Source organism: Genypterus blacodes, unplaced genomic scaffold, assembly GCF_046128005.1.
Source record: "Genypterus blacodes isolate CSIRO-AG114 ecotype Tasmania unplaced genomic scaffold, CSIRO-AGI_Gbla_v1 ptg000029l_1, whole genome shotgun sequence".
In the NCBI taxonomy this organism is placed as follows: Eukaryota; Metazoa; Chordata; class Actinopteri; order Ophidiiformes; family Ophidiidae; genus Genypterus; species Genypterus blacodes.
In genome coordinates this window covers 1,678,716-1,737,587 of record NW_027466842.1, presented here as the reverse complement: position 1 = coordinate 1,737,587, position 58,872 = coordinate 1,678,716, and the positions used below count along the sequence as shown (strand labels likewise).

At 42.5% G+C, this 58,872-nt stretch overlaps 5 protein-coding genes and 1 non-coding gene across 6 annotated transcripts; all 6 read right to left on the bottom strand.

Moving 5' to 3' along the window:
* Window positions 1-3,554: 3,554 nt before the first annotated feature.
* serbp1b (SERPINE1 mRNA binding protein 1b) lies at window positions 3,555-7,724 on the bottom strand. The gene is made up of 9 exons (XM_076144795.1): window positions 7,351-7,724; window positions 6,002-6,182; window positions 5,571-5,714; window positions 5,257-5,328; window positions 4,974-5,048; window positions 4,444-4,621; window positions 4,263-4,328; window positions 3,889-4,146; window positions 3,555-3,779 (listed from the first exon to the last, which is right to left on the bottom strand). The coding sequence occupies exons 1-9, from the start codon at window positions 7,604-7,606 to the stop codon at window positions 3,720-3,722; spliced, it is 1,290 nt and encodes a 429-aa protein (XP_076000910.1). The 5' UTR covers window positions 7,607-7,724; the 3' UTR covers window positions 3,555-3,719.
* A 1,577-nt stretch (window positions 7,725-9,301) lies between these two features.
* On the bottom strand, window positions 9,302-12,063 carry LOC142993900 (3-keto-steroid reductase/17-beta-hydroxysteroid dehydrogenase 7-like). Its single transcript, XM_076144443.1, has 9 exons — window positions 11,959-12,063; window positions 11,428-11,631; window positions 11,239-11,331; window positions 11,029-11,143; window positions 10,589-10,783; window positions 10,308-10,412; window positions 10,164-10,220; window positions 9,969-10,067; window positions 9,302-9,655 (listed from the first exon to the last, which is right to left on the bottom strand). Exons 1-9 carry the CDS (start codon window positions 11,991-11,993, stop codon window positions 9,539-9,541), a joined length of 1,020 nt encoding a protein of 339 aa, XP_076000558.1. The 5' UTR covers window positions 11,994-12,063; the 3' UTR covers window positions 9,302-9,538.
* A 595-nt stretch (window positions 12,064-12,658) lies between these two features.
* Window positions 12,659-21,865, bottom strand: LOC142994185 (discoidin domain-containing receptor 2-like). The gene is made up of 17 exons (XM_076144912.1): window positions 21,770-21,865; window positions 20,539-20,642; window positions 18,899-19,001; window positions 18,099-18,336; window positions 17,749-17,896; window positions 17,520-17,622; window positions 17,176-17,359; window positions 16,725-16,965; window positions 16,511-16,576; window positions 15,523-15,659; window positions 15,199-15,409; window positions 14,870-15,090; window positions 14,455-14,582; window positions 14,044-14,283; window positions 13,674-13,908; window positions 13,335-13,484; window positions 12,659-13,101 (listed from the first exon to the last, which is right to left on the bottom strand). Exons 2-17 carry the CDS (start codon window positions 20,618-20,620, stop codon window positions 12,967-12,969), a joined length of 2,622 nt encoding a protein of 873 aa, XP_076001027.1. The 5' UTR covers window positions 20,621-20,642; window positions 21,770-21,865; the 3' UTR covers window positions 12,659-12,966.
* Window positions 21,866-24,619: 2,754 nt separating this feature from the next.
* LOC142994298 (carboxyl-terminal PDZ ligand of neuronal nitric oxide synthase protein-like) lies at window positions 24,620-34,697 on the bottom strand. Its single transcript, XM_076145065.1, has 10 exons — window positions 34,593-34,697; window positions 34,131-34,202; window positions 31,821-31,913; window positions 31,677-31,735; window positions 31,474-31,582; window positions 29,293-29,422; window positions 28,853-28,980; window positions 26,961-27,122; window positions 25,969-26,137; window positions 24,620-25,158 (listed from the first exon to the last, which is right to left on the bottom strand). Exons 1-10 carry the CDS (start codon window positions 34,695-34,697, stop codon window positions 24,620-24,622), a joined length of 1,566 nt encoding a protein of 521 aa, XP_076001180.1.
* On the bottom strand, window positions 25,851-25,923 carry trnav-uac (transfer RNA valine (anticodon UAC)). Its single transcript has one exon. It is a non-coding gene; the product is annotated as a tRNA-Val (tRNA).
* Window positions 34,698-44,531: 9,834 nt separating the features above from the next.
* On the bottom strand, window positions 44,532-46,138 carry rgs5b (regulator of G protein signaling 5b). The gene is made up of 5 exons (XM_076144886.1): window positions 45,997-46,138; window positions 45,761-45,850; window positions 45,568-45,629; window positions 45,287-45,450; window positions 44,532-45,191 (listed from the first exon to the last, which is right to left on the bottom strand). The coding sequence occupies exons 1-5, from the start codon at window positions 46,038-46,040 to the stop codon at window positions 45,015-45,017; spliced, it is 537 nt and encodes a 178-aa protein (XP_076001001.1). The 5' UTR covers window positions 46,041-46,138; the 3' UTR covers window positions 44,532-45,014.
* Window positions 46,139-58,872: the final 12,734 nt, after the last annotated feature.

Below are 58,872 nucleotides of genomic sequence, written 5' to 3'. Positions count from 1 at the left end.
TGATATTGAGTTTTTATTCAACTAACCTGTATGTATTTAGAATGTGAGGAGTCTGGTGAAGCTCAGGGGAGACAGCTGGTGTATAGGTGGGAAGTTGTACTCATGAGGGTGTGTGTGTGTGTGTGTGTGTGTGTGTGTGTGTGTGAGTTAGACAGAGTTTTCCTTCCATCTCCTTAATCCCTTCCTCCATCTCTTGTCTCCTCCAGCTCCTTCTCCTCCTCAGACTCCTCCATAATCTTACCCGTCTCTTTCTCCTCTCCTGACTCATCCTTGATCTCCTCCTTAATCTCACCCGTCTGTTTCCTCTCCAAACACCAATTTGGGGATTGGTGTTGGGAATAATTTGAGTCTGATTTAGCCTCATTCTTCCTCTCCTCCTGCTCCTCATTCATCTCCTCCTCCTCTTTCTTAATGTCCTCCTTAATCTCCTCCAGTATGTACCCCTTGTTTTTCAGTTCAGGTCCTCTCTCCTTTTCCTCCACCTTAAGGTGCTCATCTCTCTCCTCCTCCTGACAATGAATTTCTTGTTCGTCTCGTTCTTCATGGCCTCCTCCAACATTCAATCCTGAGCATATTGTTCTCATCTTGGAGGGCGTCACGTTTCTCCCTCTGAGCCATGTCTGTTTTCACTGTATTAGTGAAGTTGTCAAGAGGTTGTCGGGTGAAGTACAGGCTGTCAGAAGGCTTTTGCTCTCTGATATTCTCCTTCTCAGATTACAAATGACGTTTGGAGCCGAACTGTCTGTCGGGCCACTCCTGTGTATTTGTCTGGTGGTTGCTGGTTCTGAGTGATTGCTAAATTGGTGTCAGGTGATTGCCGCGAGTGTGTGTGTGCGTGTCTGTTGACATGAAACAATAGGCAAGTACATTGTGTGTGTATTATATTATTACCCGACAGCCTACTGGTAAGGATGTTACATCAATCCACTCATTAATCATAAATAAGAAAACAGAATTAAGATGTTTTATGGTGGTAAACCAGCTCTACATTCTAAAGCGTGTTGTCATGGACACCAGGTCAAACGAGTATCAGAAAGTAACTGTCTCTTCCCCACTTCTTTTGGTGCTTCCTCATGTTTCAGTGTGAAACACTGTATCTTGCATTCACCGACACACTGACACATTCCAGTAGTTTCTACGGTGACATGTGAGCCTTACTTCCATTACTTCCTACTTCCAGGTGCCTGATGGTGTTACCACTGCAGGACATGCCGGAAATGATACTACTTAATACTATTATATACTTATTACAAAAGGATCTAAGACTCTCAAAGCCCCTGTTAGAAGATTAGAAGTTAGAAGACCATCAGATTTGAAGTCGCAAAGGGCAAACGACACATGGACTCATGTTGTAATCCCTCATTCATAAAACTCTTGATACCTCTTTTAGCATTTGCCTTGAAAGAGCCGCTTTATGTCAGTTTCTTTTGAGATTCAAAATCATCCACTGTACCTAAATGTGTACATCACTGTGTCACATACCACCATCACACACACACACACTGTTGCCCAATCATTTCTCCGACAGGAATGTGTTTGTATTTGTGTCTGTATTTGAATGTGTCGCACTAAATGCCGACTTGAGTCTGTTAAGGGACCAAGTGTGATCTCCATGTGTTGTTTATCTGAGGGAATAAATCTTTTTCACGGCCACGCCGACATGATTTACTTATTTTTTTAATGTGATGAGATGGTTTGGACTGGTTCAGGTCTGTAAGGACGATGGTTATGAAGAACCTTACTTCCTCATTACGACCAACCTACGATTTTTAGCTAAAAACTTCACAATGTTTAAAAATAAAAGAGTCCACAGCACATTCATAACAGCTTTAAAATCACAGTATTGATTCCAAACAACCCAACAGCCATTGGCAGAGTACATGTAACACCTCTAAAGCAATTTATTAGATCAGGGATGTTCAAAGAAGTTTTACCGTCACGTGGCTCAAACAGTCCTACAAGTTACCGCTCCAGCTGTCTGTATCAGTGCATGGCCAGCAAGTCTTTGCAGAGCGCAGCATGTAAAGCTTCAAATTCACTCAAATCCTGTCTAGCCCCCCCCCCCCCCCCCCCTTAACCCATCCCACCCCTAACCAGATGCAAAATAAACCTGCTCCATCCAAATGAAATGCTGACTGGAGATGCTGACACAGGTGGCTAAAAGCACCATTAGCTTACATTTACATTCTGTAGCTCTAGATTGTGCCACAATGACATTTCTTTCGGACAAATTATGCATTGGTGCTGCTGTACGGACAAAATCAAAACAAAACAAAACAGCAAATATGATTACAGAAAGGAGGGGGCGGGCGGAGGGGGCAAAACAATCTTCAGAGGACTGGTGCTGATACAAACCCAAGTGGGTGGAGATCTGAAAGACATTGCCGTATACTCTAAGAGCAAAAAGATATGTCTGTGGTCTATCTATCTATCACTCTCGCCTAGATTTAAACAATCACTTCTTAAACGACAATATGAACTACTTCTGTCGAGGAACCCGCCGTCTACACGTTTGAAAATGTCAAGTTCATCGCAGACGAATACTTAATCTAAGTTACTACATGTCAAATTTACACACACACACACACACACACACACACACTCGCCCGTTCGCTCTTTACTGCACGCACACTCACATGCACACACACACACTTTCACGCACACATATCTTAAAACAAAACCAAAAAAATAATAAAATTAAGTACAATATTTGCTTAGTGGTCCTGCAGTTACATTAAGAGTCTGTATGACCTAGAGAGGACCAGCCTAAAGAGAGAACATCGGGCCCTGGGGACAGCCTGAAAACAAACAGGTAGCACATCTGGATCGGGGTGTGTGTGTGGGGGGGGGGTGGGGGGATACAAAGCGTCACTAACCACCGGTCCACCAAAAAGGCAAAGCTATCAAAAAGAAGGGAAAAGAGGCATTTATAACTTTCACTGCACGACAAAGCAGAAAAATACCAAAAAGCTTTTTTAGACAGGAAGTCGCCGCCGGTCACCCGTTTCGGAAAATTTGTGCCTTCACAAATGGGACGAGTTGAGCCGGGCGGAGGAGGAATTACACTTTTTAAAACGAACCATAAAACATACTTCCTTTATCTAGTATGTGTGTGTTTTTTTGTAGTGCTACCACGTCGATGTGTGTTACTGGGAAGAAAAAAAATATAGCCCGTATAAAGTCTTTTTCTAAGATGACCCCGTAATACTGAGCTGGAGTCAGGAGGAGAGCGTCAAAGCCTCAGGAGGGGAGAGGGGAGGGGGAGGGGCCAAAAAATAAATACACACACTTCAAACTAATCGCAAAAATGCATAAATTTAAGCAGCACAAACAAAAAAAAATATTGATGAAGTATGCATAATCTCTGAAAAACAAAGAAAAGAAAAAAGTATGAAAACATCCCTGCTTTCATGTCCCTAAATACAAAACTTCAGTGTAACAAGAGGTCCTTTTTTTTCTCTCTCTCCATCTTTTTTGTCTTTTGTTCTCCTTTTAAACAGGTAAAATGTCTGTCCTCTGGTGGTGTGAGTGGTATGACGGGATGACAGTCTCTCTTTTTGTTTTTTTTTTGTCATTAAAATCTTTTTTTTTTTCTTATGTTTTCTTATATACTTGAAGATGTGGTAAGCATGCAAGCCTCGTAGAGGAGGGGGCCCCCGGAAGGGCTGATGGGGGGGCTGGTGGTGGAAAAAGGGGGCGGGGGAGGGGGAGGAGTCGTCTCAGGCCAGAGCCGGGAAGGCCTCGGGATCGTCCACGTTGGGGACTGACACTCCGCTTGGCTGTGGAGGGGGGAGAAAGAAAGGGAAAAAGAAAGAAAGAAAATGAAGGAACACTGATATGGATCCTTTACAGTTACTCCATTCAACCGTTTGTTTTAGGCACTGTTACCTTTTCGGGGCGTCCTCCGCCACGCACCGGCCTGCTGGCCCCCCCGCCAGCGCCGCCGGGGCCGGCACCACCACCAGCACCGCCGCCGCCGCCACCACCACCACCTCCGCCGCCACCGCCGCGGCCTCCCCTGCCTCCACGGGCACCGCCACGCCCACGCCCGGGGCGGCCAAGGTCTCCAAAGTTGATCTCCAGCTGGGATGTGATGTCATTGGCCGGTTTGCGGAAGTGGTGGTCACTGGGGTCGTCGGCGTTGCCCTGATGAGAAGAGAAGGTGACAGGTGAGCGTCTGAGGCTTTAACTGGACTCCTAACCAAAGTGTTCCTAACCAATCATCAGCAGGTTCAGCGTGGTGCACTGTGCGGTCAAAGCACCTTGGGGAAGACTGCATGAGCCTCTGCTTCCGGTTCCGTAGCATCAATCAAAGCACCGACAGGCCTCTGGAATTTAAAAAGAAGAAATCTCATCATTACAACGCTGACATTCATTCTCTGAGCGATGACCCAATAGTTGGATACTAAAGCCTTTAGTGCTCCATAAGATCACAACACTTACATCTTCACTCTTGGACTTGTGCAGCACGTATCCTTTCTTCCATTGGCTGTCGGCTCCCTCGTTGGGCTTGCGGATGTTGAACTCGACCTTGGTGCGCTCCTTGTCCTGCATGGCCTTCCATTCGTCCAGGGTCATCTCTTTGGGGCCCTCATTCTTAACCTCTTCAACCTCATTCTCCCTGAAAAAGACAAAAGTCAACAAGTAACGTCAGAACTCAACAAATAACTGTTTATCCCCAATCTCTAATCTTTACCTCATCTTAACCTTAGTGATGAAACATTGACATTAAAGACCCTCAGGCTGTAGCGACTGAACTTGAATGGCACAGCAGGTAAACACACTGCAGATCCCTTCAGATCTTTTCGACATTGAATGCGAGGCGAAGCAACGGCCAACACGGTGAGTTGACACAAGATATCCTGCCGATGCAAATAGCTCGGTCTTGGATTTCCTATACAGGCAAATTGCTTAAACCCGCCATTCAAACGCCGCTCGGACGCGAACGTGTGCAGCGGTGAAGGAGCACTCACTTGTTCTCAGAGCTGGCAGGTGCGTGTTCCTCTCCCTCTGGGGTCGCCTCGGGGGCAACAGGTTGTTCAGCCTCACTGGGAACACAGAACACACCTTGATTATTTAGCAATCGTGGGACAGGCTCGTCTTACGCTCAGTTAAACATTGCGTGTTGTTGTCATTAAAATGTGCGGCAGCTTTAGAAGCACATTTCCGCTGGCGTCGCCGTCATCCTGGCCGGGCGAATGTTGTCACCTTTGCCACAAACATGCAAACTAACAAGTAACCGCAGCAAAGTCTCACCTCACTTCCTCCTTCACCGCGCCCCAGTTGTGAGAGCCGCTGCCGCCGCGCTTTTCCTCGTTCTTCTGATTGCTGGAGCGAACAAGATAAACAAGGACATTGCGGTCTTGAAAAACAGCCAAAAACTCATTTCACAACAACAATCACCTTTAAGCCCGACTCCACAGAGTTAAAGTCTGTATGGTTTCTTCCATTAAAACTCCATTAGTTTGCCTCCATACTTCCTAATACCAGAATAAGAGGCGACAGCTCCTAATCTAATCCCTTAGAATGTACAGCCCGCCGTCCAATATTTGCAGATTTGCTGTACTTACGATTTGTCACTGCCGCTGTGTCTGTCAAAGTCTCGTTTCCCACGGGAGTCGAAGCCCTCTCCTCTGCCCATGCCACGACCCCTTCCTCCACCACGCCCGCCCCGGCCGCCACCACGCCCTCTCGGGGGCCGGTCTCCAGAAGGCCTGATGGACAAAGGAAACAAACACAACGTTGACGCGGCGGTGATCGGCAAACCGACAGTCACACGTGCATGTCAGTTGCTTTAATAGTCAAACATTGGCAAACTAGGTTCGAAAAAGCGATCGGGTTACAGATGGCTGTGCTGTGCGGTTGAGGTGAGTAGGCGGAGATAACATCAATAGCTGTGAACACTAATCCTGGCACACGCCTCCGCACTGATCACAGTAGATAGCTTCCGGCTTATCAGCGTGCTTAAATATGTTCCTCACTGATCATCACAGTTACTCACTTATCAACAGTGAACTCGCCGCCTCCCTCGGGCTTGTCTTCGGCGGGCTTCTCAAAGCGGCGCTCGCGAGGAGGTCTCCGGTCCGGCCTCTTGTCTCCGGGCCGTCCCTCGCCCTGCCCGCCCTGATGCTGGGAGCCGGGCTGGCCCTGCTGGTCGGGCCTTCGACCGACTCGCCTGATACCTGTCAATCCAAAAATGACCTGTTTTGAACCGTTGGACTGATGTCATACCTACTTCAGAATGCCAAACCTAACACACAATAAGCACACTGGTGTACGATCATTTGTTGGGATAGTAATTTGCGCTTGTTTACTCGCCACCACCTGCCTATTCTGAGCAAACAAGAACATGCAGAACACCTTTACAAAACAACATTTAAGCGTGAGAGAGGTCAGCAGATTGTATAAAGAGTATACAGAGTATAAAAGGTTTAATTTAATAATAACAGTAACCGTCTCAATACATTTGACAGTAAAAATCCTTCAAAACCATGAAACCATATTAGATCATTTATTATTAAACAATATATAAATCAAAACGCAAACTGTAGCATATATGTAGTGAAATGCCATGTATCATTCAACACACACACACGCGTCGAGGCTGACATGGAGGAGAAACACAAGCACCTGAAGTGAGGAGCATGGAGCAGAGTGACATCTCTCCTGTCAGCAGTTTCACTTCACAACAACACAAAGCGCACGGCAGCACTTCGGTCTCATTCAAAGTACCGACAGGCCGACCGAGGGCCTCTTTTTACGCATAACTTACTTCTGCTGCTGCTGCTAGTCAGAACAATTCGTTAGGAGACCGACGCGACGTTATTGAATTTCCTAAATGTATCACACATCGCAAACACCGAGCGATCCGTTTCACCATCACGTCATTTCAATACTTTGCACATTTGCTTAGCAGAGACATCGACTCTTCCCAGACCTGAGCGTCCGACAGCACGGAGCATCAGCACAGGCGGCAGTAACCCAACACTATACACCCCCCCTGCGTGATGCTGCTGCTGCTGCTGCTGGAGCCGTTTCTGCGACACTGGCTGGTACAGTCTGCAGAGCACCTTGCTGCTGCTGCTGCTGCTGCTGGGTCAGACCCCAGCATCCTAACCACTCCATCCCTCTCGGGATAAGAACGCGTTTGCGCCGCTAACCTCAATCTCAGAGGATTTACGTGTCTGTCCTCTAGCAAGTAACACCATAGGGTCCATGTTGACCTCACACTGTGTTTCGCAGACCAGCAGCAAGCTAACGCAGTAGCTGAGCTAGCGGGAGATGCACATGACAGTTCCCCCAGAAAATAACATAAACGCACGGATATGTGCGGCTCGCTGCACGGCTTACCTTCTTTCTTCAGAGGAACCGGAGCCTGGGACTCTTCCTTCTTATCTAGCAGAGGGTTCTTCCTGTCCTTCTGGGACTCCTTCTTCGGCTGCTTGGCGGCTTGAGCTGCGGTCCTGGTAGAACCAGCGGCGGCCCCCTCCTTCTTCTTGTTTTCCGCGGCTTTAAGGATCTCAAACGGGTCGGACTCATCGTCTAATAACTGGTCGAACCGGTTGGTTACGACGCAGCCGAAGCCTTCTTGCAGGTGTCCGGGCATGATGGCGCCCCTTCAACGGGATTCACCTCCGATTCTACGAGGCTTGATGCGAACAATTCGCTGGATGCTGCCACAAGATGGCTGGGAGAGCTGCCCCTTCTCTTCCGGTGTGAGCATCATCCGGGACATGGTAGCGCGTGCACCAATCTGATCACACGCTGGCTGAATGTTTTTATTTACATTATGTAACGATGTGTTCATGTCCTCCCACAATAAACCGATATTACATATCTAACAATACACGCGACGCCAGGGAAAGGGTCAGTGTGGTCAAGTACGTTCTATCGTTAGAAAAATCGTGGTTATACTGGCTGTTCAACATGTATAACATTCAAGATTTTGCTTACAAAATCATAAACAGAACCACAACCATACACCAATAGTTGAAGTAGAGTACCCAGAACAGCATTACGTGATGCGGTGGTGGTAACTCTTATTACTATAATACCAATGTCTCCAAAGGCAATATGGTGCCAAAGACATTTACATCAGAAGATTAAGTCGGATTTGTCAATGTATAAAAAGCAGCAGGTGATGTGTGTTGGTCCTGCAGGGACATGCTGAGAAACAGCTGGTGGTAACATATCTGACAAATCTGAGATCTGTTCTTGCAGGCAGCTCTCCAACACACCATGGAGGAAGCTGCACAGCTGTCACACTCCTCACGCGAGCATCATGTAGGATGTGGCTGGTGCTTAGGCTTATTCACTTGTCTGTCTGATCTAAAAAAAGACCTGTAAACACCTGTAAAGAAGTGTAATAACCATTGGTTAGACAACTTCTGTAATTAACAGTCCAGTGAGCTTTACTTGCTATGAAGCAGTTGTGTCATTTGAATCAGGGTATATCAGTATGATAAAGCTTGTGCACAAGGAATCACAACAACAGCTAAAACATATTAATTTATTCACTACAGTTATTACATAGTCATCTTAGCCAGGTGCCCATCACGATGTATGGTGTAACATGAGAGCTGGGGGTAATGCTGTTGCTGGTGGAAGGGCTGAGGAAACCTAACCATAAACACAGCAGCTAAATTGTGTTGGTAAGGTAATGAGCTATGCTGTGAAGGAAACACGATATAGCTATCAAGTTAACACACAGCAGACTGAGGGGACTATGTTACAAAAAGAAGCACCAACATGTCAGACTGTTTTTTCCTCTCACGTTTACTTGCTGGCATTAAAACAAAATGTGACAGGAGAGCATTGTGGGGATTCACTAAATGAAAAACATGGCAGGTGGTAAATTGAGATATTGTGTAATGAGATTGCGTCAATGCCAGAAACAAAGTGGCACATAAAATGAGTCAAGGAAGTATTTTTAGAATTGTATGAATGCTGCAACTAATGTGGGTTACTTTCTCAAATTTTTCTCTTTAGGAAATTGGTGCTAATTCAACAAAAGTAACCTAACGAAATGAAATTTTGAAATATTGTGATCTAAAACAATTACAAAGATAACTTATTATACTAAATTACATCTTGATACTGCATACCGCTTCCCCAACATACAGTACATTGCATAAAAAAAACAAGAAAAGTATAATAGCAGCAAAATCATTGGCACTGACCCTTGAATCACAAATTTCAATATGAAATAAGTCATCAACCAGACCCTAAAAGAATTCAGATTATACACAATAGTCACACATTATCATCAGTGTTGCTAAATGCAGGAAATTTCAAACCTCAATTCTTTTCTGTGGTCATTAAACATTTATTGTTCCATGATATGATGTTTCAGTATATTATCTCAGCGGTGGATGTACTCCTGTTAGTGACCATGTTAGCCAAACATGACACATTTGATTGAGGTAGAAGTAAACACACACAGAATTGAAAGGTTGAAAGAGTTGTGCTGATGTTTCTTCTGGAACCCTGTCCATTTCCAGAGGGGAAGCTTTTGAAAACACAGTAAGGACACACATTGTCACTCTGTCAGCTGATGGGTGTCAGCGTTTTCCTCTCTCAGTTTCCTCCTAACTTCTTTTTCAAGTTCAAGAAGTTTCTCATAAAGGATGTCAGACATTTCATCGTCGATGTCCATCTAAGACATGAACACAAAAACAGAAAATCAGATTGAATTACAAGTGAATTAAATAAAGGTATGGTGTCAATTGAAGTATTGCCTTTCCAGGATTACCTGCTTGTCAAAATGCTCAAATCCTTAACATATCTCATCTAATCCAAAACCTTTTGTATAAAGTATTAGTTGTTATTGTGTCTTATGTTATTGGTGGCTTTTCCAGGTATTGCAAGTTGAAATGTTGACAAAATGCAGGAATCAAGCACAATATTTGCTTATATATGCTTTATAAATAACTGTATATGTGTCAAAGTCATGGTTTCTAGTTACGTACCTGCTGAGGCTGGGTGTAGTTTATCCCAAGGCCGGAGGTTAGACTGTGGTACTTCGCTCTGGGATCCAGTGATTCTGGTTTTTGACCAAATAGCCAGTGCTGGAGAAGCAAAGAGAGATGTTCCATGTTGGCAATGTTAGGTTAATCATTTGAAATATTTTAAAATGGATACTAGAGCACAGGATATCTACATACCAAGGCTTCTGCTCCATTGTATGGTGTGAGGGTGAATGTGTTGGTGAATATCCTAATCTGTACAAAAAAGAAGAGGCTGAATCACAACATCAAGCTCGAGGAAGAATATGCTAATTAAGGACAGAAAAGTACAGAAAAACTTACCAAATACATAAAAGGCATGATGAGAGTCCAGAAGAAGGAGGGGAGGATACCGTACGTCAGATTGGTCATCACCAGTCCTGGGCATATCGCTGAGGAGAACAGCCCCTGTCCAAACCAAAGAAGAAGAGTAACGGGAGGCATTAAGAAGGCATTTGATGATGCTTACGATTATTACGGGTTAATGTTGTAAAAGGGTTCAGGTTTCTTTGTAATGAGGCCAAAACACCGTCACACAACACAGTTTAACATTGACATCTATAATCTGTGTTTGACAGACTAACCTGATTGTTCTTGTGCCTGTTGAGCACCAGACTGAGCATGTCTGAGGCGTATTTAGAGGAGCTGTAGGGCTCCGTCCCCTGTCTGTGCTGAATGTCCTCGATGCTGAAGGCGGAGCGGCGAGCGTTACTTGAGGACGTCCACACAATTCTGGACGTGTGAGCGGCCTGACACAGCAGAGGCTCCAGCTCCCTGATCTGGACCACAGAGAAACCATGAATGTCACAGCCAGAGGATAAAAAAACAAGGAAAACTGACTAATTTGCCTGTTAATTGAAGCCTTGGTAAGTGTCATTCTATTCTATGGGTTTTAAGAAATGTATCACAATTCACAAGATATGCTGTGCTCACCAAACATGCATCTTAAACTTTAAATATGAATGAAAAGGTTAATGTTATGGTCATTATAAACGTATCATTGTGTAAGTAATTTGTAGTTTACCAGGAGAAAGTGACCAAAGAGGTTGGTGGCAAAAACTTCCTGCAGACCATCTGAGTTGAGTCGGTCCTGTTGAGTTAAGAGCCCCTCTGCTGTAGCAAACATGTTGATGATATTTCTGTGTGTGGGATGCACCATAACACAAGAGTTTGGACGATTATAATATCACAGCAAATCAGTGTAAACACCAAAGAGAGTCAGGAGGTGGCTTACCTGGAGAACAGACCCTTGAAAAAGGCTTTGAGGTCCACCTGAGGATTGGGCATAATTCCTGCGTTCAGATACAGGAAGTCAACTCGGCTGTACCTGAGGATAGAAAAACACAACAACTTATGAAAGATACATCTGTTATTTAAAAAAAGCAGATAGACAACAGAGAGTACAGCCTGATGTCAGCTATACCTGGCCTTGACCTCCTGGGCGGCGTCAAGCACCGACCGCACAGAGCCTACATCCAGGTGCAGCAGGTCCACATGGGCATCGGGGTGAGAGGTCAGAAGGGCAGAGTGTGCCGCTTTGGCTCGCTGCATATTCCTGCAGGCCAAACACAAGCGGAGCTGGCTGTCCTCACTCAGCAGCCTTTCACACAGGGCCAGACCGATGCCACTGCACAGAGACAAACAAGGAAATATGAAAGTACAAGTAGACTGCTAGAATCCATGTGCACAAGGCAAATATGCATTTCCGACTACATTTCTACTAAAATAAACAAACTTACATACAAGTTTCCAATGGCTACAATCCAGTTAATTATTATACAAGTACGTGTTTTATTCTATAATAAAAATAAAAACAATGCTCACATGAGAACGGGTGAATGAGAACGAAAGCATTTAAGATAAATACAGATAGATATGACAGCTTGAATACATACTATGTTGTCCGGCCACAAATAGACACTTTAAACGAATGTGAATGTGTCAGTGAACGTACCTGTTAGCACCGGTGACGATAACAACTCTCTCCATGTTGACTGTAGTCTGCCGCAGCTACAGAAGCGAACGGGAGCCTGAGTGTACTTCGCTTTTCAGACTCGTCCGGCCCATCACCAGATTCCTGCCGAAGACAGCAGCCTATATGCAAGAGCGAACACGTGGTGTGATTGGATGTCACCAAGCAGCCGGCCAATCAGATTCAACTACGGGTACTCGAAAGGCCAATAATGTTTAACGCGCAACGATTGAAAATATTCTCGGGTCTTTCGATTCGATGACGTCAACTACTCTCTGTTCGGCCTCATTCAAGGTGTAAAACAAACCAGAAAGCATTTATCATTATGTTTTTGCAAATATTTGTTATTTATTATTGTATAAATGTTGTTTTAATAAAACGTAGTCTAATCAGGGCAGGCCCTATAAGTGGGTTTTCAAAATCTGTCCTATACCTGAATATTCACAATTTCTAACACAAACAATGATAGCAAAAGATTGTAAAGGTGGTAAAATGAAACCATGCTTAGCAGTGGCAGATTTTCATTTTTCTTTATTTACACTTTGCACTTTTATTCCCAGATGTGAAACTCTTGCACAACATACATTTATTTATCATAAAAAAGGCACAAATAAGTTTTAAAAACATCATGTCATTATTGTGTGACAATTTCAAGTAAAATATCAAAAGAAGTTAACTATGCTGTACCGGCATTTTCTAATAAAAACACAACAAAATTATCGGAAGGAAGGAAACTACAATAACACTATGTTGGATAAATATACACAATCTATGAATAGAAATTAATAAATACACAGATAAGAATGTATTATCTAAATTATTTGCAGCATATCTACAATGTAAGGGCCTATTCAACTGTATGCTTGGTCCTCATATCTTAATTAAATATTTACAGAATAATGGAAATCAAGCAATGTTTTTCAGGTTGTTCTGACTGAAACCAGACCTACATCAGCCGGCATGGCAGAGAGAGACGGTTCCTCCCATCTGCTACGCCAGGCTGTCCATCAGCTGACTGTGGATCTCTTGAAAAGTGGGTCTTTGCTTGGCGTTCCTCCTCCAGCAGCTCAGCATGAGATCATAGTAGACTCTCTCCGGACAACAAGGAGGCTTTGGCAGGTACACCTGAGCATGGAGCAAAGTCATTTTACTGTAGGTTTGGAGATTATTGCTCCTCTAAATGGCATTTTTAACTTCCCAGAAAAGAAAGTAGACAATTTTGAACCATATGAAAGGATTTGATACTTTGTGCAGTCTGATATTCCAGTGATCTTAGATTAGATCTTAGTTGCATCCCTCTCTTCCCCCTATATTCCCTCTCTCTCTGTCCACCGTTAAACAAGCTATTTGACCCTTACCTGCTTGCCCTGGTCCCTGAAGAACTCGCCTGTGTTTTCAATAACCTGCTCGTCAGAGAGCTGGGAGTAGGGCTGCTCCTTACACAGGGTCAGAATCTCCCACAGGGTCACACCGAAAGCCCACACGTCACTGGCCATAGTGAACTTACCCTGCAAGGGAGGATAACTCTTATTCAAACTGTCAATCATAACTGCAGCATCATTAACACCAAGGTCAAACTATGATGATAGGGTCTGTGGATTTGGTCTTGTGGATCAATCAAATGAGCAGCAAAGGATGGAATTTTTGACACCAGTTTAAAAATGAAGATGGATGTTTGCTTTCCTCAGAGCTCTCACCAGTAGAATGCTCTCCCAGGACATCCAGCGAATAGGCAGAATGGCTCGGCCTTGAATCCGGTAGTAGTCCCCGCGGTACAGATTTCGACTCATGCCGAAATCTGCAATCTTAATGGTGTAATTCTTACCCACCAGGCAGTTGCGGGTTGCCAGATCACGGTGGACAAAGTTGAGAGAGGACAAGTACTTCATACCGGAGGCAACTTGCACGGCCATACCAAGCAGCTCACTGTAGCTGTAAGAGCACAGGAGGCCGTAGCAAAAACAGAGTACAAGTCAAAAACGCTTTAGGGTTTTGTTCTGTATTGTGTTGTTCAGTTTACTCCGTGTTACGGATACATTAAGTTTTTGGTTAGTAATTCCAGCTTACCTAACCATACCCATGTTGTTTAACTTCATGTCCAACTTCTCCTCTCTCTCCTCCTTGCTGTTGTCTTCATCAGCATCCTCTTTTAGCCTTAGATTGCAGAGGAACTGGTTGAGGTCTCCATTTTCCATGTACTCGGTGATCATACATAGAGGGTCCGTGTCCACACACACCGCCAACAAACGAACAATGTTGGGGTCCCTCAGACGAGACATGATCCGGATCTCCTTTAGGAAATCATTCCTGTAGCAGGGATGGCAACACTTGTTAACTGACTGATTACCTGTCATCATTACATTCTTAAGAGGGTATTGTCTGTACGGGCACAGCACAGGCAGTATGTCAACAGAAGAGATTGTCAACCCGACAGTTCTTCCTAAGCATGCAAATCATATGATGAGTAATTGTTATTACCTTGCATTCTTGTTGGCATCCTCCCTCAGCATTTTCACAGCAACAAGCAAAGATGATTCATCGTTGCCCTCAATAGTCAAATCCCCATCTAAAAAGTCCTGCATGCCCTCTGCCTCACACAAGTGCACCTGTTATAGAAAGGGCCTTTTCAGTCCATCATCCACTTGGCACAATTGCAATCCATCTATCTATGTTTAATAGCACTTGGGTTTGCTTATTAATCAACATGCATAGTGATTTCATTTCAACGTGTCAGTTCTTTCACCACACTACTCCACTATTCATCATTCAGACTGGGAGCTAGAAAGTTTCATCATCATAACATTGGGGAAGATGAAATGACCCTAAGAATCAAAACAATCATTTGCAAGTGTAAGAACCATGCAAAGCATTAAAGTAACACAACTGAATGTACCTCTCCAAACTGCCCTACACCCAGTTTCTCCTTGAAGGTGAGCTTTTGTCTGGGGAACTCTCTCAAAGATGAATCCATGCCAGTAAAGAGATTCATGTTAACAGCAGTGAAGGAGTAGGTGCTGGTGTCGCAAGATTCCTGCAGGCTGATGATGTCTGCCTCTGCATAGTGGGGAGCTCCGTCTAAACCGGCGGGAGGGCCTCGGGGGGGAGTGCTTGGTCCTGCAAGGCACGCATAAACTCACACACTGCAGCAGCTGTAGCTGTAGCTGGTTTCCAACATACAGTATCTTGGCATTAGATCTCTGCCAACTTACCAAGGTGACTTACCAAGATGTTCAGTAGATTGAGCAAACTCAGGAAGTTTCCTTATGAGACGCGAAGGCTCCTGGTAGTCGGCGCAGAGTGGGAAGATCCTCTCGTAGGTGGAGTTGGAGTTTGATCCCTCCTCGCTGGACAGAGATGAGTGGTTGAAGGAGAAGGCCTGAGTTTGAACTGCAAGACGAGCTGTGAGTTCATCATCCAATATGCGACGGGAAGCCTGAGAAGGGAAGCATGCAGTTTAGATATCTGCTCTCAATGTTTGTGTATAAGGATAGAAATCATGAATCAGAGCTTTGGATGCATTTAAGTCAGCTATGATGAACTGAATACCTTCTCAAGCATCTTTTGCCACACCTGCCGCCACAGGATGATGACTATAATAGTCAAAAGAATGGCAATGATAGCCACCAAGCAGCCAATCAGGATCCTGGTATTGCTGTCATCCAATTTATGGGTGGGGTCGTCACCTTATAAACCAGGTGAAAATCAGGAGATTTGTCACAGTCCCGGTCCTTATTATCACACAAGCTATTATTATGACTCAACATTTAACCACTTTGTGTTTCTACATCAACGGACATTGTCAGAATAATGTGCAATTCCATACATTGTCAGTAGGGGGCACTGTCGACACAGAAAAGGCACATTTCATACAAGAGGGAGACTCAATATGCTTTACAGGTTAAACGACATTTCAGACAAAAGAATCCATTAAAATCCATTTGAATAAAGAATAACATAATACAATCAAAACACATATACTCATTTAAATTTGAAAATAAGATTAGAAAGCCTAACTTTATTATATCTAAGTGCAAGGTTTACATCTTAGCTAAAGTGCAAGGTTTGTAGTTTAACAGAACACAATGGGGAACATAAACATTTTTTGCCTGAATTTGAAAGAAGTCAGCAAGTCTCAAATCTTCTGGAAATGTATTCTGGCTATTTGTGGCATAGGAACTAAATGCTGCTTCTCCGTGTTTTGTTTTGACTCTGGGGACAGATAACAGATGGTCCCAGATGAGCAGAGGTGTCCAGAGGGTTCATACTGAAAAAGCATGTCTCTGTTGTATTTTAGGCCAAAACCTTTAAGTCATCTATAGAAGAGCTGCAGTTTTCTGAAATTGATTCTCTCTCACACAGGGAGCCAATGCTGGGATTTGATAATTGGTGTAATGTGTTCAAATGTTTTCGCTCCATTAGAACTCCAGCAGCAGCATTCTGAACAAGCTGTAGCTGCTAAGAGCCTTTTAAGGGAGACATGATAAAAAGACCATTACAATAGTCTAACTTACTAGTAATAAAGTAAGTTGCTGACCTGGTAGAATGTTTGTGGGGTGTCCATGTTTGCGATTAGTCAGAGATGTATTGTACACTGCTGAGCCTGTGATGAAGAAAGAAAGGGAGGATAAAAGACAAAGATGAAGGATGTGGATGGGGGATCATTCCTTTTGATATACTGTATGTTCGATCATCCCCACAGAACCCATGCTAAAACTTAGGGATGATGCACAGATCTGATCCCACTTTACCTGACTGGAAGGCAATCTCACTGAACAGCATCCAACTGTCAGCGAAGTAGAAACGGCACCTAATGGAGCTGGCTGTGCGGTCCCCGAGTGGCACGGTGACAAACCTGGCACTCTGGCTCACACGGTCAACAGTGGACCTGAAGGACACTGGATCAGTTTCCCAGTCTGATCCTGACCGGAAGTAGCAGGCGGCCTGCTTGAACATCCTCACGCCTCGACTAAACATGTTATTGCAGTGGACCTGTAAATACAAGAAACATGATCAAACAGCATCTTTCAAGTTCTTTATTAGTATTACTACCCATGATGAGTAATTTAGGGCAAAATTGTCCAAAACAGTCACAATATGAATGTTACTTTCTATGATCTCTCTCAACAGTGCTGGTTTCCATTGAAATACACTGAGTCCATTAAATTGCAATCCAGTAAACTCTCCAAAGTCTCTCCTGACCTTCATGGAAGTGAAGTTTCGGACGTGATCAAAGTCAAAGGTCAACTCCACATAGCCTTTGGGGAAGCTCTTGTTGGTCCAGCCCACGTAATCATATCCTGGCCACATGCTGTAGGTGTGGCTGTGAAGAAAATCATCCAAGCCCCAGGTGCCATCTGTCAGCTGGCCCAGGCCCTTTGTAAGCCTAATGGAGGGATGGACGGACAAACTAAAAATAAAACTCGGTTTGTAAATTCAGGAAGCGTACCACCTCAAAGAGAAACACACATTCTACAGTTATGACCAAGATCAACCATATTTTTGGCCTACATCTTTCTGTATAGAAGTAGTTGTAAAATCCAAACCTTTCAGCCAAGGCTCCATCATACACAGAGTCATTGAAGTACACATCCATGCCCCTGTAGATCATTTGATGCCCATCTGGAACGCTGTAAGACACCAGGCCATCTGGGTAGAAGCAGGTTAAAGGTTATAGAGGACGGTTGTGTAGAGATTTTAGACAAAAACAAAAACATGTTTCATTAGATGCTACTGCTATTAGATGATTTGTTATTTTGGAAAGTGATGACTGACCCAGCCATTCGCAGCCATAGAGTTCCACTCGCATACACACAATCATGGAATGGTCTGTCACGGGCATAAAGCGGATAAATCGGGCTACGATGGGAGGCTCCAGATCCTTCAGCACCACATCATATGCGTTCCTGTTTCCCTCAATGACCTGGCACACATGAGGAATGTCGTACTATTAAATACGGTAACATACATGTCAACACAGTCTGCATGGCCCATCTGTCCTGGAGGTTTTGGTTACTCCAGCTTCACACAAATTCTAATAATATATATCTACCTACAGCTGATCTGATGTACAAAATTGGGGGGTTGAGAAACACTGATATGCCGTCATATCTTTACGTGCCCACCTGCCGACCCTTCCTGTCACGCCAGCCCACCCAGTCGTTGCCATCGCGGCTGAACTTGATCCTGTATCTCTGGGCGAACTCATTACCCATGCCGTCAGCATGGCGACCTTGTGTGCCCACGAGTGTGATGAAGTGCAGTGAGCGCAGGTCAACTTGGATATACTCTTTGAACCCGTCAGGCTCTGACATGATATCAGGGCACCAGGCACCGTCCCCGTCTCCATTATCAAAGTCCAGTCTGAAGAGGAAGAAAAGAATAAGTCTAGTGCAGGAATCCTTTTATTATAGATAAAAGCAATGACAATTTCTTCAAACTAACTGCAATTTTTGTTGGCGTGCAGGGCTGTGATTCATTTGATCATGTCAGAAAACTGATGCTCGTGTGTACAAAATGCTTTAAAGAAGCCTTGAAATTGTAAACATAGACACTTTGAAAGAGTAAATGATCTCATCCAAGCAGTAGATTTGGCCACTTAATTAAAGAAAATGTGTTTTCTCAGTAATATACTGAAAAATCTTCTCTGCATATTTCAAGAGATCAAAAAGCAATGTTTTGTTTTGGTATAGTTGGCAAGACGTTAATCATGTTTGAAAGAAAGCCACTTAAAATAAACAACAGTAAAAAACTGCATTAAATCTGAATAAATTTCACTGCGTCACAGGAACATTTTTTAACACCCACTAATGCCACTTTGTTAGTGTAGATGCACATTTTGCCCAGAGAAAATGAAATGAAATGACTGTTTAAAATAGAGTAAGTTATAAAAAAAGAACTGTGTTGAATAAATAAAGCAAAATACCTCCCAAATCTTGCAGCAGTGGACTCAGACCACTGACTGGAGGCAGAAATGTCTTCGTCTTGTATCTGCCCACCGGTCATACCAAGAGGATAGCGGCACATCTCTGAAAATACATTAAACAACACTGACACGTGTGCACCTCTCTTCATAATGATTGTTCTTATGTCATTTAAAGTGGAACTCCTCCAATTTTCCAAATTAAACTCTTGATTAGGGTGACCGCTATTCAGTAGAACGTTTTAATAAATTCAATGCCTCAAGTTTGCAGCAGTCTGGCCCAGACGGTGGACTTGTTGACTCCAATTAGAGTCTGCATGACTCATTTGTCATTTTCAGGCTCTAACATGTGCTCATGAGGGAAATCAAGTATGGGCACTACAACCCCCTTAATCTTTGCCAAACTGTCTGTGACCAATCAAAGCGTATCAAGAGAAGAAACATCACAGCAGACTAGAGCATCTAGGAGTCACTTTAGTTTACAAACTTGTAGTGGTTATCACAAACAGGAAGTAAACCTTGTGATGTGACAGGTACAGTTGACCTGACTTTGAACAGCGCCCTCTACTGTCTTTAGAGTCATCTTTCATGTGATGAATCCCTGTGGCCATTAAATTGAAGTTAATGTGGAAATAATTGGGTTTCCCCTTTAAACCGATTAAATATGAATAATGAGTGCATTTATGTATGTGTGTTTGTACGCAGGCGCATAGACTTCATGAATATCGGACCATTTGGTGTTTTTGCCGGACACCAGGAGTTGAGCGTTAAGTGGACTCGACTCATCCCTTCCCCCAGTCCCCTTCCTGCAGCCCTGCAAGGCCTCAAAACCCAAACAGAGGCGTCACTGTGTAGGTGCCAGTCTAAGCAAAATGAGCTGGGAGTGGCTTCTCTGCCGCCTTCTCTTTACTTTTCAGTCCCTTCTCATAATTTCTACCAGAGCCACGTGCCAGAAATTGGTGAGTAAACTTAGCAGGGGACTGGGACCCAACAGGCACTAACTGAGTGATGTGACAACAAGGAATAAGTTTGATACCGACAGAAGCTTTAGAAGTTATATATGGATCATGGCCCAAACTGTAGATCAGGAGTGTTTATCCTTCCATCTCCACCTGATAATTAAGGGACGTCTGTGTTTCTTTCGCCTTCCCACACTGAACCGCCTGACATGTGCTTTAAGGAAGCAGCAGAACAAATAAGCCTTTTAGTGTGAGAATATTCTGTGTAAGTGTGTGTGTGTGTACATACTGTGCCTTCACCACCCTCCTATACACCTACAACATTTCTAACTTTTTTCCCGAATGCCCCCCGCCTGTCAATGGTCTGCCTGTTCGGAGAATATTTGCAGACTGACCATTAGGTAAACCACACGCACACACCCACACACACACATCCCCCCCCCCCCCCCCCCCCCCCACACACACACACACACACACACACACACACAGATTCTTACATTCTAAGCCCACCCACCAAATATTGCGATATTGCTTTCTGTTTTCCATCATGTCAACATAAATTATTTCAAGTTTATATGTGATATGTCCCTAGTGACGAGAACTATGACTGGCTTAGTCCTGTAAGTCACTTTGGAAATTGTTTCAGCTCATTGCAAAATATCAAAAAACATAAATATATAATACCTGGGTTGACTTGAGACCTTACAGTGGCAGCCAGCAGGAAGAGGAAGACATGTCTGATGTGTTGAATCTCCGTGACCTTCATTTCTTCGCAAGGGACTGCACACCTACATGTTAGAGGGAGGCTGAGCATCAAGACTGCAACCTCAGTATTCCTCAGTATCATTATCATTATTAATAATGCAATCTATGTTTTCACACTTTGCAGTTGGTAATGAATGATTTCAGGTCAACAAACTGTCAAACCCCATGTTTGTGTACATTTAAAGAAGCATTGTTAACATTTACATTGCCATAAAAAGATGTCAGTGCTGCTTCGCGAGGGTGAACACGTGAACATTCTATATGGTTAAACATGTGGAGGTCCACAGTGGCAAACACACACAGGCTCCCTGTAAGCCAGACCCACTGACTCCAGCCCCCTGCCATCACAGAGCCTGCAGTGTGAGCTCCCATCTCATGTCAGTCATTACACGCCTGTAAAGGTCTCTACTCTACTCTACTCCACTCTACTCTACTCTACTCTATCGTACTGTACTGTATTCTACTGTACTGTACAGGTGCTCTAATGTACTGTACTGTGCTATACTCTACTCTATTGTGAGTTATACTTCTATTCTCTACTTATGGGGGAATGTTGGGTTTCTTTAAATACTCTGTATGTAAAGTGCCTTGAGATAACTTCTGTTTTGATTTAGCACTATATAAATAAAGTTGAATTGAATTGTGTTGTTTTTGTTTTCTATACTACTATACTGTAGTGTACTATGCAAGACTATACTGTCCTGTACTATACTATATCATGATGTACTGTACTGTACTATACCACCGCACTGTTACTGTACTATCCTGCTATATTGTATTGAATGTATGACAGTGCTATAATATACTATGCAATTCTAGTATACATAACTGTACTGAATTATACTAAACATTATAGTACAAGTACTGTTATATTAAAGGGATTTATTATATCACACCTAAACACTTACACTTTGTTTCAGAGCTGTTAATGCTGATGATGATATGTGAATAACTGAAGGTTAACTTGCAAATATTGCAATAAATGAATGATTACAATACTAATACCAATGAAAATAGTTATACATTATCAGCTATAATGATGATCTAAGCCTTTTACTGATTTAAAACTCTATGATGAGGTGAACCAACACAAAGTGAACACGTGGGTTCAGGTTAGTTTCACAGATGAGAAGAATATGGTTTCACTTACTTTTACAAGTTGTTCTCTCCTATTGTGCATCTGTGACCAGGAATATTCCAGAACTTGTCTGAGTTGATGCATTCAGCGCTACAAGTCACTGACCTATTCCTAGGAAAGAGTTTCTCAGAATGTAGGTGTATGTGTGTGTGTGAGGGAGAGAGAGCAGGAGAGAGAGAGGAAACGAAAGCTGATGTAAGAATCTCTCTGAAATGAAAAAAGAAGGCAAAGAGAAAATAACATACTTTGGGATTTTGAGGTGAGACTAAAATCCCAAAATTCCACCTGATCCACATGAGGTTTTAATTATGCCGTTTAGAGGCAGCTGAGAGCAGCATAATTTAGCAGCAACCAGCAACGGCTACTGAAAAAACAGAGGAAAGTTCATATGCTTTGAAATAAGGAAAAACTGTAAATTACTGCAAAAGAGAGACACAAAAGGAATGAATGACCTTTAACTGAATGAGTACAGCAGCTGGAGCAGAAGAAGGCCGGAAAACTCAATATTCTATGCTGTATAAAAAATTGATTGGCTGATTTTTTTAATACATTAAAGGCAGTTGAACTGGTCAATGTAATGCAGCACAAATATACAGATACTGACTGAAGTAATGTAAAGGTATGTCAGGTCCAATACCTTGTAGTAAATGTAGTAGTAGTAGTAGTAGTGGTAGTAAATGTATATGGGATCCGAGGGGAAGACAGGGAGGGAAACTATATTACTCTAAATCACACTGTATCCAGAATAAAGCAACAACATCTGCGCTTTAAAATTGTCTTTACTTGAGGATTTGGAGCATTTATGCACATTTTGGGAGAGATTCAAGAAAAAGTGGATTAAGCGACATTAGAGACCATTTTTCAACATAATAAAGCAGATGAATCCGAGGCCAACCCCTGGAAACAGCCCACTATCTGTCATAAGCTGTACTACTTGAGGTGCAGGGTAATGTGCTGAAGGTGGGCACGTAATGGCTCAAATTCTTTTATGGTTTCATCTGCAGTGTTACAACAAACCGCTGCTGCTGCACGGCGGCTCGGAGAGAGATGACACCGCTGTCGTAACTCTTACAGAAATGGGAGCAATCACCTTTACAAGAGCCCTTCTGCATGTGGAAAGCCCAGTTATAAATACTAATGAGGCACAATTTTTAAAAAGGGCAGCACAAGACAATGACAGAATGTGGAGGGGGCACGGTGCTGCTCGTTGTTATGGTTTCGCTTTAAATCACAGGTTTATACATTGCAGCAAACGGCAATCTTTTGATTTACAATGACGCAGCGATTGCGACGAACATGGCACACTGCAGTTAGAGAAAGGCCGTTTTAATTCCACAAGACAAGCGTTAAACTGAGCACACTTACAGTTTTAGTACACTTCATGTGAGCGGACATGACCTTGGAAAGAGATGCCGGGGTGGATAGCAGGAGAACAGGGAGATGGAGGTGGACGGGATTAAGACAAGGGAAAGATGTGAGCGAGGAGGGAGGGGGAGATTTATTGATTGATTTTGGACAGAAGTCAAAGACAAGTTGGCTCACAGGCGGCTTGGTGGAGCTGGTGGGACAGCTGGCATGGAGAGTATAAAGGAACCAGCGGTCGTTTGTGAAGGCAGCAGGCAGCTGCAGCGACACGCCACAGCTTCATCCTTCCTCCATCCTTCCTCAAATCGGAAATTGTTTTCAGGGTGGAGCAACAGTAGATGCATTTTATTATAGCATCAATAAATAATGCTTACAATATACGATGGCTACATTTGTAAGGAGCAGATACAGTATGATCTAGTAACAGCACTGGCACACTGGTATTCTGATACAAGAGAGGGAATCAGGAAATGCTCTTAAATGATAAACAGAGGAATTGAAAAGACCATAAACAAAATAATTGCCAGATTTATAAATGGTGTTTTTTCATTGTGCAATGAGGACAAAGTTTGACTGTGAGAGAATAAATGTCAAATTTCTGTGTAATTACAGCGTAGGTGTCATCGCAAGCGCAGCAAAGTTTGAGGTTTCACACTGAAGAAAAGGTGTTTGTGTGCCCAGAAATATTGTTTTTCTTCATAGAACTTCATTATAAAATAACAGCAATGACTGTCCATGCTGAATGTGTCACGAAAGCAATAAACACAGACACTAGCACAGTGCAGCAGGCCCAGCTAGAGGGGACTGCGTCGAGTCGGGTGTGTAATTTACAACAAGCACCAACGTACACACATACAGTATATAACACATACACAGCAGAGATTTTCAGAAGAGACAATGTAAGAAGCACCACAGTGTTTAAACTATCTGGCAGTCCGTGGTTTGATAAAGCCGCACTACGCCAAATTCTTATCATCACAATGTGTGACGGAGAAGAGAAAGTGGTGCTTGAATTGCTTTGCTTTGAATGGGACATTTAGATACACAAATCTGTTATGGAACCTATGCTTTAATGTACAAAACACACTGATACACCTCTACTCTCCTGTGCTGCCGGTAAAGCTGTGCACACTGAGTGAAAACACAACATATAATGTACCGTCTCCGTAAGGCCCTCCCATGAAAAGCCCACCATAATATGATTGACCAGCTGTGTCAGGCCAAACACCTCGTTAGCCTAGCTTTGTGGGTGTGTCTATTCAAATATGTTATTTGTTGACGTACACATGTTACAGAAAAAAAGGTGCTCTGGATGCGACACAAATCTGAAGTGAAAGGCAAAATTATTTCCTTAAACTGCGTGAGTAGTTTCTACCTGTAATGTGCAGCTTAATGACGTTACAGTACAGGATTTCTGGGTATTGAAGTAATTCAAATTCACAGATTTGACCTCTTGCCACTCAGCATAGTGTGTAATATATACAGTTGCAAGTATCATTACACAGCCATCTCATCCCCTAAGCAGTCAGGCAGGCTGTCTGCATTCAGCACATTAAGGAGACGAGCAGCACCTTCAGGCCCGGCTCCCTCGCCCTGACCCCAACTGTCCCGGTCATCACTCTCATCTGTGTTAGACTCGTATTCAGAACCAATTCCCGATTCCCTGAATCGGAGCAGTTCCAGGGCTCCCAGGACCTGCTCCCCTAGCAGCGAGCTCTCATCTGTTGCTTCATCACTGGGAGTCTCCCCCGGGTCCTGGGCCTGCTCCTCCTGACTCTCTCCCGGCTGCCTGGAGAAGAAGCGGAAACACTCCAGCCGAATCCCACTCCCACTAAGCCCTAGAGGGCTGGTATCTGTGCCCACTGTCCCAGGTGAGCTGGGCCCAGGGAAGGTGGAAACCCAAGTGCTATCATTCATCAAAGCCTGGGACTGAGTGGACAAATTGGCTGAGGAAGAGGACGTTGTGATGGCGTCACCGGACCCGCTGGGGGGCTTGGCACGGAAAGTGATCTCCAGTAGACTGTCCTGAGAGCCCACTGAGGACAGAGGAAAACATCAGGGAGAAGAAGAGCAGATTCAGAGGAAGAGCAATAGACAGGATTAATAAATAACATGTGACATACAGTATAGCATGTAGTGCTTTAGTAATGTAAGACATGTGAGAAGAAAGGTGTGAACAAAGCAGATTAGATTATGGTGGGTGAGATGTGGTGACCTACAGTACTGGCAGAAGATGATATTTCATGACAGCGTGGCAGCAGATACAGAGAGAGGAGAGCAGCACTGAATCCTCTGAGAGGTCTGTCAGGGGATAATTAACTGTGAGCCAGAAGTGGATCAGAAAGGTGCAATAAAGAGATGGAGGGAGTGAAGGAGAACAGGATGGTTTAAGACATATAGAGGGGAGGAAAAAGACACGGGTGCCAAATAAATAATTGCATACTTTGTCAGCGGTAAAGTAATTAATCGGAAAATGAAAACTTGAAAAAATATCAACACCACCATGTTAAGTGGCTCTAATGCAATTTAGCACTCAGTCTAAATATTACAGTGGCACATACTGTAGATTAATGATTGAAATACAGAAAGATTAAAGGTGTGTGTAGGAAATCTGAAGACAGTAATGTAATAAAATTTGTAAAACGAGGGATAATTAAAGGCTAAGATAAGATGAGATAGGATAAAACTTCATTTATCGCGAGGAAAATTGCTGAAAATCTTATAAGGTTGGTTTCACTGGGGATTGAACCCAGGACCTTCTGCGTGTAAAGCAGACGTGATAACCACTACACTATGAAACCTGTGACATGGACACTATGAAACAATAAAACCAAATCTGAACTCACTGGACGTCAACTGGCCGACAGCTTTTAGCTCCAGCTCCTGGATCTGTTTGACCAGCAGGGAAATGTGCTGCAGCAGGTCTGTGTTTTGCTGCAGCAGCCTCTGCACGTGAGCCTGAGCCTCCGTCCTCGCAAACACCTCCACCGACAGCTGCTCCTGGAGCACATGTACCTGGACAGGCCAACAACACACACACAGTTAAAACACACACACACACGCATACACATGGGTCACAAGCAAACCCATGACTGAAGAAAGAAAGATCTAGAATGAATTAGTTATGAGCAGTATAGTTTTTTCACATATACACACACCACTTCTGCTTCACTTAAGATACAGCGATTCATTAGAGCTGATGTTGTCACTAAAAGAGTGTTGATAATGAAGTTTCCCAGTGACTCTCTGAGGTTGTAAGCTCAAGAGAATCAATCACCAGATCCAACAAGACTTTGAGGAGGAGGAGCTTTTCATCAGTAAAAGCTCCTCGGTGCCAGTGTGCAAGAGATATTTTGTAAAACTTGACAAAGCTTCACTCTATGACTCATAGGCCCATAGCCAAGATGAAAAATAACGTGATATGAAATGAGAAGTTTGGATTGAATGAGAAAAGAGAGTGAATTAAAGAGCCTGCTAACAACAGATACAGTTTATTCAGAATGAGATGAGAAATGTGACGCTTGCTTACTTGTTTAATAAACTCACTGGTTCAGAAAGTCTTGTCACGCAACACAATGTTTAGTCATCACGTTAATTAGAATTTTGATGTGCAGTGTTATGCAACTGGAGTGAAGCTGTTATTGTGCCTTTGTCTCATGTATTTGCTGATATTTGTATGTATGTAATATCTATTATTTATACATGTACATATTTATCCTAGTTCAACAACAATACAATCATCCTCCCTGTTGTGAAGCGTTTCAAAGGTAAACACAGATGACAAAAAGATAAAGCAGAAGGAGAAGAGGAGGAGTAATGGTTCTAAACGCATCAGTACCTGTGCCGAAGCAGCCAGAGACTGCTGCTCCTGCTGCTGCAGCTGTTTCTGAAGCAGATGGAGCTGATGTTCCGCAGAGCAGGTCGGGTCAGCGGTCAACTGACCCGGGACAGAGGGGTCAAGAATGGGCGAGCTCAGTAACAGAGAGGGGTCATGGGATACCTAAGGCAGAGATTACATCAAGTTAGTGCTTTAAGTGTCTAGAAAGAAGACGTGTGATGTGTGTGTGTGTGTGTGTGTGTGTGTGTGTGTATGGTTGGGTGTTAAGGGGGATTTCTTCATTATCTGAAGTAATTGACCAACCACCTATAAGGTGGGTTTAACTATCTAATCAACAAACTATAAAGTCGCAGTTTAGACATCTGAGTTGCTCACTGTTCATTCATGACTTTCACAGTTTTTCTACTTGAGTGAGTAAGCAATTTTATCTTGCATTCTACAAATCCTAACTTAATTTTGTAAAATCAATTTGACCGTGTTCTGAAAGCTCTTATTTACTCAGTTACCGCAGGTGTGTTTACAATCTGAAAACACTGAAAACACTCCTTCATTACTGAGGGTTAGTATTTAATAGTTTGGTATATATATCTTTTCCTCAGAGTGTTTTTCAGCTAATATTACCGCTTCCCCCCCACTTTTCTTCCACCACTGGTGTCAGAGCTTGTTTGCAGGACAGAAGAGTCTTGCATTCAGTAAATCAACAATCAAGAAGGCTGATCGTTAAGTTAGATTATCAGGTGGTCATGCAATGTTTGAATCAGCCGATGCAGGGAGCCATGATGTCACTGCAGCTGCTGTTGTTGATGGTGAGGCAGAGAGTGATTTAGGATGTGGACAGTACAGGGGCACCCATTCACCTTCTAGTAGTCAAGTCAAGGTAAGTCAGAACAGCACAGGGCAGAACACAAGGTCCAAACTTTTGCTGTAAGTTGGTTGATGTTACTTCTAGGTTGTGTGTCATCAGAAGCAACCTGATGTACCAAATTAGTCACCTTTTGTTTAAATATATTGTAAACTGTTGCACCATATACATTACTACCTTTTCATGTTTGAATGGAGATTCCATCAGCAGACTCTGTAAATAGACCTATAGACTGACCAGACTGCCTGCTGTCAAGATGGTTCATCCTTACAGGGAATTATGAGTCACACAATTTCATTAGAGTGCAATGGAACCATGTCTGAGCATGAAGGACACAACGTATCTGCCCTGTCTGAGATGGCAGATCAATCTTCTTCATACTACTGAACTGTGAAGGATGGCATGTTACTTCACCTTCAAATTAAAAGTAAACAAGTAAACATTGACATCAGATCTGTTTAACTGTAGAAAAACATTTCAATGTCCAATGCAATTCTCTCCTTGTGACGAGCTTCTAATTAGTTGTAATATTTGCTCTACTCAAAGTTTTCCTCTTGGGTAATAAAACTGACAGACGGTCTAGGAATCAGCAGCTAATGAAACGTGATCGCATCAGCGCCGAGAGGCTTTCACAGGCTCCTCACAAGGCCACGCTTTCATCATAGCCCTCCGCGAGCTGGGAGCCTGCCAGGATTGTTTATCTCCATGACAACATAGCTTCGAGTTTCTTGTACAATCTTAATAAAATATAGCCTGCTACAATACATTCTACTCGCCTTTGGATGTTGCTTCTGTTAAGAATGAATGCGTGTAATTGAAATTGGGATAAAGTGATTCATCTAAAAACACGTCTGCAAATATCCTTGCACGCTCTTCGAGAATAAATCAGTTGAGAAGCAGGAGTTGTGTGTATTTAAATGTCTTTTAAGGGTTTTGCATATTTCATCTATGCATGGTTTATGAAGCAAAAGGTTTATGAGGCAATAGCAGGGGGTAATGATGCTGAAACCAGTGACATAATCTACGTTACCTTCCCATTGTTACTGAGGGTTTCATCCTTTTTGCTCCTCTCCGGATCTGATGAGGAGACACATTCAATGCTCTCTTCTGTCGTGGCTTCAAGGTCAGTCTCCTCCGACAGCGCAAACCTTTTCTTTGCTGTGAAAAGACACACAAACAGAGGCGATTTTCACGTTCGCCTCTCTACCTTGTAGTACTAAACTTGTGCGTCGTGTCATAGACATCAAGAGCCACGGGGAATGAGCTGGCAGAGACCCACACAAGGTTTTTGATCAATAGTCATGACACACCGACAGCATTCTGCGCCTGCCAGCTACTTAAAATACTATCAGCAGGGAATAATGACGCCTTTTTTTTTGTCAGGAAAGGCTCTCATTTGCCACTCAGCAGAGAGACAAAGGCACAGGGAGTTTGTGTGTTGCTGATGAGAGGGAGAGAGAGGAGAGTCACCTGGCACCGCCTCTGGCTCTTCAGCGTTCCCCTCCCCGTCCGCCTGGTCGTTGGGACTTTGCTGCAGGGTCAGCTGGTGACACACATCGAACGCCTGACCCACTGTCCGCACTATCCTCATGGCGTGGGACTGAGAGTGTGTATGTGTGCGTGTGTGTTTAATGAGTAGGGGCAGGGGAAAGTAGCAGGGAGCAGCAGGGGAGGAGAGGGTTGCAGAGAATGAAAAAAAACAGGGTCGATAAGAGTGTTTGTGTGCATGCGTGTGTAACATTTAATGGCAAATACGATGAAAAATAGATGGTAGAGAGGTAAAGGGGAATGAAAGGGTAGAGATGGAAGGGAAATAGCCGAAAGGAAGGATGAGGGAGTGAAGGAAAGAGCAGGTAGAGACATTAAAGCTTGGAGATAATACTAGCACCATAATTCAGCTGCTTGGCCCTGTTTGCATTGTCTGTTTTGCATAGATTCAGCTGTCATGGTGATGGATCGGTCTATTTCATGAGGCAGATAACTTTGATGGTGCTGGGAGTGAGATAAAGTTTTGTTGTCCTTAAAGGAGGCTCAGTGGAGCCAGTAGAGACTCTACTGAGAGAAATCAGAAGAGACTAACTAATGTAAATATTTGTACCAATGAGCTTCACTGATATCTTCGAAAACAAATATCAGATTGTGTTTATTTCGTCATTTGTTTGCCTGTTGCCATTACATTCAGTTTAATAATTAAGGTCTGGCATTATTATTTTGGCTGTGCTGTCTCTAAGGGAATTTCTGCAAAGTACAAATCTGATTGTAATTACATAAATGAATTATAAATGAAGATTAAAATGTCTCAGTACTTTTTTTTACTACATTTGGGAACTACTTTGAAAACTTACCATTTCCTCAATTTGCAAAAAACCTTGCTGCAGCACCAATGTGCACAATGAGTGACACAGTCTGCTTTCATCCTCTCCTTTTAAGGCGTTTCCTGTCTTGCTTGTACTAAGCAGATGCGCTATGAAATGACATCGTCGTGTTGCAGGAGTAAAGGACAAATCAAACATGAAGCTATCAGTGCTTTTGGCGCCTAGGGGTTTGTCTTAATGGATTTTTTGTCATAATGGATTTTTTTACACTATATAATGAGGGAAGATAAGAAAAAAGCATGTTATGTCCCCATTAAGATAAACACACAGCCAAGAGGTTGTAGCCTGTAAGATACATTTCATTCCTGACAGATTTTCTAGCTCATTTTCTTTATTCAGCTCTTCCATGCAGTCTAGTGGCAGGACCTGGACATTATAATAGAGAAATCTAGTGGTGTTAAGTCAGCAAATTGTATCAAAACGTTATCAGATATGTGACTTTGCTCTGTCGACACACAATAGAGAGACGTTAATAATCGACAAGTTGATGTCTGACGCAAATACCTCCCTCCCAGGCCTCCAGCAGAGCCCTGTACACCTACAGCCACACAGGGCAAATAAATCAAACCGTGTGTATAAGATTGTTCATCTCTTTCTACAAACAGCACCGTGTTTGGTCTGGAGCAATGAGATAAGGCTCAGCAGAGGCACAGAGGCACAGAGGCCCCACCGGCCGAGCCCCTACCTGTGTGCCGACTGTCAGGGAGTGAAAATGTCATCGGGCGCACAATGATTAGTATTCAGCTACACTAAGTCACTGACTGTCTGGTAGCCATGGTGAAGGGATGGAAGTCAACATCAGTCTTTGCCTCCTTCATATGCAGATTTGGGAGAGAAAAAAAAAAAGAAACACCTCTTTTTTGCCCACAACACTGTTCAGGCGTGTGTATGATGCAATAGCTGATTTTTGAGCAGATCTAAGTGAACAAATGCAATAAGACGTATATATGGATGGAATTAAGAGGATTCTGATGCTGCCAAATACATATGACACATTGAGTTATCATAAAATAAGTCCACCAGGTGAGGAAATGCACGGAGAGAGTTAAAGTTTACAATCACATCATGTACAGTTTGTTTGTTTCTCTGAGTAAACCTACACCAATTTATGCCGATTTCAATCTAATGATGTTGTTTACATGAAATATGTTATCCTCAGATGGTTTAATTTAAGTATAACTGAAGATTTCACACACTAACAAAAAGGCATATCCTCTCTACAAACTATGTACTGAATTTGGATTGTGGAGTTAAAACAAGCAATATACAAGCCTACCTTCCTCTTCGACTTGAACACATTGCAGCGGAAAACGTTGCTCTGTCCCTCTCTGGCTATGTAACTGAAGATCTTCAAGTCTTGGGCATCGTGAGAGACGTAGAATATCCTAATAATAGAAAGAGGAGATAAGAGATCGGGCTGAAACTGGGTGTAATTTTTGCTTTAATATAACAAAATGGAGGAGGAGGAGGAGGCCGCACCTGTAGATGGGGTCCTGCGTCACTAACACGGCGTTGTCGTCCCAGGCCCACCCTTTCCTCTGTCACAGCAAGGGAAAGACAAATTGAGTTGACAGATGCAGCACAGTTAAAGAACATAAACATAAAGTCAATTAAAGGACCGACCTTTTTCTTCTTACGCAAAATGACTTTGACGTAATCGGTAGACACGACGATGTTGACCTTCTTTTTCTTTACGTTCTTTAGTTTGTACTCATACTGTAGAGGGAGAACGATCATGACGTTAATGTTAAAGCTTTGCAGAAAATGCACTTTAGACATTTATTTGCTGTGGTATCCATTGAAAATATCACACAGTGCCTTTGAGTTCGCCACACAAGACGATCGACCGCACTGGAAAAGAACAAGGGGATTTAGAGAGAGAGAGAGAGAGAGAGAGAGAGAGTGAGAGAGAGAGAGAGAGAGAGAGAGAGTGAAGCCATTTTTGACTCTCCTGGTCTCGGGGGGAATGTGAGATTGAGTAAACATTGAGAAACTGTCACTTTCTAAGAGCTTTCAAAGACAGACTTCCCACAGGGACACAGACATGTGTGGACACTTTCATCCCTCTCCAGCATGAACACTTAGAGTCGCCATCCACTGCCAGACATCAGGGCCCAGAGATCTAAGAACGGACAGAATTTATTGTCTGTGAAGTAACAGGCAGCTTTCTTTACGCTTTGTCAATATTTTACTGACAACTCAGAATAAATGAGTGACAAGATCTCACAGAAACAAACTGAAATAATAAGACTTATGCAACGCTTCTTGTCATATGTTCCTATCCTCACCGTGCATTGTGGGTTTGTGGGTTTGTTGTGTTGTGTCTGTAGGAGGGAGTGTAGCTGCTCAAGTGAAGGACACAGCCACTGTAACGTCTAAGTGTGTGTGCAACCTTTAGAATATGTGTGTACGTGCGTCATCCAGGCTAAAAACACCTTCATGTCGTCCCCGTGTAAACTGGTAGAGGAGGGCCATCCAGCTCCATCTGCTGCTGGCAGAGGGAGAGGAAGAGGAACACGCGAGGCGTTTATGCCACATTTCATGGACATTAGCACAAATGGCTGTGCGGGAAAAACTAAACGGATGACAAAGCATTCGACAGGTTGTGTCTGGGTGCAGCCTTGGTTTGAGACTTTATCGGTGCTTTAGTTTCCTCAAACATTTTTATATTCAAAGGATGTTTCCCCGGGATGCAGATACTTTTAATTACCGTGTCAGCAAACTGCTCGCCAGCAACATTTACACACTCGCTTCAACGTTTAAATCAAGTTGTTTATGATGTTTTGACTCATCTCTTAATGTCTTCTCCCTTCCTATTCCACCTTATACGGGGGAAAAAAAGGAAAGAAGACGGCAGCCATTTGACTCTTTTACTGGACTTTATTCTGGTCACTAATTTACAATTTTATATTTTTGTTCCATCTTTATACAACTTGTCATTGTTTATCACGTATGCCTCTTATTACACACCTGCTAGTTTTGCCAGAAGTGCATCCTGTTGACATTTCTTCCCTTTCTCCTTACACACATCTTTAAAAACATCAATGTGTCTGTACTTTGCTATACAAATCCACTTGACTTGACTCTGACATCTCTCTTTTCATTGCTTCAGTCTCATTCATCTGTATCATTCATGTCCCTCAGAAAGGCTTGTTGACACCTAATAAACCTTTATGTATTCATTTTTAATTTACATTATGAAGGAAAAAGTATGTAACTACTGCTCACACACAATAAATTCAAGCAAATCTGATGCTTTAACCAACACTGTATCCATCAGCCTATGGAATACCTCAAATCCAGTGTGCACATATAGAGTATTTCCTCCATAAAAGCTGCTCTATGGAGGGAAAAGTGCTCTGTAGACATAAGCAGACACATCATTAAACCTCTGCCACTAGACGGCGAAACATCTGCACCGTCCACTAGGGATAAAGATTAAGTCCTTTCTGTGTGTCACTGGGGATCTGACCTCTGAGTGACATCACCAGGGTGCAAGATTGGATGCTGGACTGCTGACAGGGCAGCTAAATGCTCTTTCTCTCCCCGTTCTCCTCCGGTGATATCTAATAATCAGAGATCTCATTGTCTCCAGTGGCCTGGTGTAGCCTAAAGGCAGAGTATAAGGGCGAAATGTTGTATAGGCCTGTAAACAGATGTTGTGTAAATCCCACAGTGATTTACACGGACGCTGACAGCTCAGTGCGTGTGTGGTTTCACACACACACATCACCGATTTACACTGTGAAGAGGGTGTTGAGGTGAATTAAGGATCCCTTTGAGCTTCAAACACAAGAAACCGCCAAGGACATAAACAGAAGAGCGATAAAGAGAGTGGATTCGATCACCAATTTCCCACAGGCCTGGGTCAATGTTACTGCTGTTTTCACGGGCAACACACTCAGTAAGCTGCTTCAAGGAAACGTATCTTACTCTTATTCTCCTCATTGCAGCAACTATCTCCATTCTGCTGCCGGGACGCCCCACCTCCAAACTGCCAATGTACTGAAAAATACAAGAGAGGGGATTTAAGATTCATCACAGCCTGAAACCAAAGATTAAAACCTGACCTCATCACAGGTTTATCCATAATTTCAAACGGGAAATAAATGATCAGTGTTCCTCAAGTTAAACTACACTTCAACATGCAAAAAATGCATTAGAAAAAGTAACAATAACATTTTAAAATACCACAATCAGTAACCTATGAAGTATCACCATTACAGCGTAGACCTTTATATGATTTATAAATGATAGAAATGTGACATACTGAGCATATTACAGTGATGTTAGCGGTGTCAACCCTTATAAAGGAGACACCTGTCATAGCAACATCAGCTGGGCTTCAAACCTATGATCATTCCAGGAACAATCTGTTGCAGAACGTCCCCTTACCTTAGCCTCGAAGGAGACCCCATGCTGGAACACCTCGTCGTTATGCATGGGGATCCTCAAATCGTGCGCGTCATCCACTAAATTATACTTGGTTACCCCTGGCATCGCTTTAACAATAGCCGAATCGCTCCGACACTTGTTTTACGACAGCGCTATGGAGCTGCAGATATGCGCGTCTGCTCCTGCGCCGCTCTCTCCGCACCCTCCTCTCGCCAGGGCGACGCGGCACTCCGCAGGTCATTGATTGGTCGATGAATTCAATTAACGCGGATCGTTGGATCGGTTAGTGACCCCGTCAGTCCCACCGGAGCCGCGGAGGAGTGACACTGCTGCACCGCCGCACCGCACCGCACCGCGCCACCACCGGCGTCCCGATGACGCACGGATTCACGGCGCGGGCGGCTACGTGCGGCAATAAACGCCGTGATTTCTCAGAGCGCGTAATCGATACGCAGACACGGTGGGGCGTCCGTGGGCATGGCAATGGGTGAGAGATCTCACGATGGAAGACTGCAGAGTCTTCTTTTCCAGTCCTTTGGCACGATACAGTTTGATGAACGCTTGTACGACCTCTAGCGGCAACACAGGGAACAAACATCTCCCCTGTAGAAGGCTCCCACTGGGCTCCAGAGACCCCCAGAGGCCTCTGGAGGGCTCCTGGCTCCTACAAAATTAGATTTATATTCTGTAATCTCATGACATTCACATGGATTTATCCTCAGCCATAGTGTAAGTGTAAAGTTAAATGAGATCTCAGGAATAAAATGTCTTAACTGATAACTGACATCTGTTTTGATGGATAAGCAGGGTTGTAATCAATTCAGTTAACTTTAATTTAATTAACTCCGATTAAGTATTAATTCATTAAATGGTTCTCAGGCCTTCTCCTCGGGACCCAAGCAATACATTTTCATGTTTTCGTCTCTACACACACATGATCAGCTAAATCAAATGTGTGTATAGCTGGGAGCAGGTGTGGGTATTTCAGGAGTTGGTGCCTCCAGGATCTTGATTGACTAAATATAGCTGATTTTGCATGGTCTTCTTCTCTAAAGGTGTCAGTATTAGATAAATGACATTACAACACTTAATTATATGTCATAAAACATCCATGTAGCTGAATTAGCTGATCTGAAAACTGGCCATAGCTGATTTTACAAGTGCTATCACGGGTACAGAAGCAGCTTGCTGAACAGGCACAGATTAGGGGAAGGATGACTTGGCGCTTCCAACTTTTATATCTCAAATTTTCATTGTATTTTTACTTGCTCTGCAGTTTTCAAAAGAAGCCGGGGCATATTTTGTAATTTGCTTGGGGCCCCTCTCTGCAGCTCTTTATTATTGTTGTGTATGCAGGATGTTAGATTTTGGCAGACATATGCAATATTTCCGATATTTTTCTTTAGATTTGAGGTTATTATTATTTGTTTTTTTTTCTTCCACATTTGTGCATAGTAAGCAGCATTTCCTCTAATTATCTCATTCATGAGGCCTTTTGTCATGCAAATATTCTGTACACTTTTATCTGGTTGATGAGGTGATGGAAACATTTGATAAATTGAGCATGTACCCATTTGTAATTTATGTGTTAATCTATGTTTTGCTCATTGTTTTTGTTTTTATAAAAGCAGAAGTAAAGCCTCATATGATTGCTGTGGCTGTTGTGGTTTCTACATAATCAAATGTCCTTCACCCTTTTCTCCAGCAGGTGGCAACAGAGCTCTTGCATAAAAGAAAAGCCACAATCAATGCAAAACCAGTTTATTTCCCTTTTATCTCTTTATCTGGTGCGTTTGTCTCTCATTGACCCAAATGGAGAACATCTCACAGGTGAACGGTTGATCTCCCAGGCACAGACAGACCTCATTATAGTCCAAATGAACAGACTGCTCTGTCGATTCAGAAAATCACTGCCTCCCCACTGACATTATGTGGACAAGATGTACCCCAGGTCTCTCTGGAGAAGGACGGATATATCAGGTGCTTGAAAGGGCCTTGGTCTCTGATTTGGCTCTTTGAGTGGGTGCCATTTTTCTCAGTGAATCGTTGTACCTGCAGCCTGAATGACCGGCTTTAACAGTCTGTCTGTCTGTGAAAGCCATTATATTGGCTCGTGACCTGGCTGTCACTATCTTTAAACTTCGTACAATCACCCTAGTTTCTCTTCATTTTGTTCCCTCAACGACAAAACCAGCACCAAAGCTTGTTAGAGGAGATGGGTGAATGTGCGTCAGATGCTGAAGTTATTCCAGTACTTGGCATCAGATCAATCGGTCTCTGGTGCCTGATTGGATGTAAGCGTGCACTGATGGTCACGTCACTCACCCACACTCAAGCCATCGACTGTTTTTCACTTCACAAGCTCCTTTGGTTTCTGATACTCTGATACTTCCTGCTGTAGCATTAATGTTAGTCAGGGAAGGCTAAAATCAAATTTGTTTCACAGTTTTATTTGAAAATTTTAAGTCTCTAAAGTAAAGACAAATGGACACGATGACACTGGATCTCTTCTAGGATTATAATTTAATTTGTAACTCTATCTTTATGTTTGGTAGAAATATCTGCAAATATTATAAACAGGTAGCAAAGAGTAAGTATACGGACATCTTAGTGTGTCTTACTGAGGTGTCGATTGGTCAAGTTGGTCATAAATCTGTCATAAACCTTGATATTGGGTTGAGATCCGGTGACCGTACAGGCTGGAGGATACGATCATAGTTTTCATTAAACCGTTCAGTGACCCCTTGTGCCTTAAGGATGGGGGCAAAGTCTTCCTGGAACACACTCAAACGCTGCCAGCAAAAATAAAAAATATTGCTGGGAAAAAGTCTCTAATGAAAAGCCCAGGCTCCTGCCTCAGCATCGCTCCAGTGATGCACATAATCCCTTTCTCTTTATTTGCACTTGGTTACTCGATTACAAAACCAAACACAAAATCTGTTTGTATAAGCCGGCACAATGGCCAATCGAGTGTTGTGTTTATATCTGTGAATGGGCACGAGACTTTCTAAATTATGGCAAGACATCAGTTGCTGTGAGACCATCATTGCTTTTCACCAAACACAGAGCAGCAGCAGCCGGCTGTATTTATCAGTTGACCTTCCCGCAAACCCGATTACTGCAGAAGCCTCGCTGTGCTTGCCACACGTGTCCCTTTGTTTCTCACTGAGTCATGTGGATGTGGAAGAACCACGTCACGTTGCTTCCTGTGTCTTCGCGGAAAGAGGCCTGGTGGACTGCTGTATATCATGTAGATTTGTTTAGGATAGGAGCTCTTAAGTAGAATTTTTAATGTGAATCAACAAACTAATGGGGTTGCAGCCTTTTTGTAAATTAGAGGAGAATTTCAGCCTCATTGCCGCCCTTCCCACATTTCTTCATGGTGAACCTCTACATCCATTCTCTATACCATACCATTTTATTGGAGTGTATCCCAGCATTCATTTTAGCACAAGGTAGGGTAAACTGCTGACACACACACACACACGGGCTTATTTGGCGATTTTCATTCACCAAGCTTGCACGCCTTTTGGACTGTAGAAGGAAACCAGGGCACCCAGAGGGAAGCTGTACGGACACGGAGACCAGAAGAAGAAGAAGAAGTGAGTACAAATAATCCAAATATAGTTAAAAGAGTTGAGATCAAACAATAATCCAAGAGGGAACCCAGTGTTATTGTGTCCATCTGTTTTACATTGATGTCAGATTTAAAGGGGAATACCACAGGAATCAATATTACTATACATCACATATACACCGTTTTATTTATTTATTTATTTATATATGATATTTCTTTATATATAATATCATTTTTTATAGCAGCGGTTTTCAATAAAGCTGAACTCTTTTGGCCGACACAGCAAATCCAGAACAGGCTTGTGGAACATGATGGGTCAGTCAGTGACGTAGCTGAAATCTGAAGAGTGTGTAACCCATGTGACACAACACCACAAGACTCTGACACTAAGTGCATAATAAGGAAGCTGAGTGCATCTGTGAGATGTTCTGGATGCTATGGGAGTGAGTGTGTTGATTCACGAGCATGTAAACTGTCTTCAGAAACCTTTTCAGCATTTTGGGTTCATTTCCCACTTAAATAATCTGCTTCAGAGGAGGAAGTTAGAAACCTTTGGCCAAGATGCTATTAGTTCCATCATTGAATCAACATCAGACAGCATCCAATTCAAATGAAGCTTTTAACATTCAAATTCCATTATGGGCGAGTATCCAACTGAGGTTAGGAACAGTCAACAAACCTGATGAATGTACAGTTGAAAAGCTTTTTCTGAAGTAAACTGTGACAATAGCACAAGATTTACTTACCTTTTTATTTCACATAATGTTGTTTCACAGTTAGAGTGATTGTGGGAAAGGATGGATCCCAACCTTTCTGCTTCTGGGATGTTCGGTTGTTAATTGGATGATTTCCCTGAGAAGGCGGAGCTCTGACAGGAGATGATTGAGTGCCCGAAAGTTCCAGCAGAAATTCCCAAGGGGAAATCCACGAATCGTCTGGTCCCTGTAGACATCACAGGGGGGGCAGACTCTCATACACACGGGTCCCTCAATCTACATGTGTTTTTACAGTCATCTGACCGTTCATATACATACAATCACATTCAATTGAGAGCCCTTGAATTTGGATCGGTTATTATTCCACATCTTCAGACTGCAGCAGGAATCTGGATCACTCAGAGGAAACCACTCATACAAACATGAGAGCTCCATGCAGAAACCTCCAAACCTCTCTATCGTTTCTCCATACTGCACACGGTAACAATAGCAAACACAGGGGCTTTTACTTCACTAAGGTGAGTCATCGTTACATATGGCTCCACTCCCGGCTGCCTGCATATGCATCATAACACCAAAGAATGGATTAATCCAAACCAGATGTCGAAACGAGCAAACAGTATTTTCAGAAGGCACGTAAGTTGTTCAAAGTCTCTAATAATCAGACTGTGAACTGTTAATGATGCCAGATGATGATCAAACTGGACATAACACATATTAAAGGTGTTTATTTGAGAGCGTGGCCTATTTTCAGATTTTTCAAGTGGCGAAATGGATCCAACCACTTGTAGCATAATGAGCATCATAGAGAATGTCAGGATGGGCTCATTCAACTGCGATCTCTTTGTTCCCATGGTAACCTTGTAACCATGACTGCGGCACTTTGTTTTTACAGCCTCTCTCACAAGTTGAAGCATCATCGACGAAGCTATTAATCTATACTTAAACGACAAATATGTTTTAGAAATGAATCAGCCGACTCATTTGTACCGGTGGGGAGATCACCTACGCCAGCCAGAGCCGCAGTTCAACAGAGCCGCAGCTCTTTGGTTTCCCAATTATGTGTCCACCTCCTTGACATTTAAACAGGGCCCTGAGACCGATCCCTATTTGGATACACTCATCCACAAAACACTTTGGTTCAGACGCTCCCATGCCAGCTCAACCACTGTGGGACAAAGACTCAAACCGCAGTACCTAGAAAGCTTCATCCCATTTCATTGCACAATCCATTATGGCTTTTACCACCAACCAATAATTTCGTAAGTAAGTCAACAGTGCAGTATGAGATCATTGTCATTGTATGAAAGCTTTGTTTACCACCTGGACTATAAGTTTTCAGCCAAACTTTAGCTTTATTTTTTATTTTTCATTCCAATCTCATCCCCGTGTTTTCCCTTTTGTACAGATTAACTTCCTGTTGGTCTCCAGATATTTATAAAGCTCAAGTTTGGTCTCTGCTCTCCCACAAGCTTTGGCCTGAATCTTTTCATCAGCAACACGTAAATCAAATGTAAAATCTTTCTGTTCTCAGCACCTCCTTCACAGTACATTTGTTTAATATTCACTCTGTTTCTGTTTCAGCTCCAATGGAAACAGAGGGATAACTGATCTGATCCCACATCAAGCTGGGGAACGCTTGCAGCCAGAAACCTCAGGCTGTCAAACTGAAAATGGCAATGGAATAATCAGATGAGGCTCAGATGATCCAACAAACCATTATTTAACCATCCCGTTATTTACATCCCTAATGTGTACTTTACCACTATTAAATGTAATGTTATATTATGTACAAGTTTGCAGAAACAGTTGATATTTTGTTTAGGTGGGGTCTTCTTAGTATTTATTAGTTTCTATTTTGTTTGTCAATGGAGAAAAACAAAACCGGTGCACATTTTTTACTTAATTCTGATTTAGTAGGTTTTAGTCTTCGTTTTGAAGCCCTTTGCCCTCTGCTTTCAAAAGAGAATAAGTGGGACATTCCAATGTCAAAGGATGCTTTTTTTCCCAACACTATGTTTTGTTACTGAAAAGTGACTCTGTGATAACAACTGGATCTCCTTTTGACTTTGCCAGGCCTGTTTTTCTTTCATTTTTATGTTGCTTTTAGTAGTTGTTAAAAGTCTTATCAGATTTATAGTTTGGTTTAGCAGAGACTGAGTGCCTTCCTCTTCTGCAAACAATCCTCTGAAAGTCCAACAGATGCTAAAAATAAGAAAGTGGAGCTGTGTGAGTGTAGATTCCAGGATGTTAAGTCATCTTCGGATTCAGATTGTTTTCTCTTTTGTGATCGGAAAGCTTCACATCAACCTGAGAAGAAAATACCAGACAACCAGTGTCATGCATGCACAATGTTGTTCCTAGTAATATGCAATTACTAGACACAACAGTGTGTGTGTCTAGCACTGACTCACACTCAGCAGCCTAAAGTTGACATTTTGCCACTTGAATCACTTCCTTTCCTTTTTCCCCATTCTTTGATATCCATTTGATCAATCCGTCATCGTTCACACAACAGTTGAACTCCCCAAAATTTCGCCTTTGGGACACATTTCCCAGAAAAAGTTTCTTGTTTTCTCTCTAGGAAGTAGTTTCACTCTATCTCTCTTTAATACCAAACAAAGCTGCAAACAAACCACGGAGAAAATAAAGAAACTTATTCTAATCATGGTAAGTGGCTGAAGAACTGAATATTCAAAACAACTCAGTTATCCCCTACATAAAAGAAAACAAGATTTCATTTACTATGCATATTTTACTATGCAATGGGAATTTGATGGTATGAATATGAAATAAAGATGAGAAAAGAAGCTCCACTCTCTCCCTGAGCTTCATGTAGTGAAATTGTAAATTTGTTAAATTCTTAGAGGAATGAATAAAGAATACATTTCTTATTGTACTTTGACATAAACAAAGCAGTTGCAGCATCTCATAATGTGACAAAAATAATCTACAATGACTTGAAAGCAGACTTGAAACTACAGTCGTGCTGAAATATTCAATAAAAATCTGATAAACACAGCAAATTATATTTACTACAATATGATTAATTTGTCATTTACGTTTCTGTCCAGCATCTGTATGCATTTACACACACATCAAACTGCACCTCGGCATTTTCATTGCATGACTTTAATCCTCGTTAATCTACAGGAGTAGTTTGATTTACCACAGGAGCAACTAACCGCAGGATTCATGGCTGCATTCCATTTAGATGTGTCATAATTAGGATTCTTGCATGGTGCATGTTGCCTCACTTACCTGGAATGGGGCCATTATCAGCCCTCTACAGCTAAATCCCTAAAATAACCTTAAGTAATGGAAGGTTCTCAAAGCTTAACAGGTAATTTTTTTTTAAATATCCCCAAACCTTTGTGAAGAAAATAGTTTTTTACTAATGATTGTCAGAATTGTTAATAATGAATGTTTTCTTGTCACTGCAGCTTTATTTGTGGCAATGAAAGACAAATTCATTTAAAAGTGATCAAGTTTGAGTTTGGAAATACTAAATTCATTTCTATCCTGGGTTTGATTGTTTGTTTTATTTTTATTTTGTGAGAATAACACACATATATATATAAACAAATAATCACTCAAGCATCATAAAGGTTCACCAGCTTGCTTGAGTCTCCTGCTTTTTGGTTATTTGTGGCTTCATTTGCTGACACTCAATAACATTACAAACACATCACATCCCAATAGATATAGATATAGATATACAGTAGATATACAGTAGATATACACATCTGAACAATACCCCTGCCCACCCATATGCAGCTGCACCGGTTGACGTCTCTACACACACAGATTTTCCAAAGAAATTACCTAAAATATATATCAGTTCTCAAGAAACGCTGAGGCCTTCCCAAAGAAACTTGTGATAAAAGAGTGCCAGGGTGTGGATCCGGGGGAGACACTGATAAAGTAAGGTGCAGATTCATAAATCTTTACACCCACACTGTCTGTCTGTCTGTCTGTCTGAGTGGGTTTGGCTCAGGTGCGGCATCTCTAATTGTTTTTCTTGTAAGTCTCAGTTCAGTCTCTGTTCAACCGGATTTCTACACACAAAGGGACATTTATTACATTACATTACATTACAATCATTTGGCAGACGCTTTTATCCAAAGCGACTTACATTACATTACCACCCTTCGCAGAGGGGGGAGCAATTGAGAGTTCGGTGCCTTGCTCAGGGGCACCTAGGCAGGGGCGACCCTCCGGTTCCCAAGCGGAAGCACTACCCACTGAGCCACTGCCTCCCATTTATGAATATCATTTCATATTCCAGTTATGTATTATTACATATTAGAATGTAAATGTAAAAAATGAGAATCCTGCCATTGTTCTTCAAGGCTCAAAGGTCAAGTCACGTTTATTTCTATCGCCCAACATCACATACTGGGTCTTTACAGGCCCAAAACAACAGACGATGCCTGATCCAGCACAGAGCAGAGAGGAAAAACTCCCACAAAGATTAATATATGAGAAAAGAGGAAGAAACCTTAGGAGAAACAATTTAAGGATGGCCAGATGTGCCAAAGGAACCACAGGTGGGAGAAGAATTATAGCAGCAGATGATCGGGCACTGAGGGTCAACACGCTTGGCCGGTGAAGATGAAGATTTGTGTGGCTGAGAGTAAAACCTCCCAACATTCTATCTTAATTACTAGGTTTGGTAAGAGGCTCGCAAACACATCTGTAATGTGTGTGTGTGTGTGTGTGTGTTTGAATGAGATGGATGGATGGAGGAGGGAGAAGGAGCCTTCGTCATTTTCCATGTGTGCGAGGGAGAGCGTGGTGCTAATGACTTCGCCCTCGCACAGTGTTTGAATAGGAGTCTGCTGTGACAGGAGGATGGAGCGTAGGAGAGCTGCAGAGGCGGGGAGGCGCTGATGGATGGCTGGAGAATGGAGGGAAGGAGGGAAGGAGGGACGGGAGTTTGGAGTGAGTCACAGGCAAAGGGGGACGGCTAGGTAGTGAAAACAATCCTGCCTTTGGAGGTGGTAACTGTCACCATGGAGACCAGGCCTTATTCGGCACTCAGAAGCCTCCCGGCAAAATACTTGTTTTTTTGACACACACGCGTGCGCGCACACACACACACACACGTGCGACGCACACACACACACACACACACACACACACACACACACACACATGCTTCTCTATACATCCAATTCTTCAACCTCTTTCCCTTTATTAATCACTAAATCACATTATTCCTGCTATTATTATGAACAATAAGATGGACCCCCAATTACAGCAATATCTCTAAAGGTTTATCTCTTGTTGCGTAAGTAAATAGTTACTAAACACAGCTGTCAGATAACTGCAATAATAAGTAAGAAGACATTGCAATTTTATTCGCCTTACAATTTGTGGAGAAGTAACAAAAACATGGAAATACTGGAATTAAATCTCACATCACATCTGAAATCTACACACACACACACACACACACACACACACACACACACACACACACACACACACACACACAGAGAAAAGGAGTCATCTAATGAGCTCCATGTGAAGTGGAAGAAGTGAGGCCAGAACTCTCTTACAGTAGGAACCTCTCCTTCCTCTTCCTCACACACATTCATCACTTTTCCATGTAGCCAGTAAACTTGAGTCACTCTGAAAATCTAAACTGGTTTATTTAGCATTTTAATTTTTCCATACAGTACTTTGATAAAAACACATATAAAATACAAAACATTATTCACAGCAGACATTTATAATAAATAATAAATAAATACAAGAACTTTACAGAGGTGAAATAGTTTTGGTAGCTATTTTGTGCGATTGAATAACCAATTGTTATTATCATCTGTTGTCATTACATATTTGTGCGACTGGGACAGTCATTCACGCTGCCCTCGGTCAGCCAGGTGGCACCTTCAGTTTCTTCTGTGACAGGTTCGCGTCTCACAGCTTCACGCCGAGGCTTCGTGTGTGTTTTGCTCCCAACACAGAACCCCAAGTCTCGATCAATAACTCCACAGCCTCAGAGAGGAACTCCTCAGGCGGAGTCACGTCGCTCCCTCACGTTTCCGCTGCGGGTCACTGGACTTGAAAAGTGGTCACGTCCCTGAGACATCGTTGGACTCGGCCTTCGACGGGGACGCGTTACGCTGTCTTGGACTTCCTGCTGACCTCCAGGTAGGTGGAGGACTTGAGAAAGCGAGGGTAGCAGTCTTTCTCCATCAGGGTGTAGATTTTGGCCTGGGCCAAGTCGAAGCAGGATTGGCTGGGCTGCTCCAGTTTGTCTTTGGTTATCGCTTTGGTCACATGGTCGAGATTCACCTGCGAGGAAAAGAGGAGGCAGGATGGTGATTATCAATGTTATATACATAGGAGGGTCACGAGATCAGTCATCAGCACGTGGATGGGATATTTACCTCTCGTGGGGCATCACAGCAGATGAAGTCGTCGAAGATTCTTTTGGCTTTGGCTGCCATTTTAGACGGTTTCGATGTCCTGTAGTCTTCGCATGCCAGGTAGAAGGCGATGTTTTCCTCGCTGAACTCGGAGACGAGAAAGGCTCTGAACAGGCACAGTCCATCTAGAGGAGGAGACGGAGGGAAAGAGAGCAGGAGGTCAACATCTGGTAGCTATCGACATCTGGAACCATGGCAACTTTTCCGAGAGGGATCGTTTTGGTTTGGCAGGTTCTACTCACTTTGGCTGGATAAGAGTTTCTCAAACGACTCCTTCCATTTCAAAGGCTCGTCTTCGTTCAATCTGAGAGGGGAAAAAAACACACGATTAATGAGATAAATTCTGAAAATGAACTTGGTCTGGCTTCAGTTTACCATAACAAACAGTTGAGTCAGGGAATGGATTAAAAGATGAAGGAAACTATGGATTCATACCTGTGTTTTTCACATTTCTTTGACTGTCCGATGATGTTGTGATCTGACTTCTGTAGTAAACTCCCAAAAAGAGCTTTGAGTTCCTTCGCCCTGCAAGGACAAAGACAGAAACAACGTCACTTTAACAGCTTCATCCACATGTACCACATCTATATTTATGTCACATTCTAATCACAGGTAGGATGAATACTTTCCACCCCCAGAGAATAAAGACAGAACAGCCAGGATAGACTCACCTCTCCAGGCAGGTGATGGGCAGCGCGTCCAGTCCTCTGCACATGATGATCAGAGATGTTTGTCCTCCTCAGATATTTCCAAAAGTTAAGAGAGTTGTTTGTAGTGTGTGTGCCAGTGTTTAGCAGCTGTCTCCCTCACTGCAGCTCGAGCTTGTGTGTCGGCTGTGTGGCTGCGTGGCTTTTTATGAGGTGGTCTGTGCTGTGACGTCACGCCCCTTAGCCAATCACAAGCGAGGAGTGGGAGGCTGAGGAGATTCCCAACACTGATTTTCCTCCGTTTGCCTTCCTCACCTCTGACCAACGTGTGGATTACTTTGGAACTCTCACGCGTTTCAATTAGAGTGTGAGAGTGAATGTGTGCGTGTGTGCGTGTGTGTGGTCTCTACATTTCTGCACTTGTTAGGAGCACCAGATGTTTTTGAACAAGAAGTTCTCACAGATACTTTTAGGATTTGGGTTAAAGGAACTAGGGTCACACCACAGAACTGTAGTTCCTTCTCAGCAGCAACAATATTTTACTGTATTAACTATTTGAAGTATTGAAATATATGAACAATAATAACAACATATACAGTATATATATAATGATATAATGTATATATATCAATCTCTATATACTTATCTGTTCATATCCAGATTTATGTGTATGTACTTAATGCATTTTTTTGAAAACCTATAAAAAACATGAACCTTCTGCACATGACATCATCCAACTGCAAATATAATTTAGCTTTAATGCCAACTTCTTACTATAGGGGTCTAAATGTCTGATATTGACTTTTGTGGCACATTACAGTATCAGTAAAGGTCCTTACAAGTGCAGTAAGTGTGTGTTATGTCTTCGTCCCTGACTCACACATTTCCTGTCTGGTAGGTTAATTTTTCCTACGAAGGCTTGTCGTTTAGTTGTTGAGGCTTGAATGAGCGAAACCTATATTTGGCACATCCAGAGAGCCAGTATGGTCTGTAAATGGAGGAGAGCTCATTTGAAATCGGAAAAGGAAAGGAGAATTACGGGAGGAAGGTAAGAGAGCTCATTGGAAGAATCTGAGCCAACTTCCCCTTCCGACAGCCCAGAACAATTCTTCCCCTCTAGCTGGCTGCTTATAGCTCAAGTGTCAACACCAGGTCACTGTGTGCGGCCTAAAATAATGAGCTCTGCTGCCTTCATTCCTCTAACACACAGCCTCATGGGCCTGACAGAAGGAAATGATAAGGCTAGACTCCAGCCCCGTACTAAGGCCCCTTCCTGCTTTTTCACACTCTTAAGAGATTGTTCAGATCTAAGCCTATAGGCACAGGAAATAGAATAAAACTTAAGTGAGGATGGGAAACAAACAGCCTTTGCTTCATTACAGACGCAGTATCACGGATCTCATCAAGACCGGCGTGACTCAGACCCTGAAGAGCAGATGATCTATTTCTGATGCAAGTCAGTGTGACCCACTGACCCATCTCATAGATTATACAGGTCACGATTAACAGGCTGGACCTGGATGGAGTCTCATTCGTACTTTTTACCATTGTGGGTCATTGGAGAGATTTGATAACACAAGTGAATAAATGTATTTTTCACAATAGCTGATGAGGAAGGTGTGATTTTATGTAATGAATAATAGTGCCTGGGCCCTTTTCCCTCTTTCATTATGTTATGTATATATCTTTCGCATCATTCAACTGTGACTGCAAATGGTCGCTTACGTACTTTGAAAAGCTCACCCACTAACCCAGAACACCTGAAGACCACTGATATTACTGACAGCTTTGATATATTGATTGGTTTGTCCTCCTTTCGTGTCTATTAAGATAATGACATGATTGGTTTTATTTCTCTAGAAGCTGTTTTGAGTAAGTATTCTGCTTTTCTGCACCGCTGTCCATGACACAGATATCATCCTGACATAAGTCATTTGAGATGCAATCAGGGTAAGTCCACAAAGACATGAACAACACGGCTGCTACAAGGACACACACACGCGCACGCACGCACGCACGCGCGCACGCTCTCACCATCTCTCAATAGAGTGTTTGAGAAGAACAAAAGGAGATAAACAAACTGAACTGATGGCTCCAAACTACAAACACAACATTCCACATTACATCTTCTCATCTGGTGAATCAGGTCCACACACACACACACGCACACGCACACGCACACGCACACGCACACACGCACACACACACACACTTGTGGTTTTTGCAGGGTCAGGGGTCAGAACGTGTTGAGGTCAGAGGTCAGCAGCTGATTCTCTCTTGGTGTGTCCATGCTGTTTCATTCCGAATTCCATCCCAAAAACTACTTGGACTATTGCCGAAATCCAAAACAACCACAGCAAGACACAAGTTAATGTATGAGCTTGTTAGAATTGCTTCAAGATAATTGTCAGATCAATAATCAAGCATTTACCGGACTTTACCCTACCAGATACTTTACAAGATTCAAGGATCTGATTAATGAACTTGTTTGTAGTTGGGTTTTTGTTTTTGTGTCTTTTCTGTGTGTGTATGTTCATGAACTCTGAGTGTCTCCTAGATAGACGAGCCTCCATTCTTGGCCCCTGTGGAGTCCCTGGAGAAGACTCTATGAATAAACTTGACTTGACTTGATTATAATGATAATAATGAAAATAGGCCATATGTGTTTCAGCAAAGATGTTAAAAACAGAAAATATCTACAAAGGCCCATAATGAACAGATCATTTGCATACATATAAATAGAAAACTCCTGCACAGAGGAAAACATTGTGTATCATTAAAATATACATAATGAGTATTTTATTATTATTATACATATGTTATCAAATGTAAATGCTGTGTTTGACAAAGGTTTTGGGAGCAGCAGCCCTCATGATATTCACAATTTCACAAAAATACCTTAAGTAAATAGAAATTCCCTAGTTTTGTGGCAGATTAAAACCGTGCAATGCACCGCACGCTCGATTTGATTTCATTGTTATTATCATTTTATTTGATTCTCGATGTTGCTGAATGTTGTCGAATCCCCTTTTGGGCCATTTGTGCTGAACAAAACAAACAGGTTCTTTACTGACATGCAGAATGGGTCGTTGGTCAACAGCTCTGTGCACTTTAAAGCGGCTGCATAATGGCCGTGACATCCTTCATTTACTGCCACTTTCCTCTCAGCTGAACTCTGTGCAGCAAAACAGCAGCTGAGAGCTCTCACAGATTCCAAACGATCGTTGTCCCTCCATCAGGAAGACGAATCTCACTCCCTGCCTCCATTAGCCAAACTCATTTGTTGACCAACAATGTCTAAACGATCTTGATTTAGTCCGTTTAAGAGCAGGAAAGTCACAAATGCACAACCTCATTAGATTTGCTTCATTATAATTGTCACATCAATGATCTCGTCTTTACCGGATGCTAGAGTATTTAATAGATTACAGAATAATAAATTAGTTTCTAGTTGGGTTTTGGTCTTTTCTGTATGTGTTAATGTCCATGATTAAACGGGGAAAGTCCACAGTCGCACACTTGCTGTGACATTATGATGACGCTATGGGGACTGACACAACTTCCTGTCTGGCTGTGACTGTTTTTCGGCAAATCTCCAATCCTGGTTTCTGGAGTGGAATTCCCAGATAGCCTATTTATTCCCAGGGCAGTATGAATCCATGCTGGCGCCATTTGGACGTCTTCCAAAAACAACTTTCCGGCTGATTCCTCCTTCCAGCTTCCTCCTCTTCTTCTTGTGTTGTGGTTTCTCTTCTTGTGTACGGCCTACAGCAGCGTGGACTTTACTCTTTTATTAGTTTTGTGAGTGTTTTTGTTTGCATATTCGATCATCCGGGCTGCAGATACGGCTTGAGTGGCACCATATGGCAGCGGGCAGAGAATCCGTGTGCTGCATATTCACTCGGCTAGATATCCATCTGAGAGCAGGTGGAGTTTAGCCTAATGCATCCCAACTAAGAAGGCCCTGCCAACGCTCGGCAGTGGTGCACACGATACAATCTGAGCGCTATCAAATGTCCACTGTTCACTGAACATCTGGAGAGACGGCAGCATGGACGGCATATCAATGTTAACCATGTACTGTAGGTCTCTGTGAAAGAGAAGATAAATCATATATATATATGTATGTGCCTTTTATTCTGACAGCGGCTGTTATAAATGCATGCATGGGTTGTTTTTCACCCATATGGCAGAAAGCTGAGATGAGCCTCGGTATAAAGTAAAGAGTCACATGTTTTGATGGATTTAATTCAGTTTCGGCCTTGTTGAATTCAAACTTCATCCGCTGTTTCGCGATCGCATAATTCTGCTAAGATATTCCGCTGCCTCGCTTTCTCTCTGGGAATTAATACCGAACAGCGCCAAGAAAAAACTGTTTTCATTTTTCCGAAGAATAACCCGCAGGGGGTTAATACATGTGCACTCGCTGCCATCAGAGAAAAAACGCCTGCAACAAGGCAAGCGATGCACCAACCGAACGCTGCTACACACACACACACACGCGCACACATACACACACACACACACACACACACACACACACACACACACCTAATTGGGAACATTGCCAGAAATTCAGCTGTGGGCAAGTGAAAGCTCTTATTACGGGAAATGATTATCAACACGATGCTGCTAATGTGTCGTCTCCTATTCTGTAATGTGGCGTATTTATGAGGAAAGAGCCAGAGGGGTGAGCAGTGTTGCAGGGTGCCGGTAAAAACTAGGCAGAGATGGGGCATCAATAAATGAGTGCAATGAGGTCAAAGTGCATATTTATGAACTCATTTATTGAAGTCCATCACCCAAGATACTGTGGCCCCTCTGGCAACATGTCAACACGCTCCATGAAAGACTGTGTGTCATAAAATACAAACTGAAATGCTTTATTAATGAGAAGAACAGAGCAAAGAAATGAAATGTGTCACATTATGTTTACAAAATAACCCTCTCAGTGTGACATTACTGAATTAAGCACTTTGATTTTTCTTTCTTGGTTACCAGGAAATGACTAAATGTCTGACAGCTTTTAAACATAGACGCTTGTTGCCTTAGAAAGCAGATGAAGCATAATGGAGGTCACGCTCAGCAACGCTCAAGTGCTCAATTCTTGGTAGAAGCTCTTCCCCGAATGAGTGCATGTGCATCCTAAAGCAGATCGAAGGTTGACACAGATGACACGTGTGGGGCGAGTGTTAGAGCTGCACTTCATCTCACTGGAATGGAGATGAATGATTTGGCACTTTGAGTCTCACTGGAGGTGAATGAACTGCACCTGTTAGTTAAGAAACCTAAAGAGATGTGCAGAAATGACTGGTAAACTGGTAAAGTCTGAGAAAACAAATGATGTTGTGGAAGGACAGAATGGAGGGAAGAGCACTCACAAAGCAAAGACCACCTGGGTTGGTCTGGGATAGATTTCACTGGAAGTATGAGCGAAAATATCATTTTTTGCAAAGAAAGTCCACATGTTTGAAGGAAATAATGACACTGAGCGCCGACGCGGTTAAACCTTAATCCCAGCTGTGAGACTTGTATGGGAACGGCCGGGTTTGAGGTTGCAAAATGAATTCCAAGTTATATCAACAAATATCTCCGGAAGCGTAATAGAAGCTGAAGTTTGGAACGGCCAATCAAAATCTGGTCCATAATGAGACATTTAAACCCATCTTTTAACCATTAGAAAGTGAGTTGGTATATTTGTTCAAATTGTAGAACTTAACTGAACGCAGAATTTATTATCTATCATTTACACTTTTACAGCTAATTCTCATTGACTTTTACACAAGCAGAATTTAAATGTAAAGTTTGTCTTACATATTCTAAAATGCCGTGCATGGCATAGAGGAGACGCATGGTGAATATTTATCACACACAGACACACACACCCATTGAAAGGGTCACTATCGCAGCTTCAGCACGAGTTTGCTGCAGAGGCTCCAGCCTGCATTCACACACACTCAAAGCTGGAGTCACAGTGTTTAAGTCCTGCATGTAGGAAAGCAGATGAACAAGTCATGCAATCCATGTTATGCAAAAATATTGAGCCTCATTCGAAGAAATGGAATCTCTGAGGATGATTCAGCAGATTGAGACATGAAGGGTTCAATCAAATGTCATTTATTAATATTATTGGATATTGTTGGATTTACAGGTAAACGGATTTTCTCTTTAAGGAAACTATTGATTTTATGCAAATTCAACCAAATGCCACAACTTTCCACGATGCGGCATAATTTCCCAGTTTACCGCATAATTTGATTATCAAAGATTATCAAAGCTCATCAGGTCACTACACAGCACCTACACTGAGTTTGTGAAATCATTGGGGGGACTGAATAGTGGCTACAAAAGCAGCGTCACCCTGTCCTGTGTGTTTACCTGTCAGACTCCAGCTGTACCTTTGATTTGCAATGTGCTCCAGCAACATGTGAGGAACTTGAGACGCGTGAATCAGACAAAGCTTCCTGATGTTCTGTTGCATATCCAGGGCCACAGCACACCATAGGAGGAGTCTTGTTGTGTCCTGTAGGTACTGTACCTTGGAGACTGCGAATATCAGGTTTCCATGTTTTACTCATGGCAACAATGATGGTTTTATTAATCTGAGAAAGTACAGTTAATGTGCGGTTTCAGAGGGAAAAATGCAAATCCTGCTTAAGCAACCGTGCGGTGCTGAAGACAAAACAGTTTCAGGGCTAAAACCAAAGACAGACAACAGATTTTTTCAGCCGTGTAATGAAAAGTCTAACAAAGTCAGTGGGGATTAGTATGGCACTCAAACAAGTTCATATCTACAAAAATAACAATAACAGTCTTCTCCTGATATTTACTTTTTAGATGTTCAAATCTAAAATCTTTGAATAATAGCATAAATGATGGTTTAAAGTATCCACCTGGAGCATCACATGGCTGAAGATATGGAGGTTCCAGTACAACATGATGTCAAATCTGTCCTGTTCACTCATAAGAGATGGAAGTCAGATGATTCAGGCAAGGCGGATGTTGCCCCGATTCCCAACTGGGACTTCTAGGAAGCATGAGTTTTCCATGTCTGTGGTTGCATTTGTCTTCTAAACACGTAGGTCTGAATGACTTATTGCCCTTCCAACTCATATATCATAAAATAACTTCATACTAAACAAATAAAATGATCAAGAACTTGCAGTGACCTTTTGAATCATTTCTCATCTATTTCTATTTAATTATTGTGACATCTTGTTTCTTCATCTGGGAGAATAGAATGATCGATATGTAACGTTATGAAAATAAATATAAATTTTGGTATCAACAATTTAATCTAATTTGATCCGAAAAGATAAACTGATGAGGAAAGAACATTTCTTTTTCCCTACAGCACATAAGGTTTGTGTGTGTGTGTGTGTATGTTTGTGTGTAAGTGGAGGTTGAGAGGTTCAGCTAGGACCAGTGAATCAGTTTGCCAGAAGCTGACATCTTAACTTCATTCTGTGCAACTTCTGTTTGTCTGAGGCCATACAACAATTAACAAAGCAGCATTTATATCACACTACTTCACATCATGTAACCTTCAGGTCGTTGCTAGGTTCTCTGCTCTGATTGGCTGGTGTCCTCGTCTCTATTGAGAGAATCCAGGGCATCTGAGTGGTGTGGGTCGAGTAGATAGAATAGAAGTTTGTGGGTTACTCAGTGCACCTTGAAGTATCTCTGACAACTTGGTGGCCACTATCCAGATATTAATCTTTCCATATAACTTATGAACTGTACATCAATCGACCTGATCATTAACATAGTTTTCATTATTTGCAGTGCCATGCAGCCAAACATGACTCCTACACACTCCCTCACATTGAAAGGTTTGATGTAATGCAGTTCTGTCATGACTGTGTGTGCAAGAGGCCGTCGTAAATGACCTGAAGGTGAACAAAGTATCGCAATTAAGAACGGAGGTGTCGTAACAGATGACAGATTCACACTCTGCCACGGGCCACAGCAAGTGCAGCACAACAATCAGTAAATGCTATAAAAGATTTTCGAGGCCACTGAATGCAGCATCAAAATGTCCACCCACACAGCAATGAGCACTCTGGATTCTTCAGAAAGACGACGCACTGCTGACTATATGTAGCTGCCAACAGTGACAAAGTACCAGAAAGTGATACACTCGCTAACAATTAAAACACGTTTTTGATGCTGACAGCTGCTGTACAATAAGGACACATAACCAGTAATTAAGCAGTTAAGTTTTGTATCAACATTAATGATTCAAAAATGTACCTCAGTGTGACCAGGCTTATTTTCCCCCAAATCACTGATGTGCTTTTTCATAAATAATGTATACTTATTGTTTTATAAATCTTTAATTGCAAGTGATTAATTCAATCACTTCAAACAGTAAAGACTTTAACAGCTTGACAAACCAAACTTTACTTTTTGAGGCATGTCATCGTTTCATTGAGAGTGTTTGAGACATTACATTACATTACGATCATTTGGCAGACGCTTTTATCCAAAGCGACTTACATTACATTACCACCCTTCGCAGAGGGGGGAGCAATTGAGGATTCGGTGCCTTGCTCAGGGGCACCTTGGCAGGGACTCAAACCGGTTCCCAGGCGGAAGCTCTACCCACTGAGCTACTGCCTTCCCGAGACAGCAATGATTGACAAAATTCCCATGTTGCCACATTCCAGGGTCAGCGACTCTCCCAGAATCTGACTGGAAACCAGGGTCATGTATGGGAACTTAGCGCTCCCTAGGGGAAGGATGCCATGCATCACAAGTCAGACGTAGACGACAAGTATTGCAGATAGAATCAGATAAATTCAGCAATGAGTTGTGATCTGCGATTCCCCTGTGAGATCTGAGCATTGTTGGCTAAAAGCTCATTGAAAGCACTGTGGGTTTATTTTCATCGACTAAGACAATCAGACAATTTTTGCTGTGATTGTAAGCATATTCACAAGGAAAGTAATGTAATGTTTTCAATCTGGCCACATTATTCTGCCGTGAGATTTTGATGCTGATCCATCTTCAGTGAGGCAAAAGAAGAGTGAGGCAGATGGGATTTCTGTCTCCTCCTTTTCAACCCTTTATTATAATTATCATTGTACTTTTCACATCCCAGAGTTGTTTGAACTCTGCTGTACGCCACAGCTGGTCCCTGGGTGTTCACCATCCTCACAGCTGTGATGAAGGGAAAAATCCCTCTGTGATCTCCCTGCTCGCTTTTCTGCTCAGTTAGAAAAGTTTGTCAATGCTTTTCTATTTGGGCTAAAACTCCATAAAACCTTTTTCTTCCCTACAAATTGAAATGATTCAAACTTAATAATTTTTTGCACGATTCAGATTTTAACAGACAAAAAAGAACACATTTGTTCCATTTTGTTATCAATACTGCTCCTAATGTGACTGATAAAACTGCAATGATTATTAAGTGCATCAATTGAATCTGCATCTCTTCCAAGCTGCTAGGAAGCATGAAGCCCGATAGCAAATGCAACAACATTCCAGAGACATCAATGATCTGAGAATATTTTGAATGGGGGAATAGTCTTAATATCTTCTTTGCTTTTTGGAGCTTGTTACTTGCTGCTAAAGGAGGTTCCACTGGGGATGACATAAAAGGTTTAAATGTGTTAAATAAAAGCATGTTACCGTATCATTACATCAGGCAGAATGTGTTTGTTTGCCATTATCACTCAGATGAAGATCAGACCAAATTTGATGAATTATAAATCCAGAAATCCCAGACAATTCAACGGGTTTCACCCCTTCATCTCTCAACAATGTGTGGGTTTCAGTGTATCGCCAGCAGATGGCGGCAGAGTCACATCCTGTCGTCCCTGAGGCACTAATCCTTAACCCTCCAGCTTCTTTTTCACTTAGCTGCTGCCTTAACAGTGAGCCTGCGGCATTCTGCTCTTCAAGGTCCAGTCAGGAATGAAAATGGATTGGGGAAGAAAAGAGGTTCTGTTGGATGTAAAGTTTTCCATTGATATGAGAACACTTGGGAAGCAAACAGCATCATATTGAAGGCCATATGGATTGTTTTATGAACACACACACACACATAGTTACAGAGATTCAAATGAACAAAGACCTTCAGCATTCTATACTATTGTGGCATTATATACATTGTTGCTATATTTACTTTCACACATGCCTATTTTCTGGTATGTGTAGTGAATAGAGCAGGATAGAGAATGTTGCGTTTTCCCCATCAATTCTCTATACAAAGCCCTGGATACTTTGTGTTGCTTTTGTGTTCCATCTTCCCCATAGGGCCACATTATCCTGCATATTTCCACTGTAGACAATAAACCCGTTTTTGAAATGCTTTCATGTCTTATCCACTGGGTACAGATATGCATGTAACAGCATATTTTATTGTGTATGCTTGTTTTCTGCTTTAAATAAACCCAATAAAATTGTTTCAACAATGTTCTGTAGGATTTGTGTGTTCACCAAACAAAAAGGCAAAGTTAAACAAAAACTATTGTGGCGTAAAATTTTGTGGTATGAATAAGGTATATTTAATGCGCTTTTTACAGAAAGGAAAGCTTTCTCCTTGAGCTATTTTGTCTCCTGGGATCAGTGGATGTTATTGGAGCTTAATGGGAATGGATGATGGCCATAAGAGCACCTGTCTGAAGATGATAGCTTAAATCAGTATTCTCTCTTGCAGTGAGAGGAGGAAATAGGGGCTGCAGTTAAGGCAATAGTAATGTCTATCCCCTCGTCTGTAAAATGGCTCAATCTCTACTGCGGATCCATTGTTTGATACTTATAAATCTTTTGGAATAGCATTATCTTGGCACAGCCGTTACAGATGATCGAATTCAGATGAGAAAAGAGCAAATTTGAAAAAAGCACAGAATAATTCCCCATTTTCTGAGGTACCAGGTACTGAATTATCAGCGTCTTTTGCAGGAACTTTGATTGGGGTCTGTGCACTATATTATCATGCTTTTAAATCTTAGAATCTTCTCTGTTGCAGTTAGTGGTCCCGTGTCATCATCAGTCCCTTTCTTTTGAGACGTTCCTCAGGGCTCTATTCTGGGTCCGCTTCTTTTCACCATGAAGAGATGGATGGCAAACTCATCAAGCAGCTAAATCTTGCGAAACGTACGACATCCCTTTATGATCCCTGCTTCTTTCACCTTAGAATCTCACTTTGTCCTTGGAGTCCACCATTTGTGCTTTTATTCCATGTTGCTTGGGCTACTGCAGATCTTTAATTGCCTGCCTCACACACTGATCTCTAAGCAACGCTCAGCCAGCAGCGTGGACTCTTTCAGCCCTTTTGAAATTGATGTGTACCGACAGGCTTCTTACCCATGCTCGTTTTCTGTTTTTAATGCTCGATTGTGTTTGACTTTGAATTTCGTCCCATATTTGTTATACTTCTACTCCTTCTACTATTGCTAGAATTTCTACTACGACTGTCCTCATATCCTATTTGAGCTTTACATCATTCCACAGTCCAGAGCAGAAAGTCAAAAAGTGACCTCCAATGTCACAGTACTGCACTGTGTGTAACAATTGCATCTGTCAGAACATGTTACATAGAATAGCAATTACCTGGGGAAGGAATGATGGGAATAATACCTTTTAAGTGCATTCCGTTTTGAATTAATCAGAGCACTTAAGCTAAGAGGGTAATTTCAGAAATGGAAATCTAAGCAATTCAAGTTGTTTGAATACCTTCCAAAGAGGGTTTTGAAAGTCTATTCAGTCAGAGGTGGCATGAACTGCCCGACGATTGGTGACAACTAAGGAGCCTTTCTCCACTGGCAGTGTTAACAACCTTCTTTTCTTTCAGTGTTTGCATTGCAGTGATGAAGGAGCTCTTGCCTTGATCGCAGCAGCGTCGACAAGAATAAGTTCATTGTGCGTCCAGGAGAGGTTCGCCTTTTATTTCTGAATTTGGCTGACATAATGCCGCCACATTGACAAAGAAAAAAACAGTTTATTAAGAGAGTTGAAGATGTTTTCTTAAATTAAATCCCATTCCGTCACCATTGTTGACCCTTGTCTGCTGGGATGGATGTTCACATGGTACGCTGCCCACACAGTCTCACTCACCTTTATATCTACAGTATAAGATCTAGTGGGTTAAGGCTGCTGCATGTGACTCACCGGTCAGAGAGGCTGAAGGAGTTGGAAACTCTCCTTCATTAATTTTACAAGTAGGGAAGTCAGCAGTGTAATGTGTGTTCAAATGGTTCCAAGTGGTTTGGTTGGAACATTTTGGAAATGAAGGGACATTTTTTTCAGACAAAAGTTATTCAGCTTCCCTCCAGCCATTTGGTGTGTAATTGACAATTTAAAGATTTTTGTCGGCTGAAAAAAAGGGGCAAAATAATGCAGCTCGTCCTCATTACGGTCACACCACGACATCATGGATGACTCAGTTACATTTCTACATCCATATCTGCGGATCCTCACCTGCCTTCATGTCATCCAGTATGACATAAAGGCACCGCAACATGTAACGCCGCCTTCACGTGTAACTCCAACCTCAAGCGCTAAAGAAGAAGCCCTGAAAACACTCTTGAATATTCAGCAACAATGTGACATTACGCCCTCTCTCACATGTAATTATTCTCCATGATATCAATGTATTAAATTATTCCTGAGCCTCACACAGACAAAAATGGCTCTTAAATTATTTGCCTCCTTCCAGCCTCCTCCACCAGAGTTTGATCATTATAAAATATTTTATCATTGTTGAGGGTCATTAACCATCTGCCATAGCAGTAATAAAACTTAGATATAGTTCACCCCCCTGATGTAATTCACCATGCCTTTAGTTGCCAGATTAGCATATGGTAACGGTCCTCCTGGAGGCCAAACCCAAATGTGAACCAGTTAATTGCAGCTCAGCTTAAAATGTCAGTCATGAAATGTGATGAAAACGGC

Bases quoted from the DNA above. Each gene is read 5' to 3' on its own strand.
- LOC142994298 (XM_076145065.1), bottom strand. From the start codon at position 34,697: ATGCCAGGGGTAACCAAGTATAATTTAGTGGATGACGCGCACGATTTG. The intron at 34,203-34,592 runs GTAAGGGGACGT...TGTATTTTTCAG, and splicing joins GGGTCTCCTTCGAGGCTAAG to TACATTGGCAGTTTGGAGGT. The intron at 31,914-34,130 runs GTAAGATACGTT...CTCCCTCTACAG, and splicing joins CTGCAATGAGGAGAATAAGA to TATGAGTACAAACTAAAGAA.
- rgs5b (XM_076144886.1), bottom strand. From the start codon at position 46,040: ATGTGCAGAGGACTGGACGCGCTGCCCATCACCTGCCTGGAGAG. The intron at 45,630-45,760 runs GTATGAATCCAT...TTCCCCTCTCAG, and splicing joins AAGAAATGTGAAAAACACAG to ATTGAACGAAGACGAGCCTT. The intron at 45,192-45,286 runs GTAAATATCCCA...TTTTCCTCGCAG, and splicing joins GCTGTGATGCCCCACGAGAG to GTGAATCTCGACCATGTGAC.
- LOC142994185 (XM_076144912.1), bottom strand. From the start codon at position 20,620: ATGAAGGTCACGGAGATTCAACACATCAGACATGTCTTCCTCTTCCTG. The intron at 19,002-20,538 runs GTATTATATATT...ATGTATTTTCAG, and splicing joins AAGGTCTCAAGTCAACCCAG to AGATGTGCCGCTATCCTCTT. The intron at 16,577-16,724 runs GTAAAGTGGGAT...TCTTCATCACAG, and splicing joins TGAGATTGCCTTCCAGTCAG to GCTCAGCAGTGTACAATACA.
- serbp1b (XM_076144795.1), bottom strand. From the start codon at position 7,606: ATGCCCGGACACCTGCAAGAAGGCTTCGGCTGCGTCGTAACCAACCGG. The intron at 4,622-4,973 runs GTGAGTGCTCCT...TGTCTTTTTCAG, and splicing joins CCTGCCAGCTCTGAGAACAA to GGAGAATGAGGTTGAAGAGG. The intron at 4,329-4,443 runs GTAAGTGTTGTG...TTTAAATTCCAG, and splicing joins ACAAGTCCAAGAGTGAAGAT to AGGCCTGTCGGTGCTTTGAT.
- LOC142993900 (XM_076144443.1), bottom strand. From the start codon at position 11,993: ATGGAGAGAGTTGTTATCGTCACCGGTGCTAACAG. The intron at 11,144-11,238 runs GTAAGCCACCTC...TCCCACACACAG, and splicing joins TTCAAGGGTCTGTTCTCCAG to AAATATCATCAACATGTTTG. The intron at 10,413-10,588 runs GTTAGTCTGTCA...TGGTTTGGACAG, and splicing joins ACAGGCACAAGAACAATCAG to GGGCTGTTCTCCTCAGCGAT.